The following is a 72,089-nucleotide window of genomic DNA, read 5'->3' as shown; positions in this document are numbered from 1 at the left end:
TCGAGTAATTAAACTTTCTTTACTTGCAAAATTTAAGAAGAATAACAAGTCTAAATAAATATAAACAAAAGTAAAATTTTAAACCATAATTCTACTAGCATGTGTGTGCGTGCCAAGACCTGGTGTCACAAGTGTACGAACATCTAGTAGATTATACAAACTTCTAACCATTGTCTGAATATGAAATAGACAGAATACAAAATACAAAGGAGAGAGAGACACTAGGTGCTATAGAACGGCTCAGGAAAATTAGCTCACCACTAGGCCTCGGGATAATGGGGATGCGCACCGGTAGGACCTCCTGATGCACCTGTCTCAGATCCTGTACAAAACAAGCATAGCATGAGTACGTAAACAATGTGTACCCAGTAAATATCAAGTCTAATCTCGAAGTAATGACGAGAGGTCGACTTCGACACTCACTGTGTGTCAATAATATTAAGATAAAGATAGTTAAATAAACATGGTTTATGTGAATAACAATAATTTCCTTAACATGTAAGAATAAATAATTTGTTCATAGTTTAGTAATTTCCAATAAGTCGTTTAGCATTACAAACTACAATAGATATCAAAACATTATGTAATTTTTATTATTAAGCACGATTTATGCCGAGGTCATACAGCCAGATCCAGAGTGACGTGTACACTGCCGAGGGACGTGTGGCATGATCCATAGATGCATCTATCTATTGCCGAGGTGTTCGGCCCGCTCCACAAGAAGAGACCTAAGTGAACCTAGTGCTTTGATACCATATTGTCACAACCCAAAATCCATAAATGGTCGTGATGACGCCTAACACCGCTGCCAAGCAAGTCAACAATAGTTGATTTACTTGATTATTCATTTTTGTATTTTGAAATCAAAATTTTCCTTCAATTAAATAATTAGAAATAAAATTTATAGAGTAAATGATAATATTTTTCCAATAACAATACTAAACAACTCATAAGTACCCCCCAAAAGTGTCATAAGTGCATGAGCATCAACTAAGAAGTAAAATAAATTATAGCATCTGTTCGGACTACAAATTAGACAGGAAAAATACAAATAACCCTGGAGGAGACTCTGCTGGATGCGGATCGTAACCTGAAATGTAGCTCGCGACAAGTCCCTGCATCATCCGTGCCTCCATGCCCAAAGGACCACCGGACATAAAAGTACCTTCACAAAAATGTGCAGCAAGTGTAGCATGAGTACATAAATCCACATGTACCCAGTAAGTATCTAGCCTAACCTCGGAGGAGTAGTGACGAGGGGTCGACATCGACACTCACTAGTGGTCCAAGAATATCAGGTACAGAAAGGAGGTGAACAAATATGAGGCAAAGTAAATAAATGAAATAAACGACTGTAAATCTGTGATACAATTATCCTCCTTACCATAAACTCAAGCTCTTAATTAGCAATTCCTCCTCAACCGGAGCACACATATATATGTATAATGGACCTCACCAGATAGGTTGTTATAATTCGAATCAGGGAAAGATTCACAGATACTCTGGCTTCTTGCCAAATATTACGCACGATTCCATGAGGCTATTTTTATAGAAATGCCGAGGCGTACGACCCGATCCAACATAAATAATAAATTGTGCACTGCCGAGGGTCGAATGGCACGAACCATAGATGCTTGTATTAAACTGCCGACGCAAATGACCCGCTCCCATGAGAGTGTGGTACATAAATCCTGCCGAGGCGAATGACCCGATCCCATTAGAATAAGAAGTACATAATCCTGCCGAGGTGATCGGCCGGATCCCATTAGAATAAGGAGCTTTGATGGGTCCGTCACCCCACTCACGAATAAATGTGTGAGTTGTAATTTCTTTAACAAACACCTTTCAAAGAAACATATATATCACTGAAATATGTCGTAAGAGGAGTAAAATTATTCGCTAACTAATCATGAACTCATGAAGTCTCTAGAATTGCAAGTCTAGTCTCAAGTAGTAATGTAAAATAGAGGAATTTAATAGGCGAGAGACTGCTCAAATAGTACAGCTATAGCATGATGTGAACCTAAGCCTATCTGGACAATAACATGAATGTAGCTACGTACGGGCTCTCGTCACCTCGCGCGTACGTAGCCCCCACAACAAGTAGCACACATCAATATATAACACCTAGGGGTAATTTCCCCTTCACAGAGTTAGACAGGAGATTACCTCGCTCCGAAATTCCATAACCGGCTCCAAATCCCTCTAACACCTCAAATCGATTCCCGTCGCTCCAAAACTAGTCAAACAATGTGCAAACAAATAAAAATATACTCTAATACTCATAACAAATCAATTTAGACAAATTCCCAACTCCGTTCGAAAAGCCGATATAGCAGCCCTCGAGCCTGCGTGCCCGGATTCCACATATTTTCGAAGATAAACATTAACCATAACATTACGAACTCAAATATATGATTTATTCTCAATTCCATGCCCAAATTCGTGGTCAACATCCAAAAATACCAATTTTTAGGTTTTATACCAAAATCCCAAATTTCTACAAATTTCCATGCTTAAATCCAAATATAAACCAAGTATTTAACTTGCAATAGGTGGGAATCACTTACCTTGACATAGATGATGAAAATCTCCCCTTGAAGCTCTCCGAAAATCGCCCAACCAAGTGAAAAATGGGAGAAAAAATGGGCCGAATCCCATTTTTATAAAAACCTTCTGCCTAGACGACCTTCCGCTTCGGCGGCCTTCTAGCCGCTCCTACGGCTCCGCATCTGCGGACGTTCCATCCCTCGCTTCTGCGCCCAAGGTAGCGCACCTGTGCTCCCGCTTCTGTGGGCAACAAACGCTTCTGTGCATGCGCTTCTGCGCACAACCATGCCGCTTCTGCGGCATCCCCCCCAGCCCAGCCCAGCCCAGCCCAGCCCAGCTACGGCTTCTGTGACTCCCTGACCGCTTTTGCGGCTCCGCACCTGCGGCCAAAACCTCGCAGGTGCGGTTACACCAGATGACAGCAACTCCAACATTCTTCCAAACCGAAACTCGATCCATTTACCATCCGGAATCCACCCGAGGCCCTCGGGACCTCAACCGATGATACCAACACATCCTAAAATATCATACGAACTTAGTAGAGCCTTTAAATCACATCATACAATGCTAAAAATACGAATCACCCTCCAATTCAAACTTAATGAACTTTGAAACTTAAATTTCTACAATCGATGACGAAGCATATCAAATCACGTCCAATTGACCTCAAATTTTGCACACAAATCATAATTGACATTACGGACCTACTCCCACTTTCGGAATCGGAATCCGGCCCCGATATCAAAAAGTCCACTCCCGGTCAAACTTCTCAAAAACCTTCAAATTTCTAACTTTCGCTAAATGACCCCGAAATGACCTATGGACCTCCAAATCCACATCCGGATGCGCTCCTAATACTAGAATCACCATACGGAGTTATTTCCAGACTCGGAATCCCAAACGGACATCAATAACATTGAAATGCACTTGAACCCAAATTTATGAAATTCTTCCAAAATGTCAACCTTCCACAATAGGCGCTGAAACGCACCCGGGTCATCCAAAACCCGATCCGGACATACGCTCAAGTCTAAAATCATCATACGAACCTGTTGGAACCTACCAATCCCGATTCCGAGGTTGTTTACTCAAAAATCAACCCTTAGCCAACTCCTCCAACTTAAAGCTTCGAAAATTAAAATTTTCTTTCTAAATCAACTCCGGACTTCCCGAAATTTAATTACGACCATATGTACAAGTCATAATACCTGAAATAAAGCTACTCATGGTCTCAAACTACCAAACGATGTGCTAGAGCTCAAAATGACCGGTCGGGTCATTACAACACTGGTCCCCCGCCCCTTCTACGTGAACGCGGGAGTGCCTTTGCGAATGCGTAGGCCTAAGTTCCCAAGCTTCCCGAACGCGTGGACCTTCACGCGAACGCGAAGAGAAATTGCCCAGCTCCCAATTTCCTTCATCGCGAACGCGACAGACCTTCCGCTTTCGCGAAGAAGGAAACTAGAACTGGAATTTCTGGTTTTTCCAACGTTGCTCTGGGCGGTCCGAAACTCACTAGAGCCACTCGGGACCCCGTCCAAATGCACCAACAAGTTTGTAAACATAATACGGACCTGTTGAACTCCCAAAATGCGTAAATAAGCAACGAAACCAAGAATCGTACCCCAAAGCCGAATTGAATCAAAATATGAACTTCAAGTTTCCAATTTGCTCCGAACGCGCCGAATAATACTTAGACTACTCGGAATAACACCTAATTTTGCGTGCAAGTCTTAAATCACCACACGGAACTATTCCTTAGCCCGGAATTCCGAACGGATCTCAATTACTCCAAAATCTGCCCAAAACCAAATTTAAATAACTTAAAAACCTTCAAGTAATTAACTTTCATTATTAAACGCTCAAACGCTCCCGGGTTGGCCAAAACCCGATTCGAACATACGCCCAAGTCCAAAATCATCATACAAACCTATTGGAACCATCAAATCCCGATTCCGGGGTCGTTTTCTCAAAATGTTGACCGAAGTCAAAATTAGCCTTTTTAAAGCCAACTAAGGAACCAAGTGTTCCAATTTCAACCCGAACTCTTCTAAATACCGAACTAACCATCCCCTCAAGTCATAAAACAGTAAAAGCACATACTAGGAGTCATATTTAGGGGAATGGGGTTCTAGAAGGCAAAATGACCGGTTGGGTCGTTACAGTTAGGATCTTGTTCAACACTTTCATGGTATCTAGGATGTTGAACGTCATTCCCCACCGACCTACTACTTTTACCACAACTATATTATGAAATAAACCATCAGTACCATCAACCTCTCCATGACCAGTCCACACAAAATAATTATCCATAAACCCTTTTTTATAAAGATGAGTCTTAACATCCTCCGAACCAAAAAAATGCAAACACTTGCACTTCACACAAGGACACCTAATCATCCCTCCGATTTGAAATGGTTCAAGTGACATTGCATGCCTAATAAATTCATTAACCCTTTCTATAAATTCCTCCCTAAAAAATCGACGATTAGGATAATTTCTATTATACATCCAACTACGATATTTCATCTACACAGATAACAAATAAATTGCATGTTATATTAATTTGAAAGTTCATATATATCCATAAATGAATTCAATTAGCTTAGATTGTATCGTTACACTTAGTATTAGATTGAGAACTAGCTTAATATATCCTTGTAATTTATTTTGAGTTTGATATAATTTATTTAAAAGTCCATATAATAAGATTGATTTATCCTTGCAATTTATTGTTCTAACTCTATCATTAATTATATAATTAGACTCGCTAGACAATGAATTAGTTAAGCCATTCAATTAGACTAATTTAATTAGGCTAACTCAATTATATTAATTGATATTGTAGTTCATAATTTATATATAAAATAATTTAAATGCATTAATTTGAGTTCTATTAAGAATCATAAGTTCATAACTTAAGGTAGTTCGTTATTTATACCTTAAGTTCAAAATTTATACCTTCAATTAATTTATACATTAAATAATTTAAATGAATTAATTTGAATTCTATTAAGAACCATAAGTTCATAATTTATACCTTAATTTTAAATGTAATGTAGTTCAAACCAAAAACCCTAAAAATTTGTAGTTTTAGGTAGTTCAATTCTAAATCTAAATCTAATGTAGTTCAAAAATCCTATTTAGTCACAGAAATCCTAAATAGATAAAACCCTAAATAATTACATAAAATTATATTCCAAAAATTTAAAATTAAAAAGCTAATAAGGTAGATTACTAACCTTGAACAACAATGGCAGTGGTGGTGTCGTCGAGGAGGCAAAATGGGGGTAGTTGTGGCGGCGGTGCAGCATGGTGCTGGTGGAGGCGCGGAACAGTGGTGGCGGCGGCTGGGGGCTTAGGCATGAGAGAGAAGAGGTGTGGCTTCGTTGTTTGGGGGTGGGTAGCTTGATTTTGGATGGGATTAGGCCAAAAATCCGTGGGGAAGGGAGATGGAAGGGAGATAGAAGAGACAGAGTGAAAAGATGAAAATGGAGAAGAAACCTATCTGGTGTGATCTAATTAACAGATTTCCGACCGAATTCTGACTGATTTCTGTCGGTATAGTTAAAATAATGTTTGACCGTTTGACCTCACAAATACCGACCGAATTCAGTCAGTATTTCAATTTTAATTTTTTTAAAATATTAATTTAATGAATATACCGACCGAAGTCGGTCGATTTTAGTCAAAAATATTCAATATTTAATTAATTTAGTATTTATATACATACACACATACATACATACATACATACATATATACATACATATATATATATATATATATATATATATATATATATATATATATATATATATGTCACGTCCCAAAATCCCACCACAGGCATCATGATGGCACCTAGTCTCTAAAACTAGGTAGGCCGATTTCAATTACATTTTGAAGCCATTTATTTTTTGAATTGAATAAGTAACTAAAACTAACAGCGGAATAAATATGAATATAAAACCTCCTAAGACTGGTAGTACTGAGTCACGAACTCTAACTGAATACATGGAATGATCACGAGGACCGAATATACAATACTGTTTGATTACAAATTAAGAGTAGAATGAAATGAAAAGACTCCAAGGGACTGCAACGACCAAGCAGCTCTACCTTGAATCCTTACGATCCCGCTTTAACTCTGCTCAAATCCGATATCTCCAATACCTGACTCTGCACAAAAATGTGCAGAAGTGTAGTATGAGTATACCACAGTCGGTACCCAGTAAGTATCAAGACTAACCTCAGTGGAGTAGAGACGAGGTACAGTCAAGGCACTCACTGGTCTAATAACCTGTGCAATATAATATGCAGAATAATAGGAAGCAATAACAATAAGGGCTGGATAAAACAACCAGTGATATGCACAACAGACAACAAGAATATCATTAATATCACTCAACAATTAATAAATACAATTACACCCAACTAAATCAAGCTCTTCAAATAAATGTCTTTCACATATAATTCCTCCAGATAACTCTCATTCAGATATAATTTTCTCAAATAATTACTTTACAAATATAATTCTTTCAATAAATTTTTCAAATATAATTTTCTCAAATAAATATCTTTCAAATACAATTCTTTCATATAATATTTTTTGAATAAAAATCCTTCCAAATAAATATTTTGAATATAATTATTTCAATTAAAAAGTCACCATGTGACACCTCATTTAATAATCATAAAAGAAATACGGGTCTCAGCCCATTTTTCATATTTTTCATAAACACGGGTCTCGGCCCATTTTTATATTTTCACGGCACTTCGTGCCCATAATTAAATCATCATATATTTTCGGCACCTCGTGCCTTCATTTCATACCATAACTGCACGGACAATTCACGTGCCAATTATCATTATCATTTTATCACAGCACCTCGTGCCCACATTTCATATCACAACTGCAAGGACAATTCAAGTGCCAAATATCCTCATTAATTACTCACGGCACGTCGTGCCCACATTTTATTTTATAATCCGCCTAGCGATGACCACATGCTCTCAAGTTCAACAAAAATCAGATTGTTATCAATTTACCAACAACAAGATGAATTGCACAAGGTATAAAAATAAACATAAGAAAATCACAACATCACATGAAAATTATCAACACCACAACCCCATATCATCACATATCGTTCCTGACAATAGCCACCTTTATCACTCTTATTGCCGCCCTTATCGCTCCTATAGCCACCCTTATCGCTCCGCCCAGACAATATCAATAGCCACCCTTATCGCTCCTATTGCCACCCTTATCGCTCCTATTGCCACCCTTATCACTCCTATAGCCACCCTTATCGCTCCGCCCAGACAATATTTCAATAAACACAACAACAGTAAAATGTCACCCTTATACTCACATAATATCAACGGTGAAATGCCACCCTTATCTCCCCAAAATAATAAATCACACAACACAACAATTTACATGGGAAATGATCACGGCAACATGACAAAAATCACTTCATATCACAATTTTCCCAATGGCCACTACTAAATTCTATAGATATAAAAAAATTAATTAATTTCACAACAAATAGCCCAAGGCTCCACACAATGTATATAACACCCAAAAATAATTAATAGAGATATAAATTACTCAACATAAAGCAAAGCCTTCATTAACTCCAAATTTTTTAATAATTATATAATCACCTCTTCTTAAGCTCATTTAATTAATTAATTGCAGAGAGAAGAATCCAAAATGAAATTAAATTCTAATAATTATCAAACCAGCAAATTCACAGAATTTCATAAATAATCAAATAACAATCACATCAAATTGTCATATAATAACAGATTCAACAACAAGGATTTAGGTACGACAAATAGATGATTAAATATATGCAAATAATTATCCAATTTACTACATAATATGTTCAAGACTTTAACTCAATAAAATTTGCACATATAAACTAAGTACGTACTCGTCACCTCGCATACATGGTTTTTAATTACACATAAGACTCAATGCCTAAGGGAAAATTCCCCCACTCGAAGTTAAGCAAGACACTTACCTTTTTGAAGTTATGCCGATATTCCAAAAAGTCAACAAAAGTCAATGTGGGTCCCTCCCCATGGAACATGACATAATTTTCATGAAATACGAACACCCATTCCGATACGAGTTCAACCATACCAATTTTATCAAATTCCGATAACAACTCGACCTCCAAATCTTTTTTTTTTTTTTGGAAGATTTTACAAAAATCTTGATTTCTTCCATTTAAATCCGAATTAAATGATGAATATAATCATGGATTCATGAAATATAAACACTTTAGGATATAGAATACTTAACCCAACCAAGCCTGTGAAATATCCTTCCAGAATCGCCCAAATCCGAGCTCCAAAAGTCCAAAAACGAAAATGGCAAAATGACCAATTTTTGGTCCTTAACATTCTGCCTAGATTCGCACTTGCGGTACTGTTCATGCACATGCGGTACTGTTCACGCATCTGCGAATCACTGTTCATGTTGCTGCCCAGAAAACTTCAGCAGCTTATCTCCATGTCTGAATTGATCTGTTAACCTTCCGAAATCAACCCGGGGCCCTCAGAACCTCAACCAAATATACCAACACGTCCCAAAATACAATACGAACTTAGTCGAGGCTTCAAACCATGTCAAACAACGCCGAAATTACGAATCGCGCATCGAATCGAATTATAAGTTTTCAAATCTTTCAACTTCTATATTTTGCGCCGTAACGTATCAAATCAATCCGGAAAGACTTCAAATTTTGCACACAAGTCATAATTGACTTAATGGAGCTATTCCCATTTTCGGAATCGAAATCCGACCTCGTTATCAAAAATTCACCTTTCGGTCGGACTTTTCCAAAATCTTATATTTTCCAACTTTCACCAAAATGTGTCGAATTGTCCTACGGACTTCCAAATCCAAATCCGAACATACGTCCAAGTCCAAAATTATCATATGAAGCTATTGCCATCCTCAAAATTCTATTCCGGGGTCGTTTGCTCAAAAGTCAACTCTCCGGTCAAACTTTCCAAAAATTCAACTTTCGGCATTTCAAGCTTAATTCCACTACGGACCTCCAAATAATTTTCCGTACATGCTCCTAAGTCCAAAATTACCATACTGAGCTATTGACATCATCAAAATTCTATTCTGGAGTGGTTTGCTCAAAAATCAACTCTCCGGTCAACTCTTTCTATTTAAGCTTCAAATTAAGGATTGTTCTTTTAATTTAATTCTAAATCTTCGGTAAATCAAACTTGACCACACCCGCGAGTCATAATACATATTGCGAATCTGCTCGAGACCTTATTTCACTGAACAGAGCCTAAATTCTTAAAACGACAAGTCGGTTCGTTACATTCTCCACCTCTTAAACAAATGTTCGTCCTCGAACGTTCTAAGAATTATTCTGAGGTTACCAAATGGATGATTTTACTTTTATACATATACTCACGGTTGATTCCACGCTACCGCATTTGAGATAAGCCTGACAACATCATCTCTTTTGAGTTTATTTCTTTTATCCATATTTGTAAACTTTAAGATCAATTCCTTACACTCCAAACATTTCAAAAGGTCTGATTTTTCACAACAATGCATTGTATTAGTCTCAGATGGCTATAGAAACTCGTGCCTACGCACACATCAATTTTCTTGATAGTGTTGAAGTACTTCAAAACTTTCTCTGGGGTGCTACATTCTTCCCCGCTTAGGATCATCCGCCCTCAAACACATAACATATTTATCTCTTCCTTTGAAAATCTCAATCCTCCAAATTTTACTAACTCCCAAAATTTTCAGGAATTTCGGCATAGTCTCCCCTGTAATTGGGCCTATCCACCTGCCAGAGTAATACCAAAACAACTCCTAACAACACATCAACAACCCAACAAAATACCACAATGTATATAACAATAATACTAATCTCAACATTACAAGCACTGCATTATCGTAATGATATCAAGACATGAAGTATGTCATATTTATGCTCATCACCACATCTCTAGTCTTAAAAGCCGTTCATAATTTATTCCAGCATCATCAATTAATCTCATATTAACCACCACCGCATTTCAAATTTTCACAACACTGACAACAGAATGTGAGGCATAAAGACCTCATGATTACTTACTCGGATTAATGAGTCACATCTAACGCCACCTATGCACTCACCTCATAGGCTAAAACTCAATGTTTACAGCACGAAAATGGCTGAATATGAACAGAAAAATATACAAGAATTATCAAATAAGCCTAACAGGCATGACTCCCTATTAATATTATTGTACAAATTAATTTCGCAAAGGGATAATTTTAAACTCATAAATACTTCACCACAAGGACCTCATCCTTATATAACTTCCACCACGACTTGTAACCCGATTTAAATATTTCACGTCATATATAAAATGCAAGGATCTCGTCCTCAACTCCGAATCACAAGTATTTTGCACATTGTACCAACTGGCAATTTTCTTTCTTTCTTCTTTTCAATATATTTCATAAACAGTTTTCAGAACACATAATGAACCCTCATACCGGTAGGACGTATAATTCATAAAAATTGGAATCAATTATTCCGTAACACATTAAACACACTGTAATGAATAATAAAAAATTACTTTGGACTTATAGCCCTCAATGGTGTACAAAAATAAATGACAGACACATGCTCACACCTTCAAATCTCCCAACAGGGATAAACATATATATTAGGTCACAAATTTATGAAGCTCACCCATAAGTGGAGCATAATAGGAAGACTCACCTCAATATTCAGAACCGAATCAAATTAAGGAAAATATCCTTTTATAATAAATCAGGAATGTACCGGTGACGACACCATCTGGTGTATTGGCCTCAGCCAAATCATAGTGATTAAATCAACGGGTCGGGCCTCCACCTCTTAGGCGCCCACTACCCGCCTGTCCTCCGCCTCTAGCTGACTATGTATGTGGAGTATCAACTAGAATAAAGCTTGTAGCTGGAGTGTTCTGATGAAATCCACCCCTCCCAAGTCTGGGACAATCTCTCATGATATGCCTAGTATCACCACACTCATAACAACCCCTCTGAGGTCGCGGTTGTTCGTACTGAGTCTGTGCCGAATAACTGGAATAACCACTGTAAGAATCTCGTGTCGGTGGTGCACTGTAAATTGGAGCACCCCAAGTAATCTGATGTGCAGACTGAGCTGACCGACTGCTCGAGCCTCCGCTATAATAGGTCCTAGCTGAAGAGTAAAATCTACTTAACCCTCCAGATCTTCAAGACCTTTTGGCCTCCTTAGACTCCTTTTCCTCGCCTAAAACACCCTCAATATTCCTTGCAATCTCCACTACTTGTTGAAATGGAGTATCAGTTTGCTGTTCTCGAGCCATACATATTTTAATATCATAATCGAGCCCCTCAATGAATTTGCGGACCCGCTCTCTGATTGTAGGAATCAAGATCGGTGCATGACGAGCTAACTCACTGAACCTGATAGCATATTCTGACACTGTCATAGTGCCCTGACGCAACCGTTCAAACTCTGTGCGCCACGCATCTCTGAGAGTCTGAGGAATAAACTCTTTCAAGAACATTTACGAAAATTGAGCCCAAGTTGGTGGTGTTGCATCGGATGGTCTACCTTCTTCATAGATTTGCCACCACAGATACGATGCACCTGACAGTTGAAATGTAGTAAAGGCAACTCTGCTCACCCCCACAACTCCCATGGTGCGGAGAATACGGTGACAATTTTTCTAGAAATTCTTGGGCATCCTCTGTAGTTGTGCCACTGAAAGTAGGTGGACTATACCTCTTAAACCTTTTAAGTCTCTTTTATTCTTCTTCTGATTCCTCGGGCCTGACTTCAGGCCGAACTGGAATAACAGGTTGTACTGGTACTACACCCGAAACCTGACCAACGTGAACCTGCAGCTCTGGAGTTGTGATAGGAGTCGGAGCTACTCCCCCAATCTGTGGAATATTTGGTGCTACAGAAATCAATCCCGCCTGAGTTAATGTACCAAACATACTCAGGAACTGTGCTAAAGTCTCCTGAAGTGCGGGGGTAACAACATGTGCTTCTGGTACCTGTCCCCCAACTGGAGCTACTAGTGGCGCCTCAACTATTGTTCTGACAGGTGCTCTAGTCGCAGCACGTGCCCTTCCTCGACCTCTACCACGGCCCCGGCCTCTTGCAGCCCTAGCAGTATGTGTGGATGCATGTTCAGCTGACCCGGTAGCACGTGTTCTCACCATCTGTGAGAGAATAGAGATACAAAGGCCCAAATTCCAAATTCAACAAATTCCGCACGACAAGAATGAAAGAAATGGAAATTTCCTAATAGTTTTGTAGCTTTTCGAAGATAAGTACAGACGTCTCCGTACCGATCCGCAAGACTCTACTAGACTCGTTCGTGACTCGTAGAACCTATGAACCTAGAGCTCTGTTACCAACTTGTCACGACCCAAAATCCCACCACAGGCGTCGTGATGGCACCTAGTCTCTAAAACAAGGTATGCCGATTTCAATTACATTTTGAAGCCATTTATTTTTTGAATTGAATAAGTAACTAAAACTAACAGCGGAGTAAATATGAATATACAACCTCCTAAGACTGGTAGTATTGAGTCATGAACTCTAACTGAATACATGAAATGATCACGAGGACCGAATATACAATACTGTTTGATTACAAAATAACAGTACAATGAAATGAAAAGACTCCAAGGGACTGCGACGACCAAGCAGCTCTACCTTGAATCCTTACAATCCCGCTTTAACTCTGCTCAAGGCCGATATCTCCAATACCTGACTCTGCACAAAAATGTACAGAAGTGTAGTATGAGTACACCGCGGTCGGTACCCAGTAAGTATAAAGACTAACCTCAGTGGAGTAGAGACGAGGTACAGTCAATGCACTCACTAGTCTAATAACCTGTGCAATATAATATACGGAATAATAGGAAGCAATAACAATAAGGGCTGGATAAAACAACCAGTGATATGCACAATAGACAACAAGAATATCATTAATATCACTCAACAATTAATAAATACAATTACACCCAACTAAATCAAGCTCTTCAAAAAAATGTCTTTCACATATAATTCCTCCAGATAACTCTCCTGCAGATATAATTTTCTTAAATAATTACTTTTCAAATATAATTCTTTCAATAAATTTTTTCAAATATAATTTTCTCAAATAAATATCTTTCAAATACAATTCTTTCATATAATATTTTTTGAATAAAAATCCTTCCAAATAAATATTTTGAATATAATTAATTCAATTAAAAAAATACCATGTGACACCTCAATTTATAATCATAAAAAAATACTGGTCTCTGCCCATTTTTCATATTTTTCATAAACACGGGTCTCGGCCCATTTTTATATTTTCACGGCACCTCGTGCCCATAATTAAATCATCATATTTTCCCTGCACCTCGTACCCTCATTTCATACCATAACTGCACGGACAATTCACGTGCCAATTATCATTATCATTTTATCACAGCACCCCGTGCCTACATTTCATATCACAACTGCACGGACAATTCACGTGCCAAATATCCTCATTATTTACTCACGGCACCTCTTGCCCACATTTTATTTTATTATCTGCCTGGCAATGGCCACATGCTCTCAAGTTCAACATAAATCATATTGTTATCAATTTACCAACAACACGATAAATTGCACAAGGTATAAAAATAAACACAAGAAAATCACAACATCACATGAAAATTATCAACACCACAACCCCACATCATCACATATCTTCCCTGACAATAGCCACCCTTATCACTCCTATTGCCGCCCTTATCGCTCCTATAGCCACCCTTATTGCTCCGCCCAGACAATATCAATAGCCACCCTTATCGCTCTTATTGCCACCCTTATCACTCCTATAGCCACCCTTATCGCTCCGCCCAGACAATATTCCAACAAACACAACAACAGTGAAATGCCACCCTTATACTCACCTAATATCAACGGTAAAATGTCACCCTTATCTTCGCAAAATAATAACTCACACAACACAACAATTTATATGGGAAATGATCACGGCAACATGACAAAAATCAATTCATATCACAATTTTTCCAATGACCACAACCAAATTCCAAAGATATAACAAAATCAATTAATTTCACAACAAATAGCCCAAGACTCCACACAATGTATATAACACCCAAAAATAATTAATAGAGATATAAATTACTCAACATAAAGCAAAGCCTTCATTAACTCCAAATTTTTCAATAATTATATAATTACCTCTTCTTGAGCTCATTTAATTAATTAATTACAGAGGGAAGAATCCAAAATGAAATTAAATTCCAATAATTATCAAACCAGCAAATTCACAGAATTTCATAAATAATCAAATAACAATCACATCAAATTGTCATAAAATAACAGATTCAACAACAAGGATTTAGGTACGACAAATAGATGATTAAATATATGCCAACAATTATCCAATTTACTACACAATATGTTTAAGACTTTAACTCAATAAAATTTGCACATATAAACCAAGTACGTATTCGCCACCTCGCGTACATGGTTTTCAATTACACTAATTACACATAAGACTCAATGCCTAAGGGGAAATTCCCCCACTCGAGGTTAAGCAAGATACTTACCTTTTTGAAGTTATACCGATATTCCAAAATCATCTTCTTTCTTGAATTGACCTCCGGACCGCTCAAATCTAACCAAATTAATTGTATAACTTCATTAAAATTCATCGAAAATAATTTCGGATAATAATGCGTCGACTTAAAAATTTATTCCAAAAAGTCAACAAAAGTCAACGTGGGGCCCGCCCCACGGAACCCAACATAATTTTCATGAAATACGAACACCCATTTCGATACGAGTTCAACCATACCAATTTTATCAAATTCCGATAACAACTTGACCTCCAAATCTTAAATTTTTGTTTTTGGAAGATTTTACAAAAATCTTGATTTCTTCCATTTAAATCCGAATTAAATGATGAATATAATCATGGATTCATGAAATATAAACATTTTATGATATAGAACACTTAACCCAACCAAGCTTGTGAAATATCCCTCCAGAATCGCCCAAATCCGAGCTCCAAAAATCCAAAAACGAAAATGGTAAAATGACCAATTTTTGGTCCTTAACATTCTGCCCAGATTCGCACCTGCGGTACTGTTCACGCACATGCGGTCCTGTTCACTCATCTGCGAATCACTGTTCATGTTGCTGCCCAGAAAATTTCAGCAGCTTATCTCCATGTCCGAATTGATCTGTTAACCTTCTGAAATCAACCCGGGCCCCTCAGAACCTCAACCAAATATACCAACACGTCCCAAAATACAATACGAACTTAGTCGAGGCTTCAAACCATGTCAAACAACGCCGAAATTACGAATCGCACATCATATCAAATTATAAGTTTTTAAATCTTCCAACTTTTATATTTTGCGCCATAACGTATCAAATCAATCCGGAAAGACTTCAAATTTTGCACACAAGTCATAATTGACTTAATGGAGCTATTCCCATTTCCGGAATCGAAATCCGACCTCGTTATCAAAAATTCACCTTTCGGTCGGACTTTTCCAAAATCTTATATTTTTCAACTTTCGCCAAAATGTGTCGAATTGTCCTACTGACTTCTAAATCCAAATCCGAACATACGCCTATGTCCAAAATCATCATACGAAGCTATTGCCATCCTCGAAATTCTAATCCGGGGTCGTTTGCTCAAAAGTTAACTCTCCGGTCAAACTTCCCAAAAATTCAACTTTCGGCATTTCAAGCTTAATTCCACTACGAACCTCCAAATAATTTCCGTACACGCTCCTAAATCCAAAATCACCATACGGAGCTATTGACATTATTAAAATTCTATTGCGGAGTCGTTTGCTCAAAAGTCAACTCTCCGGTCAACTCTTTCTATTTAAGCTTCAAATTAAGGATTGTTCTTTTAATTTAATTCTGAATCTTCAGTAAATCAAACTCGACCACACTCGCGGGTCATAATACATATTGCGAAGCTGCTCGAGACCTTATGTCACTGAACAGAGCCTAAATTCTTAAAATGACAAGTCGTGTCGTTACAATATATATGCATACACACACATAATCTTGAATAGTTTATTCTCGATCACCTTATTAGTACTTTGCTCGGATATTTCATTAGTGTATCAATTGGAAATTCAATTATATTTGATTACAAATTACTATAACACATTTAAAAACAAAGTATATAGTTCTATAAGATGTAGTGCTATATTAATACTTAAGTTTTAGCAACAACAACATATGAATATAGCATATATTAATATAGCATATGTTAATATAGCATTAATATGTATACATATGTTGTTGTTGCTAAACGTAAAGTATTAATATCGCTTATATATATATATATATATATATATATATATATATATATATATATATATATATATATAGTGCTATATTAATACTTAAGTTATAGCAACAACAACATATGAATATAGCATATATTAATATAACATATATTAATATATTATTAATATGTATACATATATTGTTGTTGCTATAACTTAAGTATTAATATAGCTTTTATACATACATACATACATATATATATATATATATATATATATATATATATATATATATATATATATATATATATATATATGTATGTATAAAAGCTATATTAATACTTAAGTTTTAGCAACAACAACATATTAATATAGCATATGTTAATATAGCATTAATATTTATACATATGTTGTTGTTGCTACAACTTAAGTATTAATATAGCACTACATCTCATAGAAACTATATATATGTCATGACCCAAAATCCACCTAGTCGTAATGGCACCTAACCAAACCCGTCAGGTAAGCCAATTAACAGCTATCCAATTTAATGAATTTTATAAAGATAAGAAATGATAATACACCGCTTTTATACAAAAATTTCTCAAGGACTGGTAGTACAAATCATGAGCTTCTACAATTAGAATTTACAAAGCTAGTACGAAATAAATACATCATCTGTTTGAAATGTACATAAACAGATTTTTATAAATCTAAGGCTACCATGAACAAGAGGAAGCTACGACCGGAACGCAGGTATGTCTTCAACTCCAGCTTCCATGATCACAGCAACATCAACATCCAATATCTGCATGCAAGGTGCAGAAGTGTAGTATGAGTACAACCGACCCCATGTACTCAATTAGTAACAAACCTAACCTTAGGTTGAAAGTAGTGACGAGCTGGAATACAGGTCGGGGTCCAACACCAATAGCCAACCACAATTCATAACAACATAATGGAAGTAATAAAAAAAGTAGCTCAGAGATAAAATGCTCAGCTCGTTCACAGTTCCAAAAACAAATAGGCATGCTTTTCAAGTATATCAGCGAAAACCCAAATCTTTTATCGAAATCACCAAAATATGAGTACGTTTTGTAAAACTGTTATTTCCTTTCCCAAAAACTTTTCAACAACAGATAGGATGTTTCATTTTCAAATGGTATGAGGAAAATACATCTCTATGCCTACATGTCAAGTGTGCATGTCAATGCGATGCAACCCAGTAATAAAACCATATGCATACTCTCAGAGTATCATTTCACTCAGTCATCCGAGTCACGCAGTCCTCCCAGTCACTCAGTCCTCACAGTCACTCAATCCTCCCAATCGCTCGGTACTTACACTCAATAGGTACCTACGCTCACTGGGGGTGTGTACAGACTCCGGAGGGGCTCCTTCAGCCCAAGCGCTATAATCTGCAGGGACAACTCACATGCTGCAGGGACAACTCACGTGCTATAGTATCAATATCTGTATTCGCCCGGACAACTCACGTGCTATAATATCAATATCTAGATCCGCACGGACAACTCATGTGTTGCATGGACAACTCACGTGCTATAGTATCAATATCTGGATCCGCATGGACAACTCACGTGCTGCATGGACAACTCACATGCTATAGTATCAATAACATCAAAATCAGGCCCTCGGCCTTACTCAGTCATCAATATCTCCAGTCTCTTAGGCTCACAATGCCATAAAACTAGCCCAAAATGATGATATGATATATCAATAAATAACAACAGAGACTGAGATATGATATGCAATGAATGAATATGACTGAGTATGAAATTACAGTTTAAACATATAATTCGACAATATAAATGACCTCAGTGGGCCCCAATATTACCAACATTTGCCTAAGCATGATTTTCTAACATGAGTCACAACTCAGTTTCTCTAACACATAAAAATACATGGAAAAATACAAGTTAATTGACTATACAACTCTACGGAATCAACCGAGTCCCAATTTCTATGGTGCACGCCCACACGCCCATCACCTAGCATGTGCGTCACCTACAAATAATTCATATAATACGTATAATCAGGGTTCATACCCTCAGCTCCAAGATTAGAGATGTTACTTACCTCGAACAAGCCAAATCCAATACCGAGCAAGCTGTACTATACTCCAGAAATTCCATTCTACACGTATCAACCTCTATACGCCTTCTTATCTCCTCAATTCAAGCCAAACAATTCGAAACTAGTCAAACAACATGTAAATTAATCAAAATATACTCCAATGCTTACAATTTAACAATTTAAAAAAATTCTCAACTCTGCTCGAAAAATTGACAGCGGGGCCCACGTCTCGGAAGGCGACAATACTTATAAAATACGATAACCCATTCAATTACGAATCCAACCATACTAATTTTACTCAAATCCGACTCTGAATCGATGTTCAAATCTCTAAAATTCATTTTATGGAATTGTAGAAAATTCCTCCGATTTCTCTTGAAAAATCAATAATCTAACGATGAAAACGAAGATTAATTCATGGAATATAATTACAAGAGATTTCAGAACACTTACCCCAAGTTGTGTGGTGAAATTGACCTCTGAAAATCGCCCAAACCGAGCTCCCCAACTCTGTTTTCGTCAAAAATAGTAAAAACCTCCCGTTTATAGGGATTTTTAGTGTTCGGACGCCACATGTGGCGTGGGGCGCTGCCTGTGGCGCCGTTTCCAGAACTCCAGAAGTTCCAGCACTAGGAATAGAGCCCCATGCTACCCTGGACGCTAACGATGACTGGAAATATTTTTCCGACACAGAAATGGGCATAACTCTCTCATACAATGTCCGAATTTGACGATTCTTTTTGTTATGACTCCGTAATTTCAATACGAATCTAATATTTTAATCAAAATTGAATTTGGAGCTCATTTTCTTAAGCTGATTGTCATGACCCAAAATCAATTAACGATCGTGATGGCGCCGGACACCGCTGTCAGGCAAACCAAAAATAAATACTTAATTTGGTTCTCATTTTAATATTTTTGAAATCATATTTCCTTCAATTAAATAGTAAAAAATGGAATTTACAAAGTAAATAATAATATTTATTTTTAACAATTTCAATACAGGACAACCCATAATCACCCCAAAACCCGGTGTCACAAGTGCATGAGCCTCAATTAGGAATGTAAAATAAAATACAACATTTGTCCCGAATACAATTTGGACAGGAGAAATATAAATACTCTGAAGGAGAATATACTGGCTGCGGATCGTAGTATTGAATGCAGCTCACCTAAGTACCTGCCATGACCGCGCCACTGCGCCCACAAGGCCACTAAACATATATGTACCTACACAAAAATGTGCAGTAAGTGTAGTATGAGTACGTAAATCAACGCGTACTTAGTAAGTATCCCGCCTAACCTTGAAGACGTAGTGACAAGGGGTCGACTTCGACACTTACTATGGGCTATAAATAAAATATCAATGATATAATTAAGCATGGATTACGTAGAACGGTTGTAAGCTCAATATCATGAAATAACAAAGCAGTTCATTTGTTAATAAGAAATTTCCAAATTTATTTTCGTAATTTAACATTCTTGGACCTCGGGCCAATGAAAGCAATATAAATTATTATCAATTTCAAAGATATATCATGCGTAAATCATGCTAAGGTCGTACGACCCGATCCAATATAAATATTTAAACTATGCATTGCCGAGGGTCGAACGACGCGAACCATAAATGCATCTATTTAACCTGTCGAGGCGTTCGACCCGCTCCACAAAAGAGAAAATACAATTTAAAACAACCAAATTCAAGATTTATTAAGGGCAACTATTCAAGAAAAATACAAATCCTCATTTACGATCAAGAAAAATGAAGTTTAACCTTTTAAAGTTCCTTTACCAAGTTTCAATATGATTTAAGCAATTTAAATTAACAAGTAGGATGCAAGCATCGCAATTATAACATGCTCTAGGTCCTAGACTACCCGGACATAAGCATATTAGTAGCTACACATGGACTCTCGTCACCTCGTGCGTACGTAGTCCCCCCACAAATAGAAGCACATATTGAATTATTTTACCTATGGGGTTAATTCCCTCTTACAAGGTTAGAAAGGAGACTTACCTCGCTCCGAAATTCCACAGTCGGCTCCCAAGCCTTTCAAACAACTCAAATCGATGCCCAACGCTCCAAAACTAGTCAATAAATGAGCAATTCCATAAATATATACTCATTATAATCATATTTACAATAATTTCTAACTCCGTTCGAAAAGTCGATAAAAATCACCCTCGGGCCCACATGCCCGGATTCCGAAAAGTTTCGAAGATAAACATTACCGATAACATTATGAACTCAAATATATTATTTATTCTCAATTCCATGTCCAAATTCGTGGTCAAAATCCAAAAATATAAATTTCTAGGTTTTCCTTCAAAATCCCAAATTTCTACAAATTGTCATGCCTAAATCCATGTATAAACCTTGTATGTAACTCACAACTAGTGAAAATAACTTAACTCATGCTTGATGGTAAAATCCCCTCTTCCAAAGCTCCGAAAATCGTCCAAGCCATATGAAAATGGGTAAAATGAACTCAAACCCCGCTTTAAAAACATACTGGCCAGCCCAGGTCTGCCCTTCTTTGTGTTCGCGATCGCAGCCTCGCGTTCGCAAAGGCTACAGACTCTACTGCTTCGTGTTCGCGGTTAGAGCTCCACGTTCGCGAAGGCCAAACTACTCCAGGCCCCCGCTCCCTCTTTCTTCTTCGCGTTCGCGACCCCTATGTCGCGTTCGCAAAGGCTTGCCCAGCTCCTACCTCGTGTTCGCGTCCGTGTCCACTGCCTCGCGTTTGCGAAGGCCAAAACCCAGCAGCCTCAAACTTCCTCTTCGTGAACGCGGGACTCCCATCGCGTTCGCGAAGAAGGAAACCAGATACCAGCAACAACAGTCCAAAACAGACCGAATTGATCCAAAACCACCCCGAAACACACCCGAAGCCCTCGGGACACCGTCCAACCACACCAACCAGTCCCATAACATAACCCAAACTTGCTCGAGTCCTCAAATCACATCAAATAATATCGAAATCATGAATGACACCCTAATTCAAGCTTAATGAACTTTTGAACTTCAAACTTTTACATTCTGTGCCGAAACCTATCAAATCACGTCCGATTGACTTCGAATTTTGCACATAAGTCACATTCGACATTACGGACCTATTCCAACTTCTGGAATCAGAATCCGACCCTGATATTAAAAGGTCCACTTTTGGTCAAACTTCTCAAAAACCTTCAAATTTCTAACTTTCGCCAAACGATTCCAAAATGACCTACAGACCTCCAAATCCATTTCTGGACGCGCTCCTAATACCAGGATCACCATACATAGCTATTCCTAGACTCAGAATCCCAAACGGACATCGATAACATTGAAATACACTTCAACCCAAATTTATGAATTTCCTCCAAAATGCCAACTTCCACAATAGGCTCTGAAATGCTCCCGGGTCATCCAAAACCCGATCCGGACATATGCCCAAGTCCAAAATCATCATACGAACCTGTTGGAACCGTCAAATCCCGATTCTGAGGTCGTTTACTCCAAAGTTAATTCCTCCAACTTAAGGCTTCCAAAATTAGAATTTTATTTTCAAATCAACTCCGAACTTCCCGAAATTCAATTCCGACCACACGTACAAGTCATAATACCCGAAGTGAATATACTCATGGTCTCAAACCACCGAACAACGCGCTAGATCTCAAAATAACCGGTCGAGTCGTTACATTCTCTCCCACTTAAACATACGTTCGTCCACGAACGTACTAAGAACTGCTCTGGACTTGTCCGAAATCATTGTTTAACACCTCGTGCACCTACCTGTGCTACCACAATTCAGTTGAGCATATTATCTCGAGCAAATCTGAAGATTCACCCTTTTTTAGTCAAATTAGCCTTAGAGCCAAATTCTAATATCTGAAATTCTCTGCCATGCCTGTTTCCAACATACGAATGCCGTATTAATCACTACATGATGCACCAATACATGTTTGTATACCTTCGCAGAATCCACACCATGCACCGCATAATTCACATGACCATAATAAAATCCCCTGATAACAATTGCCGAAATCCTACAAATCCGATGCTCACAACACACCTTATGATTCATATAAGTCATGTTCCAACTCTTGCAATACTGCCACGACGGATGAGATGTGTAGGAATTCATAACCAACTGCCGAGACAACAAATCATTGAGTCTGTCCTCCGGACAAGAACCATTAGCTCATTATGAACCAAATAACGATATTTTCTCTTTAATATGCTTCATATAAATCCGATCACACAGATCTCGGGTCCAATAATCTCGTCTCACCCAGTACAAGTTGTTCTGGCAATAAGCCACCACAAGCACTATCTAAGATCTCATATAACGCCAGCAATGGGCCAACAAGCCGTAGCTTGAATATGATACATAAGGAAGAACGAGTTCTGGAAAAGAACTATCCATCCCGGGTAACGACTAAAAACGGCCATCAAATACTATAAGCCTTCTTAGAGGCAAGAAACAGGACACGCAAACAAATATAAGAAACCGTGCTCAACATTTCACTATTGCGGAATGCAACCCGATCCATACACAATACTGTTGCGGTGTGCAACCCGATCCAAATAACATACCCATAGCGGCGTGCTACCCGATCCACGCATGGCAATAAATAGGGAAGTACCCATCAAGCCAAAATGCTTATACCTACGAAATACCCGTATAACAACCACAAGCACACGAAGTGCATAATACAAATCCTGGGGAGACGGATAGCGCCATACGCTACGGAACTCAAGCACAACTAAGATGCAATAAATGACCTGCATCTTGAGATCCATCCTGCTCTCACAACACCACAAGCTACATGGGATCTCAATACGAGCACGAATAATCAAACCGCCTCACAACGCACATGTCACAATAGAGATTATACGGAATAGCTGACAACAGAAGTAACATCCAAGGCCCGAATACTCCTCCATAAGCAACGCTATGCAGAAATGAACCCATCCGACCTGATATAGAGCCCATATTCATATTTAGATCCATCCATGGACCTCAAGCCGATCCCGATTACACTGTAGTAGGCTAATAACCTTTCAAGGATCCATAATAACCCTTTTTCCCATGACACACACGAACAACCGTCAAATCCGGAACAAACATCCACAGTTCACAACCAAATGAATAGAGCGCCTTCCAGACCTAAACTCTCACATTAGCGATAGTACCATAATCTACATACTTGGTTTCAATATTCAATCAATCAAGTGACTATATGTCACACTTATACAATCTTCCCGTGGGAAACGCCCCCATGACCTTCCGCACCAGGCAACAAGTCTGCACATCCATACCACCGGCCACACAAATACTGTCAAGCAAATCAAGAATCCGCAATCAGTACACAAAGCTTCTTATACAGGATACCAATCTCATATGACGCCTCAAGACAACACCAGCTTACTCTAACTATCTGAATCCTTTCTTGCTCATCCGAGCTCGTAATATTCTTGCCAAAACCAAATGGCAAGCTTGATCCTCAACTTCCAATTGCCATGCCGCTCACTATACCTAGCATGCCAATACGCGACAGTACAAGAATTTCACCATAACTCCTAAACCACTAATAAAATAAACATTTTATCATATATAAAACTTTTTACTTAGCTCATCTCAGAAGAACCATTGCAACACGTGATTGAATTCCCATAACCGCAGAAAATACAAATCCTCAAGTAGTGGTCTACACCACCATAACTCTTCCGAGATCCATATACACATAACAGGCCATAATACTCGAATGCCTCCAAATAAAATCAGTTTCAGCGGTCGTCAAGCCTCGCACGCACCGCCACAAACCACTTGTAGAACTTAACAAGCTGAAGGAACTGATCATTGCCACCATTATGCCAATTCAACCATTGCTAACCAATCCAACTTCTTCTAATTTATTCTGGACTTCCCTTAGGAATAATAATAGCTCCAATCAAACATCACGAACCTAATTCCGTACTCATCTTGAGTGGACCTCATTTCACGAGACCACGCTGTCTCACAACCCAAGAACCATCTCATACCCTTCTTGTGCGCATATTCACATCTTCAACTGGTACACCCATTCTGATAGTTTCCCTATGATTCCGAAGTTATTTTCTCCCATTCTTCCACTGCTACACCGCATACCGAAGATAAAATAGAAAACTCCAAGCCCCTTTTATAATCTGCTGCAACAGCTCGATACTTAACCATACTACGGACTCGAAATCCTTAGGCACCACACTTTAACTTTTGAATCCACTAGGGCCGTTGTTGAGAGTCACCCACTCTGACTTGGTCCCGAATATAATCAAACCCCCAAGGCTCTGCTAGCACATGAACACCCTCTCAAAGAAGCACCCGGCTGGATCACTTTCCTTGTAAATCACCTCTACACGAAGAATAAATCTTGAGTCTTCCCCAAGCTTGAACATGAATTGATAAGGAAAATTATAACAAACATTCCTCAAATCCTTTGCTCAAATTACCCCTGATGTTCTCTTTCCCTTTGTCATAATAACCCACCAATATGCCGATAACCTGAAACCTCACAAGTAGACAACCATGCAATCCAATCGTAGGCGATGGAGCTCTCCCACTTAGCTTGAAGCTCCATCGCATAACTCTGGAACCCACTAAGATTCCTTATCCCCCATTGATATGATCTTGCAAAATCAACCCGCCAAATTTCTTGAAATCTTTCTGTTTAATATTTTATGAACACTCTAATCACTAGCTACATTCACATATTTGATCGCTTACTGAATAGCCAGTAGAATTCTTCGTAAAAGCTTTGTCGATACCACGCAACTACTAGCTTGCTCACAGGAGATAACTCACATGTGGAAAGTCCATGCCGACACCTTCCAACGACGCTGCACTGAGTACTATTACTAAGAAATGCTTATACCATCCTGAGCACGTGCTCATTCACCAGCTGTACAAGCCCGTTCACTCCCCATTGACATCAACTAAATGTGCGACGATACATTCCGATCCAAAGTCATGTTATATCCTTCTTCATATCAAGCAACTCCTTTCTGTCGTATCCAACCTTCCTCCGTATACTATCCAATATTCGAAATTAAGCCCGTAGACATAGTCACTATCCACCATGAATCCCAAATCACTCTAAAATTTCCTCAAGGCGTGTAGCTATCCTACCACAGAACTCATATGCTACTCTACCACTCTCCCACTTTGGTCAAACCCTCTCCTTTAAGCAACTACCTGACTTTTGTTTCTCACACCTGGCCTTCTAGAAATTTAACCACAGCAAGACACCTCCCACATGTCCTTCCTCATCCTTCGCTGCCCAGTTGTTGCCTTAACTCAATATCTATCTCTGTAGCACTTGAACCAATAGATCGCTACCAACTTTAAACCTCCCCGAAGATCATCTTCCTTGAGCCCTCAACACCCGAACCACCGATTAAGTCCTGAACCACCACACACTGCAATTTCTGACAGCCGCTTCCCCGGCACTATTTCACACTACCCTACCCCGAAGGCAAATTGATGAAGACCATAACGCCGGCAAACTTAACACATTCAATCCAGGGTGATGACACCATATCACAGAAGAAAATTCCACCATGCTCGAAATACCAAGTCTCGTAACTCCATCAACCCAAACCTGAACATTCATAGTCCGATTTCCTTTCCTTCGCCGGACATAAAATACTGGATCTCTGAATCATGCACTGAGTAAACCTTCTTGCAAGTCATTCACTGCTTCGACGCATAGACAATCATCCTACCATTAGACAAACACGGTGCGATAGCAACGCACAAATATTCATAACAATCAATGCCAAATCTCAAAACCTTAGGTAATACTGATACCGAGAATAAACAACGGAACGACCTTCTGCAAGGCAACGACAATAGCCCAATCAAATACGCAGGGAGAAACATCCTGCACCGCATCTGTAGTATCATTAAAATTCCTCGATTCCCAATTTATAACAAGCGCTTCACTCCGTATAAGGTTGAATAGGAAGGAAACAAAGGCATAAGCCTCAAAGGAATCAAATCGCACGATGAGAAATCAAGAAGGGAAGTGATCCTAACAACACTGTAGCCTCTCGAAGATAAGTACAGACGTCTCCGTACTGATCCGCAAGACTCTACTAGACTTTCTCATGACTCGTGAGACCTAAGTGAACCTATTGCTCTGATACCATATTGTCACAACCCAAAATTCATTAAGGGTTGTGATGGCACCGGACACCGCTGTCAGGCCAAAAATAATTACTTAATTTGGTTCTCATTTTAATATTTTGAAATCATATCTCCTTCAATTAAATAGTAAAAGATAGAATTTACAGAGTAAATAATAATATTTTTTTAACAATTTCAATACAGGACAACCCATAATCAACCCATAATCACCCCAAAACCCGATGTCACAGGTGGATGAGCCTCAACTAGGAATGTAAAATAAAATACAATATCTGTCCGAAATACAATTTGGATAGGAGAAATATAAATACTCTGAAAGAGACTCTGCTTGCTGCAGATCGTAGTATAGAATGCAGCTCACCTAATTCCCCGCCATGACCGTGCCTCTGTGCCCACAAGGCCACTAAACATATATGTACCTGCACAAAAATGTGCATTAAGTGTAGTATGAGTACGTAAATCAATGTGTACCCAGTAAGTATCTAGCCTAACGTCGAAGAAGTAGTGACGAGGGGTCGACTTCGACACTTACTATGGGCTATAAATAAAATATCAATGATATAATTAAGCATGGATTATGTAGAATGGCTGTAAGCTCAATATCATGAAATAATTAAGCAATTCTTTTGTTAATAAGAAATTTCCAAATTTATTTTCGTCATTTAACATTCTTGGACCTCGGGCCAATGAAAGCAATATCAATTATTATCAATTCTAAAGATATATCATGCGCAAATTATGTCAAGGTCATACGACCCGATCCAACATAAATATTTAACTTGTGCACTGCCGAGGGTCGAACGGCGCGAACCATAAATGCATCAATTTAACCAGGCGAGGCATTCGGCCCGCTCCAAAAAAGAGAAAATACAATTTAAAACAACCAAATTCAAGATTTATTAAGGGCAACTATTCAAGAAAAATACAAATTCTTATTTACGGTCAAGAAGAATAAAGTTTAACCTTTTAAAGTTCCTTTACCAAGTTTCAATATGATTTAAGCAATTCAAATTAACAAGTAGGATGCAAGCATTGCAATTATAACATGATCCGGGTCCTAGACTACCCGGACATAAGCATATTAGTAGCTACTCACGGACTCTCGTCACCTCGTGCGTACATAGCCTCTTACAAGGTTAGAAAGGAGACCTACCTCGCTCTGAAGTTCCATAGCCGGCTCCCAAGCCTTTCAAACAACTTAAATCGATGCCCAACGCTCTAAATTTGGTCAATAAATGAGAAATTCCATAAATATATACTCTAATACTCATTATAATTCTATTTACAATAATTTCCAACTCCGTTCGAAAAGTCGATAAAAATCACCCTCGGGCCCACGTGCTTGGATTCCGAAAATATTTGAAGATAAACATTACCCATAACATCATGAACTCAAATATATGATTTATTCTCAATTCCATGCCCAAATTCGTGGTCAAAATCCAAAAATATAAATTTCTAGGTTTTCCTTCAAAATCCCAAATTTCTACAAATTTTCATGCCTAAATCCATGTATAAACCTTGTATGTAGTAGAAATCACTTACCTCATGCTTGATGGTGAAATCCCCTCTTCCAAAGCTCCAAACATCGTCCAAGCCGTATGAAAATGGGTGAAATGAACCCAAACCCCGTTTTAAATTCATTCTGCCCAACCCAGGTCTACCATTCTTCGCGTTTGCGATCGTAGCCTCGCGTTCACGAAGGCTAAAGACTGTACTGCTTCGCGTCGTGGTTGGAGCTCCACGTTTGCGAAGGCCAAACTACTCCAGCCCCCCGCTCTCTCTTTCTTCCTCGCTTTCATGACCCCTATGCCGCATTCGCGAAGGCTTGCCCAGCTCCTGCCTCGCGTTCGTGAATGCCAAACCTAGCAGCCTCAAATTTACTCTTCGCGAACGCGGGACTCCCTTCGTGTTCGCGAAGAAGGAAACCAGATACCAGCAATAGCAGTCCAAAACTGACCGAATTGATCCGAAACTATCTCGCAACACACCCCAGGCCCTCGGGACCCCGTCCAACCACACCAACCAGTCCCATAACATTACACAAACTTGCTCGAGGCCTCAAATCACATCCAGTAACATCAAAATCATGAATCGTACCCCAATTCAAGCTTAATGAACTTTAGAACTTCAAACTTCTACATTCGGTGCCGAAACCTATCAAATCACGTCCGATTGACTTCAAATTTTGCACACAAGTCACATTCGACATTACGAACCTACTCCAACTTCCGGAATCGGAATCCGACCCCGATATCAAAAGGTCCACTTCTGGTCAACCCATAATCACCCCAAAACCCGGTGTCACAAGTGCATGAGCCTCAATTAGGAATGTAAAATAAAATACAACATTTGTCCCGAATACAATTTGGACAGGAGAAATATAAATACTCTGAAGGAGAATATACTGGCTACGGATCGTAGTATTGAATGCAGCTCACCTAAGTACCTGCCATGACCGCGCCACTGCGCCCACAAGGCCACTAAACATATATGTACCTACACAAAAATGTGCAGTAAGTGTAGTATGAGTACGTAAATCAACGCGTACTTAGTAAGTATCCCGCCTAACCTTGAAGACGTAGTGACGAGGGGTCGACTTCGACACTTACTATGGGCTATAAATAAAATATCAATGATATAATTAAGCATGGATTACGTAGAACGGTTGTAAGCTCAATATCATGAAATAAGAAAGCAGTTCATTTGTTAATAAGAAATTTCCAAATTTATTTTCGTAATTTAACATTCTTGGACCTCGGGCCAATGAAAGCAATATAAATTATTATCAATTTCAAAGATATATCATGCGTAAATCATGCTAAGGTCGTACGACCCGATCCAATATAAATATTTAAACTATGCATTGCCGAGGGTCGAATGACGCGAACCATAAATGCATCTATTTAACCTGTCGAGGCGTTCGACCCGCTCCACAAAAGAGAAAATACAATTTAAAACAACCAAATTCAAGATTTATTAAGGGCAACTATTCAAGAAAAATACAAATCCTCATTTACGATCAAGAAAAATGAAGTTTAACCTTTTAAAGTTCCTTTACCAAGTTACAATATGATTTAAGCAATTTAAATTAACAAGTAGGATGCAAGCATCGCAATTATAACATGCTCTAGGTCCTAGACTACTCGGACATAAGCATATTAGTAGCTACGCATGGACTCTCGTCACCTCGTGCGTACGTAGTCCCCCCACAAATAGAAGCACATATTGAATTATTTTACCTATGGGGTTAATTCCCTCTTACAAGGTTAGAAAGGAGACTTACCTCGCTCCGAAATTCCACAGTCGGCTCCCAAGCCTTTCAAACAACTCAAATCGATGCCCAACGCTCCAAAACTAGTCAATAAATGAGCAATTCCATAAATATATACTCATTATAATCATATTTACAATAATGTCTAACTCCGTTCGAAAAGTCGATAAAAATCACCCTCGGGCCCACGTGCCCGGATTCCGAAAAGTTTCGAAGATAAACATTACCGATAACATTATGAACTCAAATATATTATTTATTCTCAATTCCATGTCCAAATTCGTGGTCAAAATCCAAAAATATAAATTTCTAGGTTTTCCTTCAAAATCCCAAATTTCTACAAATTGTCATGCCTAAATCCATGTATAAACCTTGTATGTAACTCACAACTAGTGAAAATAACTTAACTCATGCTTGATGGTAAAATCCCCTCTTCCAAAGCTCCAAAAATCGTCCAAGCCGTATGAAAATGGGTAAAATGAACTCAAACCCCGCTTTAAAAACATACTGGCCAGCCCAGGTCTGCCCTTCTTTGTGTTCGCGATCGCAGCCTCGCGTTCGCAAAGGCTACAGACTCTACTGCTTCGTGTTCGCGGTTAGAGCTCCACGTTCGCGAAGGCCAAACTACTCCAGGCCCCCGCTCCCTCTTTCTTCTTCGCGTTCGCGACCCCTATGTCGCGTTCGCAAAGGCTTGCCCAGCTCCTACCTCGCGTTCGCGTCTGCGTCCACTGCCTCGCATTTGCGAAGGCCAAAACCCAGCAGCCTCAAACTTCCTCTTCGTGAACGCGGGACTCCCATCGCGTTCGCGAAGAAGGAAACCAGATACCAGCAACAACAGTCCAAAACAGACCGAATTGATCCAAAACCACCCCGAAACACACCCGAAGCCCTCGGGACCCCATCCAACCACACCAACCAGTCCCATAACATAACCCAAACTTGCTCGAGTCCTCAAATCACATCAAATAATATCGAAATCATGAATGACACCCTAATTCAAGCTTAATGAACTTTTGAACTTCAAACTTTTACATTCGATGCCGAAACCTATCAAATCACGTCCGATTGACTTCGAATTTTGCACACAAGTCACATTCGACATTACGGACCTACTCCAACTTCTGGAATCAGAATCCGACCCTGATATCAAAAGGTCCACTTTTGGTCAAACTTCTCAAAACCCTTCAAATTTCTAACTTTCGCCAAACGACTCCCAAATGACCTACTGACCTCCAAATCCACATCCGGACGCACTCCCAATACCAGGATCACCATACGGAGCTATTCCCAGACTCGGAATCTCAAACGGACAACGATAACATTGAAATGGACTTCAACCCAAATTTATGAATTTCATCCAAAATGCCAACTTTCACAATAGGCTCCGCAACGCTCCCGGGTCATCCAAAACCCGATCCGGACATACGCCCAAGTCCAAAATCATCATACGAACCTATTGGAATCGTCAAATCCTGATTTTGAGGTCGTTTACTCCAAAGTCAGATCCTCCAACTTAAGGCTTCCGAAATTAGAATTTTCTTTCCAATCAACTCCGAATTTCCCAAAATTCAATTCCGACCGGACATACAAGTCATAATACCCGAAGTGAAGCTATTCATGGTCTCAAACTGCCGAACGACGTGCTAGAGATCAAAACGACTGGTCGGGTCGTTACAGTGATACCACGTATTCTTGAAGAATCGACATCGAAACATTTTAGAAATATCCAATTTCTACATTCCATGCCGAAACCTATCAATTCAAGTCCGATAGACGTCAAATTTTGCACACAAGTCATAAGTGATATAACAGACCTATTCCCATTTCCAAAATTGGATTCCGACCCTGATATCAAAAAGTCAATCCCCGGTCAAACTTCCAACTTTTAATTTTCCTATTTTCACTATTTCAAGCCTAACTTAACTACGGACTTATGAATAATTATCCGGACATACTCCTAAGTCCAAAATCACCATACGGAGCTATTGGAACCATCAAAACTCCACTCCAGAGTCTTTTGTAGAAAAGTCAAACTCTGGTCAACCCTTTTCATTTAAGCTTCCAACATGAAATTCATTATTTCGAACTAATCTCGAAACATCTGAAAATCAAAACCGATGATTTACACACGTCATAATACATCATATAAAGCTATTCAAGATTTCAAATAGTAGAAATGAGTGTAATTACTCAAAACGACAAGTCAGGTCATTACAATATATATATATATATATATATATATATATATATATATATATATATATATATATATATATATATATATATATATATATATATATATATATATATATACTTAAGTTGTAGCAACAACAACATATGTATACATATTAATGCTATATTAACATATGCTATATTCATATGTTGTTGCTATATATATATATTAATACTTAAGTTGTAGCAACAACAACATATGTATACATATTAATGCTATATTAACATATGCTATATTCATATGTTGTTGTTGCTAAACTTAAATATTAATATAGCACTACATCTTATAGAACTATACACTTTGTTTTTAAATGTGTTATAATAAGTTCTAATCGAATATAATTGTCACGACCCAAAATCGCACCTGTCGTGATGGCGCCTATCTCAATACTAGGCAAGCCAACAATTTCAATAAACCACCATATCTTTGAAGTTTGAAAACATAATATTTAAAGTCAGCGGAAAATCACTCACAAATACAGATATAAACATTCCCAAAATCCGGTGTCACTGAGTGCATGAGCATCTATGCATTACAAGTCTAGAAAATACGGTCTATAATAGTCTGATACCAAATACAGTAAACAAAGAGATAGGGAAGGAGAGACAAGGTCGGCGAAATATGGCAGCTACCTCTGAATCTCCGGAAAATCAACTATGCGAAAGAATCAACACCCGCTATGTCCGGGAATACATGGATCTGCACATGAAGTGCAGGGTATAGTATGAGTACAACCAACTCAGCAAGTAACAATACTAAATAAAGAACTGAAAGTAGTGACGAGCTGACTCAGCTGAGTCCAATTACAGAAATTTCCAACATAATAACATAGGCATGCTTTCAAGTTCAACATTTAAGACCAAAACAGTAATTTCATGTCAAGTTCAACTGAAACATAAGATAATATCTCCCAGAAATTTCCAAAACAGTGGTATATGACAGCTGAAGTGCAACAGTAATGAAATCAAATGCATCCTCTCAGGACCACAGTCACTTGGCCATTCCATTCACTAATCACTCAGCACTCAGCACTCAGCACTCGCACTCAATAGGTATCTGCGCTCACCGGGGGTGTGTACAGACTCCGGAGGGGCTCCTACAGCCCAAGCGCTATAATCTGTAAGGACAACTCACGTGCTATAGTATCAATATTTGGATCCGCATGGACAACTCACGTGATATAGTATAATATCTGGATCCGCACGGACAACTCACGTGCTATAGTATAATATCTGGATCCGCACGGATAACTCACATGCTGCACGGATAACTCACGTGCTATTGTATAATATATGGATCCGTATGAACAACTCACGTACTGCACGGATAACTCACATGCTATAATATAATATCTCACAATCAGGCCCTCGGTCTCACTCAGTCATAAATCTCTCCAGTCTCTCGGGCTCTCAATAATCATGAAATCAGCCCAAACAACAATGATATGATGCATCAATAATGAATAATAGAGACTGATATAAAATAAACAAGTAAACTGTGAATCAGTACAAAACAACAATTAAGCAAATAGTTCAAAATGTACACGACCTCTGTGGGTCCCTATAGTGCCAACATATAATCTAAACATGATTTGTGGTTCACTTTCTCTACTACCTGGAGAATGTACAAATAACAATAGATTATTCAACTACACAGTTCCATGGAATTTGACCAAGTCACAATTCCTACGGTGCACGCCCACACGCCCGTCATCTAGCATGTGCGTTACCTCAAAACCGATCACATAAAACATAATCCGGGGTTTCATACCCTCAAGAGCAAATTTAGAACGGTTACTTGCTCAAAACATGTAATTCTTTATTCCGCTATTGCCTCGTGAATTGGCCTCCAAACGCCTCGAATCTAGCCATAAATAATTTGATCCAGTCAATAAAATTTATTGGGATTAATTCCAATAGAAAATACTAGTTTTCCAACAAAAATCCGAAATTTAGCTAAACAAACGTCTTGGAACCTGACAAAAGTTACAAAATCCGAAAGCCCATTCAACCACGAGTCTAACCATACCAATTTTACCAAAATCCGACCTCAACTTGACCTTCAAATTTTCAATTCTTATTTTCAAATCCCTAAGTTCAAATCCCCGATTTGCACCTCAAATACATGTAATCTAGTCGGATTATTCGATGATAATTCAATATTATGGAGTAGAAATGATCACAAGTGACTTACCTTAAGTTTCCCGTGAATTGTATATGAAAATCACCCCAAAAACAGTGTCGGAAAGTCCAAAAATTGCAAAACTCAGAACCCCTTCGAAATGTATACTGTCCAGGGGTTCCGCACCAGCGACTCACTTAGCCGCTTCTGCGGTCTCGCAGGTGCGAGAAATCAACCGCTTCTGAGGTTTGCCTAGGCCTTCACTGCCTCCACTCCTGCGAGCTAGAAGCCGCTTCTGGGGGCTCGTATTTGCGAGGCTCGCTCCGCTTATGCGGAGAATTCTCTTCTGCGCCCATCCGTCCGCATCTGCGATCACGGATGGGGAAATTCCCTCGTACCTGTGACCACTGCCTCACAGCCCCCTGCCCGCATCTACGTTTGCCAAGCTCACTTCTGCGAGCTCGCACCTGTGAGCCCATTTCCGCAGGTGCGATTGCATCAGAAACTCACCCGAGACCCTCGGGACATCAACCAAATACACCAACAAGTCCTAAAACATCATACAAACTTAGTAGAGCCTTCAAATCACATCCAACAAAGCTAAAAACACGAATCACACCCCAATTCAAGCCTAATGAACATTAAAATTTCCAAATTTTACAAATGACGCTGGAACCTAGCAAATCATGTCCGATTGACCTCAAATTTTGAACACAAGTCATAAATGACATAACGGACCTATTCAAATTTCCAGAATCGGATTCCGACCCCGATATCAAAAAGTCAACCCCCAGTCAAACTTCCTAAAAATTCAACTTTAGCCATTTCAAGCTTAATTCCACTACGGACCTCTAAATAATTTTCCGGACATGCTCCTACATCCAAAATCACCATACGGAGCTATTGAAATCATCAAAATTCAAATCCGAGGTCATTTACACATATGTCAACATATTGTCTACATTTCCAACTTAAGTTTTTAATTATGAGACTAAGTGTCTCATTTCACTTCGAAATCCTTCAGGACCTGAACCAACTGACCCGGTAAGTCATAAAATAACTGTAAAGCATAACTTGAGCAGTAAATGGAGGAACGAGGTTATAATACTCAAAACGACCGACCGGGTTGTTATAATAATTGAATTTCCAATTGATCCACTGATGAAGTATCCGAGCAAAGTACTAACAAGGTGATCGAGAATAAAACATTCAAGATTATGTGTGTGTGTGTGCATATATATATATATATATATATATATATATATATATATATATATATATATATATATATGTGTGTGTGTGTGTGTGTGTGTGTGTGTGTGTGTGTGTGTGTGTAAATAAAATATTAATTAAATATTGAATATTACAATAGGATGTTAAATCAATTAAATATTATGTACATATATGTATATATATACATACACAGATAGCATATTGTTTCCATATATAAGTAATTTAAAAAAATACATACACACACGCGCACGCACACACACACACATAAATTGACTAAAACCGATCGACTTCGATCGGTTTATTCATTAAATTAATATTTTTAAAATTTTAAAATTAAAATACCGGCCGCATTTTGTGATGACCCAAAATGTCATCTTTAATTTAAACATTCATTTATGTGTTCTAATACCTTGAAAAGCACTATTTATTGTCGCGCCCTTTTTCTCGCGGAATCGGGTTTCGACATATGACAACTCTTTTAAGGAGGTATTAAAAGAGGAGAGTCGCCACCTAACGATTTTTAAGGTGCGTTAGGGCACCTATTTGCAAATGACTTCGGTTTAACTGGTCAACGCCACCAAAGATCGGGTAAGGGCTAAAGTTAGCTCAAAGAGAAGGTGTTAGGCACTCCTCGAGGTCCACAATTATGGATCCCGATCGAACTTAAATTATATGGATTAGTCTATGTGATCAAGTAAGCAAAGAGAGTATAAAATCTAAGAATTTAATACAAAGATATCTTGAATAGGGAGGTACAACAATTTTTTCATTCTAATAGAAAAGAAAGGAAAAGGGGGAGGGGCGGTCCTATGTTTTTTAGCCTAAAGGATCACCCCGTGCAACATAAATAATATTTCATAACTCCCTTGAGATAGGGTGTTACTCATATTATCCAGCGGGCACAGACTATCATCTCTTGCTACCCGATTATTATGTTAAAGTTGTTTACATAAGAGCATTCTAATTCAATTCTAAGTCGTGCCCTATGCGTGCACTACTCGTCCCATACCTATGGTCCAGGAGGTTTTGGACCTCTATTTGGATGGTTCTAGAACTTATCTAGGCTGCTCAAAAATGCAAAACTAGGCGACAAACAAAACATATAAAGACTTCACCTAAAAGCAATTGAGGGCTCACATTGACCTCCACACTTAAGCACCGATTCCACACAAACACAGATGTCAACTAGGAAGCTGCGGAATCCAGAATCTTAAACCTATAGACATGCTTTGTAGGCAATTTTTGAGTCAAAGTATGCGGGCAATTTCAGATGCAGGACATTGCTTATACACAGAATTATTCAGGTATTAAAAGCTGATTATTGAAGGTTTTAAGTTGCCAATCCTATATGTGTTACGCCTAGGTGATCTACGCAGTTGAGTATAACAAAATCTGCTGGGAAAAGTCCCAGAATTATCCAGGTTTTCCTAACAGTGACACTCAGGAAACAGTGTTTAAGTAGTCTAGTATTAACCAATTAACGACAAATTATTTCTTATAGGCAGGATCTCTAACACACAGCACTTTAAAGCTTATTTTATCATCATATATTAATCCTATAGGCATAATTTCTAGGTGAGCAGCGCCAAGTAGAATAATTGCAATCCTATATGCATGATTTCTAGTAGGCGATGAGGATTGACAGAAAAATCGATGAGAAACTAATTCCTATAGGCAGGTTCTCTAATAACACATAACAATAAATATAATTGCAGCATTTGGGGTTTGCGAGCAGACAGTGTGTGTGTGTGTGTGTGTGTGTGCGCTTTTTTCTAATGTAGTAATTTCTACAGTGTACATGTAATCGAACAACACATATAGCAAATAAATTACCAAGTCTTATAGGCATGTTATCTACCCATTTTGCATGTAAATATTAAATTCTACCCATTTTCCTTTTTTACTAACACCCCAACTGTTTATACAAAAGTTATTACACGCCCAATAATGAGTAAAAATACAAATGTTACACAACAGTGACAATAGGCCCATAGTAGGCTCAACATGAAATTCCCAGCATTGTCTGGGCCTTCAACAACTCTCACACACCGTACCCAGACCTCTAATATGGTCCATATCCAACACACAATCCCATAATCTATAAAGGAGCCCAAAGTCAATTTATTCAACCAAAACACCAAGTGTTGCACCATTTAAATCAGCCAATTCAGGTACACAACAAATAATAAGATGGAATAGGATGAATAGGAGTAGTTTGAGATTTAGAGAATGACTAAATGCCAAGCCCTAGTGTGTCAGAGTTCACAAGGGTCTCAATTGGACCCCGACCAGTGCTCATACTAGGGTGATCAATAATAGAACCTAGGTAGCCTTGGCTTTCAGCCGGCTAAGAATGAGAACTCAAGAGAGAGCATAGATGACAAGTGAAGGATAGTAAACCAAGGTTCAGAGACAAAGCTGAGGGGATACAAACATAGCCAAGTTGAGCACATAGAGCAAATTATCAAACATGCCTTATGGGGCTTTAGAACAGACTTAGCAAAGATTCAAAAGAACAAGTTTAACACCTAGTGCATAAATGGTCATACATTAGCAGAACAAGTTTGCAGGATTGGTAACAGTAGCATACACAAATTCATAATAAAGGAAGAGGTCCAAATTATGCTAAGTATAGATCCTAATATTATGAAACAGTCATGTTGATTTGGCAATAGGACAACATTTAAACATGAAAAAAGCAAATTACAATTACTGGTGAATCAGGGGGGTTTAAACATGCTAAAGAGCATACTAACAGGACCAAACATGCTATATAGGCAGGATATCATCACAGCAATTCAGAATAGGATAAGAAATAGATTTCTTCCATATAGTGAGTGTACATACTCATGTTTTGAACACAATCGACTAGCTAACGAAAGAGAGCACAAATTATGTAGGCAAAGCATATTCAAATAACAAGATTGATGGCCTAAGGCAAAATTAAACACCAAGAGATGCTAACAAGTGTAAAGGTCCCAAACAGTAGTAATTCTAGTTAGATTTGGAAAATATCTACTTAATAGAACCAGGTTTAGGCATGCTTGAAGATAAAAGTTAAAGACCTAAAAAATTGAAGAAAGCAAATAGAATTGCACACAAAACAGCCCAGAAAAACATATTAAACTGACGAACTTCAGGAGTGAAACATATACAAATCATAGATACATAGGAATGAAATTACAAAGTCTAGTAACTCACCAGTTAAGCGAATAATAGTAAAGAATGAACTTCCACAGAAAACCCAGAATCCCAATGCGTCAAAGTTCCCAAGAGCTTCGATGAACTCATGGCAATAATCGCACCAAGAACAGGTTAAATAACAAGGTGTTAATGGCTTTGGCTTTCAGCTGGCCAAAACAAAATACAAAGCAAAAGAGTAGCAAAACCCCATTTTTTTGTGAAGAAAATCGATTTCCAAAAGTATCTCTTAAAGGGGACTTGGGAAAGGTTTATATAGTGATAGAAATTGGAAAAACAAATATGGAAAACAATCAATTAAACACAAATAGGGAAAGAAAATCAGTCAAATTTAATCAGGAACAAGGAAAGTCACATGCATAGCCTATTCCGAGTAGAAATAGGTAAAAAAATAAATTCGGACAAACCCTAGTTGGCAAATGGTCAAAATATTAGCCAAGAATCTCGGTGAATCGAACCCACATGATCCTGTTGAGAATGTATACAGAAGAATTTTTGTCTGAATCTTGTAGGTTGAGGATGATTACACTTGATTCAGAGAGGTAGTACTTGCCAAAATCGGGCAAGTACTAAGTAACACCACGAACGGGTGAATGGTAACGAGATAATACAAATAAGGTAAGCAGATCGTGGAAAGAATCCATGTTTGAGATGGATTCGGAGAGTTTTAGGAAGGTGGCGATTAGGGTTCTTCAGAGAAGGGGGAGGGTTTCAGGGCGGTGGGTTAGAGGGAAATGGGATTAGGGTTTGGGGTTAGGTAATTTAAAAGGGTAGGTTGATTGTGGGTCGTTGATCTTAGAGATCAACGACCAGGATTTTAAAGAGGGATTGGGGCGGGTTAATTAAATGAGTATGGGTGGTGGGTTTCTGGTGTTGGGCTAGGGGTTATTGGGTTAGGGTATTGGGCCTTTTGGTCCGAAATTTAGTTAAAAAATTGCGCCAGCTCTTTTAAATAGAAATTAAAAGGGAAATAATTTAATAAAATAGCTTAAAATATATATAAAAATACTTCTTATGCAAATTAATACTTTAAACAATAATAGAATACTATAAAAATATAAAATATTACTTTGACCCTAAATGAAATGTCAATTGCAATAAGAATGCAAAATATAGGCTATTATTGCAAATTTATGCGAATAGCCTAAAAATACAATTGTAATTATATAAAGATGAAGTGAAAATATTTTTAAAATTTATTAGGGATGAAAATAATAATTTAAAGTGATTAAGTCATCACAAATAATTTAAAAGGGTAATTACTAAATTTTTATGTAAATTAATGCGGGAAAATTAATTTAACAGCTCTAAAATTATGGAAAATTATAAGAAGTGCTTGTGTAAATCTTTTAAATTAAATAATAATGCAAAATGATATTTGAAAAGTACATATATTGTTTGAAAAATATATGAGGGCAAAATTGGGTATCAACAGTTGCCCCTCTTTACCGGGGAATGATGAAAGAGTTGTCGGGTAAAGAAAATGATGACCGATTTTGACCGAATGAGGTGATTTGAAAACATGGAGGCCAAACCCTAGTTCCTGAGTTGCCTACATATCCCTGGTGTTACGGGAATCAGGGCGTGTGTAGTTCTAGATCCAACGGTGAACTGAACCGATGGAGTTATTATAGGAATGGTCGTATGCTTCGGAAAAGGTCCTTTTGGGTAGGACAGTATCAGATGAATTTATGCGGAGTCATCGATGTGAATCTGAAACGTTACGGATGGATCACTGAGTAAATATCTGAACGTTCATAGAGTAAAAGGCAGGTAATTGATGGTGGTTGGTTATGTTTGAAATAATTGCAGGATGTGAACATTGAAAGGAAACCGGAGCGAAGATCGCTCCCGTTAGGAGAACAGTTACTTCTTGGATTACCTGCAAAACTTAAAATACGATGCATGCAAGTATATATGTATTATTGCGAGAATTTAAACAAGATGCACATTTCCTTCAGACCATGAGGGTTGTCTTTGGACGGTGAGGATGGTGTCCTTAGAACATGACGTCCTGGGCCATGAATCATGTGATAAGGGATTCGCAGGACATGAAATGGTATCCTCGGGCCATGAGCATGGTGCCTCCGAACCATGACACCTTTGAATAATGATGTGCACTTTTGAGAGATCCTCGGGCCATGGAATGGTGTATTCCGGCTATAAGGATGATGCCTTCAGACCATAACGCCTTTGGAAAAAATGGCGATATTTCAGCTCATGAAATGCAAAATATGATGTTTGGCCGTATGCGAAGATGAGACAAGACAAGGTTTAGTTTTGGGTAAGATAAGGGCAATGCTTAGCCCTGGGTGAGTAGAGGATAATGCTACGTCTTAGATGGCGTAATGGAGATAGCATTTAATCACGAGGAAAATACAGTACTTAGCCTTGTGGAATTAGAGAGGCAATGCTTAGCCTCATGCAGGAAGAGGAGACAATGCTTAGTCTCATGCAAGAAAGGGAAGCGGTGCTTAGCCTTATGCAATTAAGGAGGCAGGGCTTAGCCTCATGCAAATAAGGCTTAGCCTCATGCAAATAGGGCTTAGCCTCATGTAAATAGGAGACAATGCTTAGTCTCATGCAAAGAAAGGAAGTGCTTAGCCTTATACAGTTAAGGAGGCAATGCTTAGCCTCATGCAAAATAGAAGACAATGCTTAGTCTTATGTGGAAAAGGCGATGCTTAGCCTTATGCAATTAGGGAGGCAATGCTTAGCCTCATGAAAATAGGAGACACTGCTTAGTCTCATGGGGAAAAGGCAATGCTTAGCCTCATGCAAATAGGAGACACTGCTTAGTCTCATGGGGAAAAGGCAATGCTTAGCCTTATGCAGTTAAGGAGGCAATGCTTAGCCTCATGCAAATAGGAGACACTACTTAGGCTCATGCGTAAAAGGTAATGCTTAGCCTTATGCAGTTAAGGAGGCATTGCTTAGCCTCATGCAAATAGAAGACACTGCTTAGTCTCATGCGGAAAAGGCAATGCTTAGCCTTATGTAACTAGGGAGGCAATGCTTAGCCTCATGCAAATAGAAGACACTGCTTAGTCTCATGCAAAAAAGGGTGGTGCTTAGCCTTATGCAGTTAAGGAGGCAGTGCTTAGCCTCATGCAAGAAAATGATGAGTGATAGTAAGAAAGTACAGTATTTCTTAGCTGGAGATGCTTCTGATAGATAATTTGTTGTCTTGAAGGTAGTGACCTTATGTGTCTGCAGATATTGTTGTCTTACTGTACCTGCATCCAAAGAAAGATTGTGAGTTTTGTGGGGGAAGGTTGGTCTGTGCTTTCACCTTCTTGCTTTGCTTTTGCTCCTGTCCTGAGATCCTATTTGAGTTACCATGGGCAGCATCTAGCTGTTATAGAAATAAAGTTTTTTCGAAAAATAAGTGTGCATTTGATGAGTTTAGTTATTGGAAATATGGTAGTATGCAATATTAAGTAATCTAGATGAGCCAATGATTATGACATTTTTTAGATACATTGCGACCTCCTTGCTTTAGAATTTTGAGGTCCTCCTCAAAATTCTGCCCCAGTTTAAAAATAATCTTTTGACTGTTCTGCGTATGACGAAGTTGGCTGGACTAGCTTTAGAATTTTGAGGGTCTTCCTCAAAATTCTGTCCCAGTTTCTGTCCATGGCAAAAATGAAGGTTTTATTAAGATGTGACCGAACCCACAGGGCTGCCTACGTATCCCCTCTTAAACGGGAATCAGGTCAAGCATAGTTCAGTTACATCAGATGAAGAAATGTAAACAGTCTAAACAAAGTATCTCTTGACTGTGTCTGAGTTGATAGGTTTTGGCGAAATTTCTCCGTCCATTTTTGCAAGTATGAGTGCTCCTCCTGTTAGTACTCTGTGAAACATGTAGGGCCCTTGCCAATTTGGTGAAAATTTCCCTTTGGCTTCATCTTGATGCGGGAAGATCCGCTCTAGCACCAACTGCCCCGATGTGAATTGTCTAGGCCTGACCCTTTTGTTGAAAGCTCCGGACATTCTGTTCTGGTAGAGTTGACTGTGACATACATCATTCATTATTTTTCTAATTGGGGGGAGCTAGTTGTTCATAGCGACTTCGTATCTGTCATGACCCAAAATCCATAAAGGGTTGTGATGGCGCCGGACTCCACTGTCAGGCAAGCCAACACTAAATAGTTAATTAAATCCTCATTTTAATATTTTTGAAATCTTAAATTTACTTCAATTTAACTAGTAAAAGATGAATTTACAGAATAAATAACAATGTATTCCAAATTTCAATACTGAACATCCCATACTCATCCCAAAATCCGGTGTCACAAGTGCATGAGACTTTTCTAGAAATTTAAAATAAAATACAACAACTGTCTGAAATACAATTGGACAGCAAAATGTAAGTACTCTGAAGAAGACTCTGTTGGCTACGGATCGTATATAAGATGCAGCTCACCTATATCCCCGCCATAATCGTGCCTCTGCGCCCACAAGGCCGCTAAACATATGTGTACCTTCACAAAAATGTGCAGCAAGTGTAGCATGAGTACGTAAATCAACGCGAACCCAGTAAGTATCCTCGAAGAAGTAGTGACGAGGGGTCGACTCGGACACTTACTATGGGCTATAATTAATATACCAATGGTATGATAAATTATGGATTTTTATGAGGCAACGGTAAACACAATAATATGAGACAGGTAAATAATTCTCTTGTCAATAGGGGATTTCCAAATTTATTTTCATCTTTTAATAATTTATATCTCCGGCCAATGAGGCCATATCAAATTATCAATTTATCTCAGACCAGGGAGGCAATATCGATTATTTATAAATTTCAAGGCAAGCAATACAAGCATGCGCAAATCATGTCGAGGTCGTACGGCCCAATCCAACAAATATTTAAACTGTGCACTGCCAGAGGGTCGAATGACGCGAACCATAGATGCATCTATTTACTACCGAGGCGCTCGACCCGATCCACAAATAACAATTATTTTCAAGAAAACACAAGTTTCTCATTTACAGTTAAGTATCTTATACAAACCTTCAAGTAAGTGAATTTAACTTTATACAATTCTTTTATCTATTTCTATCATGACTAAGTGATTATATTAGCAAGTAAGTGCACGAACATTCCAAGTATAGCATGATAAAGATCCTAAACTACCCAAACAATAGCATAATAGTAGCTACGTACGGACTCCCGTCACCTCGTACGTACGTAGCCCCCACAATTAGGTTCAAACATTTGTTTAATTCACCTATGGGGTTAATTCCCTCTTACAAGGTTAGAAAGGAGACTTATATCACTCCGAAACTCCATAACCGGCTCCCAAGCCCTTTCAACAACTCAAACCGATGCAGAACGCTCCACAACTATCCAAACAATGTGAAAACCAATGAAAATATACTCTAATACTCATAACAATTCAATTTACAACCATTCCCAACCCTGTTCGAAAAGTCGATAAAATCACCCTCGGGCCCACGTGCCGAGATTCCGAAATTTTTTGAAGATAATCATTACCCATAAACTTATAAACTCAAATATATGATTTATTCCCAATTCCATGCCCAAATTCGTGGTCAAAATCCAAAATATCAAATTCTAGGTTTTTCTTCAAAATCCCAAATTTCTACAAATTTTCATGTCTAAATCCATATATAATCCAAGTATTTAACTTGCAATGGGTGGGAATCACTTACCTTGACATACATGATGAAGATGGAGCTCCAAAATTGCTCCAAGACCGGCTCCCATGGAGGAAATGAAGTGAAAATTGCCAAAAATCCCGTTTTAAAACAACTCACTACCCTGTCCGGCCCTCCTTCGCGAATGCGGAAATCCCCTCGCGTTCGCGAAGGCCAAACCTGAACGGCCTTCAATTTTCCTCTTCGCGTTCGCGATCTAGGCCTCGCGTTCACGGAGATGCAGGCTCCACTTCTTCTTGTTCGCGGTTGGAGCTCCGCGTTCGCGAAGGCTAAATGGCTCCAGGCCCAGCCCTCCTCTTTCCTTCTACGCGTTCGCGATTCCCCACTCGCGTTAGCGTAGGTTCCTCAAGTTCTTCACCGCGTTCGTGTCTCAACCTTCGCATTCGCGAAGGCCAATCTCAATAGCCCCAAAATTTTCCTCTTCACGAACGCGGGACTTCCTTCGCGCTCGCGAAGAAGGATACCAGACACCAACAACAACAGTTCCCAAGCAGCTCCAAATGATTCGAAATCACCCCGAAACACACCCAAGGCCCCCGGGACCCCGTCCAATCATACCAACCAGTCCCATAACATAATACAAACTTGCTCAAGACCTCAAATCACATCAAACAACATCGAAATCATGAATCACACCCCAATTCAAACTTAATAAACTTTCAAACTTCAACTTCTACAATCGATGCTGAAACCTATCAAATCACGTCCGATTGTCCTCAAATTTTGCACACAAGTCACATTTGACATTTTGGACGTACTCCAACTTCCGGAATCGGATTCCCACCCCGATATCAAAAAGTCCACTTCCGGTCAAACTTCTCAAAAACCTTCAAATTTCTAGCTTTAGCCCACATGACTCCAAAATGACCTACGGGCCTCCGAATCCACTTCCGGATGCGCTCCCAATAACAGAATCACCATACGGAGCTATTCCCAGACTCGGAATCACAAATGGACATTGATAACATTCAAATGAACTTCAACCCAAATTTATGGAATTCTTCCAAAATGCTAACTTCCACAATAGGTGTCGAAACGCTCCCGGGGCATCCAAAACCCGATCCGAATATGCGCCCAAGTCCGAAATCATCATACGAACCTTCTGGAGCTTTCAAATCCCGATTCCGAGGCTGTTTACTCTAAATTTCATTCTTAGTCAATTCTTCCAACTTAAAGCTTTCGAAATGAGAATTTTCTTTCCAATTCAACTCCGAACTTCCCAAAATTCAATCCCGACCACGCGTACAAGTCATAATACCTGAAGTGAAGCTGCTCATGGCCTCAAATCGCCAAATGACGCGCTAGAGCTCAAAACGACCGATCGGGTCATTACATTCTCTCCCACTTAAACATACGTTCGTCCTCGAACGTGCTAAGAACTGCTCTAGAGTTGTCTGAAATCACTGCTTAACACCTCGTGCACCTACCCATGCTACCACAACTCAGTTGAGCACATTAGCTCGATCAAACCTGAAGATATTCTCTTTTATTTAGGCAAATAAGCCTTAGAGGCCAGTTCCAACATCCAGAATTCTCTGCAGGCCTGCTTCCAACATATGAACACCGTATCAATCACCATGCGATCTACCAGAACATGACTGCTTACCTTTGCTGAATTCACATCATGCACCGCAACATTCACATGACCATAATAACATTCTCTGACCATAATCGCCGACATTCCCCGAATTTGATGTTCACCATGCACCTCATGACATATAAAAGTCTGGTTCCAACTCTTGCAATACTGCCACGATAGAAGAGACGTGTAGAAATTCATAACCGACTGTCGAGTCATCAAACCATTGAATCTCCCCTCTTGAATAGAATCATCAGCTCATTATGAACCATATAATGGTATTTGCTCTTTAATAGACTGCATATAATCCGATCTTACTGATCCCAGATCCAATAATCTTGTCTCTACCAGTATAAGCTGCTCAAGCAATATCCACCCCAGAAACGATCAAAGGTCTCATGTGATGACACAATGTGCCAATAAGCTACCAACTCGAATATGATACATAATGAAAACGTGCTCTGGAAAGGACTACTCAACCTACGTAACTAACTAGACAATCGAAAAGGTGTTATGAACCTTCCTCAGAAAATGGAAAACAAAACACACGAAAATAGATATAGGGGACTGTACTCAACATCACACTGTTGCGGCGTACAACCCGATCCAAACAGCATACCCGTAGCGGCATGCCACCCGATCCGCACAAAAAGAATCTATAAGGAAATACTTACCGAGCTAGAATCCTCATTACTACAAAATATCCGAATATAGGACACAAGCACGCTAAGTGCATAATACCATCCCGGTGGAGACAGATAGTGCCATACGCTACAAAAGTCAAGCACACTAAGGTGCGATATATGATCTAAATCTCGAGAGCCATCCTGCTCACATAACATCATCGCTATGCGGAACCTCAACACATATGAAATTAACAAGCCGTTTCACAACTCACACAACACAATATAGTATTACATGAAGTAGCCGACGACGAAATAACATCTAACATCCGAATATCATCCACAAGGAGCGCTAAGCTGAAATGAACACATCCGGCCCGATATAGAGTCCACATTCATATCTAGATCCATCCATAGACCTCAAGTCGATTCGGATCACACCGTACTAGTCTAATAATCTTTCAAGGGCTCATAATAACCCTTTTTCCCCAAAACACACAAGAACAACCATCATATCTGGAACAAATCTCCACAGTCCACAATCAAATGAATCGAGCGCCCTCCAAGCATAAATTCTCACATAAACAATAGTACCGCAATCTCCGTACTTGGTTCCAATCTTCGATCAATCAAGTGACTACATGTCACACTTATACAATCTCCCTGTGGGACGTGCTCTCATGACCTTCCGCACCAGATAACAAGTCTGCACATCCATACCACCGGCCGCATAATTGCTGTAAAGCAAATCAAAAATTCGAAATCACTACTCAAAGCCTCTAACACAAGACACCGATCTCAGGTGATACTAGAGACAATACTAGCTTACTCTAACCATCTGAATCCATTCCCGCTCATCCGAGCTCTTGGCATTCTTGTCAACACCAAACTGCAACCTTGATCCTCAACTTCTGAATCCCACGCCGATCACTGCACTTAATCATGCCAATGCGCAAGAGTACAAGAATTGCATCATAGGAGAAACCTTTCGCTTTACTCATTTTAGGAGAATCATTGCAACACATGACTGAATTCTCATAACCGTAGAACATACAAATCCTCAAGTAGTGGTCTAAACCACCATAACCCTTCCGGGATCCGCCTACACATAACATGCCATAATACTCGAATGAATCCAAATACAATCAATTATGGCGGCCATCAAGCCTCTCACGTCCCGCCACAAATCACATGCATAATCTAATCACGTTGGAGGAACTGATCACTGCCACTATAATGCTAATTCAACCATGGCTAACCGATCTGACTTCTTCTAACTTATCCTTAACCTGTCTTAGAAATAATAATAACTCCAGTCAACATATAACGAACTCAATCTGCATGCATCCTAAGTGGCCTTGAATCACGAGACCATGTTGTCTCAAATCCCACGAACCATATCATACCCTCCTTGTGCGCATGTCGCATCTTCAACTGGCGTACCTATTCTGGAAAATCCCTCTATGAATCCGAAGTTATTTTCTTCCATTCCTCAAATGCTACACCGCAACCCGAAGATAACGTAGAACACTCCAAGCCCCTTTCATAATTTGCTGAAAAAGCTCGATACTTAACCATACTACAAGCTCGAAATCCTTAGGCACTGCACTTTAACTTTTGAATCTACTAGGAGCTTTATTGAGAGTCACCCACTCTGACTTGGTCCCAAACATAATCAACTCCGAGGCTCCGCTAGCACATGAGCAATCTCTCAATAAGCACCCAGCTGAATCACTTTCCTTGTACATCACATCTACATGAAACATAAACTCTGAGTCTTCCCAAAGCCTGAACATGAATCGATAAGGCAAATATAGCACACATTGATCAATTTCTATGCTCGAATTACCCCTGATGTTCCCTTTCCTTAGTCGTAATAACCCATCAATATGCCGATAACCAAAAAATCTTACAAATAGATGACCATGCAATCCAACTGTAGGCGGTGGGACTCTCCCACTTAGCTTGAAGCTACCATTGCATAACTCTAGAACTCACCAAGAGTCTTTCTTCATCGTTGACATGATCTTTCATAATCAACCCACCAAATTCCTCTAAACCTTTCTATTAAACTCTTCATAGTCACTCTGAATCACTAATCACATGCACATATTTGACCTCTTCCTGAATAGTCAGTAAATATTCTTCGTAGAAGCTTCATCAACCACGTGACCGCTGACCTGCTCACAGGAGATAACCCACCTGTGGAAATTCCATGCCGACATCACCCAACAACGCTGCACTGAGTACAATTACTACGAAATCGGTAACCCATCTTGAGCCCGTGCTCATTCACCAGCTGTACAAACCCGTTCACTCCTCATGGAAATCAACTAAAGGTGCGACAATATCTCCCAATCAAAAGTCAGGTTGTATCCTTCTTCATATCGAGCAACTCCTTCCTATCGCATCCAATCTCCCACCGTAAAACAGCTGATGCTCCAAATTAGGTCCATAGACCCAGTCACTGTCCACCCTAAATCCCAAATCACTCAAAACCTTTCTCAAGGCGTGTAGTCATCCTACCACAGAACTCATATGCTACTAAGCCACTCTCCCACTTTGGTCAAACCCTCTCCTTTAAGCAACTACTCGACTTCTGTTTCTCACACTTGGCCTTCTGGAAATTTAACCACCGCAAGACACCTCCCACATGTCTTTCCTCATCCTTCGCTGCCCAGTTGTTGCCTTAAATCAAAATCTATCTCTGTAGCATTTGAACCAATAGATTGCTACTAACTTTAAACCCTTTCGAGGATCATCTTTCTCGAGCCATCAATATCAGGAATGCCGATTCGATCCTGAACCTCTGCATACTACGACCTCTGACAGCCTCTTTCTCGGCACCATTTATAATACTCTGGCCCAAGGCGAATTAAAGGAAACCATAGCACCAGCGAACTTAACACATTATAACCAATCAAGGATGATGACGCCGCATCACATGCGAAGATTCCACCATGCTCGAAAATATCGGGTCCAGCTACTCCATCAACCCAAGTTTGAACATTCTTAGTTCGATTGCCTTTCCTCCGTCGGAAGTAAAATACTGAATCTTTGAATCATGCACTGAGTAAACCTCTTTTCAAGTCATTCACCGCCCCGAGACATAGGCAAGCATCCTACCATCACATCAATACTGTGCGATAATAACTCATGAGCATCCTCGCAACCTATGCATAGCCTCAAAGCTCTCAGAAGTACAACTACCGAGCTGAAATGACAGAGTATTCTTCCGCAAGGCGATGACAATAGCCCAATCAACTACGCAGGGAGAAACAGCCAGCACCACATCTGTAGTACCATTACAATTACTCAATTTCCGATTTATAACCAGTGCTTCACGTCGCGTAAGATTGAATGGGAAGGAAATGAAGGCATAAGCCTCAAAGGAATCAAATCGGACGATGAGGAATCAAGAAGGGAAGTACTCATAACAGCCTTGTAACCTCTCGAAGATAAATACAGACGTCTTCATACCGATCCGCAAGACTCTACTAAACTCGCTTATGACTCGTGAGACCTAAGCGAACCTAGTGCTCTAATACCATGTTGTCACGACCCAAAATCCATAAAGGGTCGTGATGGCGCCGGAAACCACTGTCAGGCAAGCCAACACTAAATAGTTAATTAAATCCTCATTTTAATATTTTTGAAATCGTAAATTTACTTAAAATTTACTAGTAAAAGATGAATTTACAAAATAAATAATAATGTTTTCCAAATTTTAATACTGAACATCCCATACTCATTCCAAAACCCAGTGTCACAAGTGCATGAGACTTTTCTAGAAATTTAAAATAAAATACAACAACTGTCCGAAATACAATTGAACAGGAAAATATAAGTACTCTGAAGGAGACTCTGTTGGCTGCAGATCGTATATAAGACGCAGCTCACCTAAGTCCCCGCCATAAACGCGCTTCTGCACCCACAAGGCCGCTAAACATATGTGTACCTGCACAAAAATGTACAGCAAGTGTAGCATGAGTACGTAAATCAATGCGAACCCAGTAAGTATCCTCGAAGAAGTAGTGACGAGGGGTCGACTCAGACACTTACTATGGGCTATAATCAATATACCAATGATATGATAAATTATGGATTTTTATGAGGCAACGGTAAACACAATAATATGAGACAGGTAAATAATTCTCTTGTCAATAGGGGATTTCCAAATTTATTTTCATCTTTCAATAATTTATATCTCCGGCCAATGAGGCCATATCAAATTATCAATTTATCTCAGACCAGGGAGGCAATATCGTTATTTATAAATTTCAAGGCAAGCAATACAAGCATGCGCAAATCATGCCGAGGTCGTACGGCCCGATCCAAAAAATATTTAAATTGTGCATTGCCAGAGGGTCGAATGGCGTGAACCATAGATGCATCTATTTACTACCGAGGCGCTCGGCCCGATCCATAAATAATAATTATTTTCAAAAAAACACAAGTTTCTCATTTACAGTCAAGTATCTTATACAAACCTTCAAGTAAGTGAATTTAACTTTATACGATTCCTTTATCTATTTCTATCATGACTAAGTGATTATATTAGCAAGTAAGGGCACAAACATTCCAAGTATAGCATGATACGGGTCCTAAAATACCCGGACAATAGCATAATAGTAGCTACGTACGGACTCCCGTCACCTCGTACGTACGTAGCCCCCACAATTAGGTTCAAACATTTGTTTAATTCACCTATGGGGTTAATTCCCTCTTAGAAGGTTAGAAAGGAGACTTAACTCACTCTGAAACTCCATAACTGGCTCCCAAGCCCTTCCAACAACTCAAACCGATGCCCAACGCTCCAAAACTATCCAAACAATGTGAAAACCAATGAAAATATACTCTAATACTCATAATAATTCAATTTACAACCATTCCTAACTCCGTTCGAAAAGTCGATAAAATCACCCTCGGGTCCACGTGTCGGGATTCTAAAAATTTTTGAAGATAATCATTATCCATAAACTTATAAACACAAATATATGATTTATCCCCAATTCCATGCCCAAATTCTTGGTCAAAATCCAAAATACCAAATTCTAGGGTTTTATTCAAAATCCCAAATTTCTACAAATTTTCATGTGTAAATCCATATATAATCCAAGTATTTAACTTGCAATGGGTGTGAATCACTTACCTTGACATACATGATGAAGATGGAGCTCCAAAATCGCTCCAGGACCGGCTCCCATGGAGGAAATAAAGTGAAAATGGCCAAAAATCTCGTTTTAAAACAACTCACTTCCCAGTCCGACCCTCCTTCGCGAACGCGGAAATCCCCTCGCGTTCGCGAAGGCCTAACCTGAACAGCCTTCAATTTTCCTCTTTGCATTCGCGATCCAGGCCTCGCGTTCGCGAAGATCCAGGCTCCACTTCTTCGCGTTCGCGGTTGGAGCTCCGCTTTCGCGAAGGCTAAATGGCTCCAGGCCTAGGCCCCCTCTTTCCTTCTACGTGTTCGCGTAGGTTCCTCAAGTTCTTCACCGCGTTCGCGTATCAACCTTCGCGTTCGCAAAGGCCAATCTCAACAGCCCCAAAATGTTCCTCTTCGCGAACGTGGGACTTCCTTTGCGTTCGCGAAGAAGGATACCAGACACCAGCAACAGCAGTTCCCAAGCAGTTCCAAATTATCTGAAACCACCCTGAAACACACCTGAGGCCCCCGGAACCCCGTCCAATCATACCAACTAGTCCCATAACATAATACAAACTTGCTCGAGACCTCAAATAACATCAAACAACATTGAAATTATGAATCGTTCCCCAATTCAAACTTAATGAACTTCAACTTCTACAATCGATGCCGAAACCTATCAAATCACGTCCAAGTTTCCTCAAATTTTGCACACAAGTCACATTTGACATTGCAGACATACTCCAACTTCCGAAATCGGATTTTGACCCTGATATCAAAAAGTCCACTTCCTGTCAAACTTCTCACAAACCTTCAAATTTCTAGCTTTAGACCAAATGACTCCAAAATGACATGCGGACCTCCGAATTCACTTCCGGGCGCGCTCACAATACTAGAATCACCATACGGAGCTATTCCTAGACTCGGAATCACAAACGGGCATTGATAACATTGAAATGCACTTCAACCCAAATTTATGAAATTCTTCCAAAATGCTAACTTCCACAATATGTGCCTAAACGCTCCCGGGGCATCCAAAACTCGATCCGAACATACGCCCAAGTCCAAAATCATCATACGAACCTGCTGGATCATTCAAATCCCTATTCCGAGGCCGTTTACTCTAAATTCTAATCTTAGTCAATTCTTCCAACTTAAAGCTTTCGAAATGAGAATGTTCTTTCTAATTCAACTCTGAACTTCCCGAAATTCAATTCCGACCACGCGTACAAGTCATAATAGCTGAAGTGAAGCTGTTCATGGCCTCAAATCGTCGAACGACGCGCTAGAACTCAAAACGATCGATCGGGTCGTTACAGTATCCATTCTGCATCACTGAGTTCAGCCTCTTATATGATTCTCAAAGAAGGAATTTCTACTTCGGTGGGAATAACGACTTCAGTACCATAGACCAGCAAATAAGGAGTTGCCCCCAGTTGATGTGCGAACCGTGGTACGATATCCAAGTAGGGCAAATGGTAGTTTCTCGTGCCATTGTTTGTGATTATCTACCATCTTCCTTAATATTTTCTTGATGTTCTTATTGGCGGCTTCTACAGCTTCATTCATTTGCGGCATGTATGCTGTGGAATTCTTATGCTTGATCTTGAAGGTTTCACGCATGGATCTCATCAAATCGTTGTTTAAATTGGCGACGTTGTCAGTAATGATTGACTGAATCACTATCCTCATGTTGCGTTGTCTCATTACATGTTACAGTCGAAGGTTCATCGGGATAGGTAATAATAATGCTGAAAAGAAAAATGTAAAAATAATAATAAATACAAAAAGTAGTAATGCATTACAAAAAATCTTAAAAACGTCAACAAGTGCGGCTTGATGGCTTGAGCAATTATTTCAAAATAGAATACTGAAAAATGTCTCAAATGCTCAAAACTATTTTTTAAAGTAATTCATGCTAATTTGTTAGGCTACCCATGAACTCGACGGGCCCGAGATGGTGCAGCGGTCCAGTTCTTGAGAAGATGCCAGTATGCACGAACCAACATTTGGGAATGGGAATAATCAAAAGAAAGAAAAAAAAAGGTAACCAAGTTAGTAAGGAATATTAAAAGAGTGTTTGCGATATTAAAACATATTTCACAAAGTCATGCAATAATTCGCGTCCTAATTTGGGTACCTCATTGTGCCCGAGGTAGGCTTAAGCGACACCTAGACTTGGAGAAAATTGATGCCAACATTTGCGTCATTTCATTAATGCCAAAAATGTTTACGCAGTAATGATCAACACGTTGGCATATTTTTCTCCAAGTAATGCACATAGTATGATAGCGTCCATTGGGATTGTGGAAATCCCGTCGTACTTTGGATGAGGTTTATCTTAGCGGGTTGTTACGTTAATAACGCTTCAACCCGTACTAGGTTTAGCACGATGCATGTACATTTCAAGTTGGAGTAGGGTTTCTAGAATGGTCTAGACTGGTACTCCCAAGTGGACAACTTGAGAGGGAAAGGCACAGGACCATCGATTGCACCGCTGATCGACTAGTCTACTGCAAATAAGCCTTTACGATTTAAAAAGGTAATTTTCGGAAGAGCACGGACACTCATCAAGTGACGCTATGATGATAGTTGGCATGAGTGGAGTATGATGTGGAGCATGCTTTATGCAGCAATAATAGCACGTTGTCAATTATTTGCATGATATGTAAAAGCAGTAAATAATATAGCAAAGGTAAACATGGAACTAATATAGAAGAAAGACAAAAGGAAGGAGTTAGTTTAGTTCATAAAAATATATGCGGGAATGTAATAAAGTAGGCAAGGAAGTAGGCATGATATAGCAATTTTGACAAGATAAAAGAGCAGTCATAGCAAGTAAAGGTGAATAGGGGAAAGGGATGTGCATGTCATAACAGATTTAAATAAATAAAGGTGAGTAGGGGAAGAGATGTGCATGTTGTAGCGGATTTAAACAAATAAATGTGAGTAGGGGAAAGGATGTGCATGTAACAAAGAAAGTAATCCATATAAGCCAAGTTCATTATGGTAAGAGCCTAAGTGTAAATCCCCAGCAGAGTCGCCATGCTGTCGCGCCCCTTTTTCTCGCAGAATCGGGTTTCGACATATGACAACTCTTTTAAGGAGGTATTAAAAGAGGATAGTCGCCACCTAAAGATTTTTAAGGTGCGTTAGGGAACCTATTTGCAAATGACTCCGGTTTAACTGGTCAACGCCACCAAAGTTCAGGTAAGGGATCAAGTTACCTCAAATAGAAGGTGTTAGGCACTCCTCGAGTTCCACAACTGTGGTTCCTGACCGAATTTAAATTATATGGATTAGTCTATGTGATCAAGTAAGCAAAGAGAGTACAAAATCTAAGAATTTATTAAAAAGAGATCTTGAATAGGGAGGTACAGCTATTTTTTCATTCTAATAGAAAAGAAAGGAAAGGGGGGAGGGTCCTAAGTTTTTTAGCCTAAAGGATCACTCCGTGCAACATAAATAATATTTCGTAACTCCCTTGAGATAGGGTGTTACTCATATTATCCAGCGAGCACAGGCTATGATCTCCTGCTACCCGATTACTATGTTAAAGTTGTTTACCTAAGAGCGCTCTAATTCAATTCTAAGTTGTGCCCTACGCATGCATTACCCGTCCCATACCTATGGTCCAAGAGGTTTTGAACCTCTATTTGGATGGTTCTGGACCTTATCTAGGCTACTCAAATATGCAAAACTAGGCGACAAACAAAACATATAAAGACTTCACATAAAAGCAATTGAGGGCTCACATTGACCTCCACACTTAAGCAACGAATGCACGCAAACATAGATATCAATTAGGAAGCTGCAGAATCCAGAATCTTAAACCTATGGACATGCTTTGTAGGCAATTTTTGAGTCAAAGTATGCTGGCAATTTCATATGCAGGACATTGCTTATACACAGAATTATTCAGGTATTACAAGCTGATTATTGAAGGTTTTAAGTTACCAATCCTATATGTGTTACGCCTAGGTGATCTACGCAGTTGAGTATAACAAAATCTGCTGGGAAAAGTCCCAGAATTATCTAGGTTTTCCTAACAGTGACACTCAGGAAACAGTGTTTAAGTAGTCTAGTATTAACCAATTAACGACTAATTATTTCCTATAGGCAGGATCTCTAACGCACAGCACTTTAAAGCTTATTTTATCGTCATATATTAATCCTATAGGCATAATTTCTAGGTGAGCAGCGCCAAGTAGAATAATTGCAATCCTATATGCATGATTTCTAGTAGGCGATGAAGATTGACAAAAACATCGATGAGAAACTAATTCCTATAGGGAGGTTCTCTAATAACACATAACAATAAATATAATTGCAGCATTTGGGGTTTGCGAGCAGACAGTGTATGCTTCTTCTAATGTTGTGCTTTCTACAGTGCACATGTAATTGAACAACACATATAGCAAATAAATTACCAAGTCCTATAGGCATGTTATCTACCCATTTTGCATGTAAATATTAAATTCTACCCATTTCCCTTTTTTACTAACAACCCAATTGTTTATACAAAAGTTTTTACACGCCCAATAATGAGTAAAAATACAAATGTTACACCACAGTGACAATAGGTACATAGTAGGCTCAACATGAAATACCCAGCATTGTTTGGCCTTAAACAACTCTCACACACCGTACTCTGACCTCTAATATGGGCCATATCCAACGCACAACCCCAGAATCCATAAAGGAGCCCAAAGTCAATTTATTCAACCATAGCACCAAGTGTTGCACCATTCAAATCAGCCAATTCAGGTACACAGCAAATAATAGGATGGAATAGGATGAATAGAAGTAATTTGAGATTCAGAGAATGACTAAGGACCAAGCCCTAGTGTGTCAGAGTTCACAATGGTCTCAATTGGACCCCGAGCAGTGCTCACACTAGGGTGATCAATAATAGAACCTAGGTAGCCTTGGCTTTCAGTCGGCTAAGAATGAGAACTCAAGAGAGAGCATAGATGACAAGTGAAGGATAGTAAACCAAGGTTGAGAGACAAAGCTGAGGGGATACAAACACAGTCAAGTTGAGCACATAGAGCAAATTATCAAAAAGTCCTTAGGGGGACTTTAGAACAGACTTAGCAAAGATTCAGAAGAACAAGTTCAACACCTAGTGCATAAGTGGTCATACATTAGCAGAACAGGTTTGCAGGATTAGTGATAGTATCATACACAAATTCATAATAAAGGAAGAGGTCCAAATTATGCTAAGTATAGGTCCTGATGTTATGAAACAGTCATGTTAATTTGGCAATAGGACAACATTTAGACATGAGAAAAGCATATTACAACTACTGGTGAATCAAGGGGGGTTAAACATGCTAAAGGGCATACTAACAGGATCAAACATGCTATATAGGCAGGATATCATCACAACAATTCAGAATAGGATAGGAAACAGATTTGTGCCATATAGTGAGTCTACATACTCAGGTTTTGAACACAATCGACTAGCTAACGAAAGAGAGCATAAATTATGTAGGCAAAGCATATTCGAATAACAAGATTGATGGCCTAAGGCAAAATTAAACACCAAGAGATGCTAACAAGTGTAAAGATCCCAAACAGTAGTAATTCTAGTCAGATTTGGAAAATATCTACTTAATAGAACCAGGTTTAGGCATGTTTGAAGCTAAAAGTTAAAGACCTAAAATATTGAAGAAAGCAAACAGAATTGCCCACAAACGGCCCAAAAAAACATATTAAACTGACAAACTTCATGAGTGAAAACATATGTAAATCATAGATACATAGGAATGAAATTACAAAGTCTAGTAACTCACCAGTTAAGCGAAGAACAGTAAAGAATGAACTTCCATAGAAAACCCAGAATCCCAATGCGTCAAAGTTCCCAAGAGCTTCGATAAACTCTGAGCAATGCTCGCACCAAGAACATGTAAAGTAACAAGGTGTTAATGGACTTGGCGTTCAGCCGGCCAATACAGAATACAAAGCAAGAGAGTAGGAAAACCCCAATTTTTAGTGAAGAAAATCGATTTCCAAAAGTCACTCTTAAAGGGGACTTGGGAGGGGTTTATATAGTGACAGAAATTGAAAGAACAAATACGGAAAACAATCAATTAAACACAAATAGGGAAAGAAAATCAGTCAAATTTAAGAAGGAACAAGGAAAGTCAAATGCATAGCCTATTTCGAGTAGAAATAGGTAAATAAAAATCGGACAAACCCTAGTTGGCAAATGGTCAAAACATTAGCCAAGAATCTCGATGAATCGAACCCACATAAACATGTTGAGAATGTATACAGACGGATTTTCGTCTGAATCTTGTAGGTTGAGGATGATTACACTTGATTCGGAGAGGTAGTACTTGCCAAAATCGGGCAAGTACTAAGTAACACCACGAACGGGTGAATGGTAACGAGATAATACAAATAAGGTAAGCAGATCGTGGAAAGAATCCATGTTTGAGATGGATTCGGAGAGTTTTAGGAAGGTGGTGATTAGGGTTCTTTAGAGAAGGGGGAGGGTTTCAGGGCGGCGGGTTAGAGGGAAATGGGATTAGGGTTTGGGGTTAGTTAATTTAAAAGGGTAGGTTGATTGTGGATCGTTGATCTTAGAGATCAACGACCAGGATTTTAAAAAGGGATTGGGGCGGGTTAATTAAATGGGTATGGGTGGTGGGTTTCTGGTGTTGGGATAGGTGTTATTGGGTTAGGATATTGGGCCTTTTGGTCTGAAAATTAGTTTAAAAAATTGGGCCAGCTATTTTAAATAGAAATTAAAAGGGAAATAATTTAATAAAATAGCTAAATAAATATATAAAATTACTACTTATGCAAATAAATACTTTAAACAATAACAGAAGACTATAAAAATGTAAAATACTATTTTGACCCTAAATGAAATGTCAAATGCAATAAGAATGCAAAATATATGCTATTATTGCATATTTATGCGAATAGCCTAAAAATACAATTGTAATTATATAAAGATGAAGTGAAAATATTTCAAAAATGTATTAGGGATGCAAATAATAATTTGAAGTGATTAAGTCATCACAAATAATTTAAAAGGGTAATTACTGAATTCTTTATGTAAATTAATGCGAGAAAATTAATTTAACAGCTCTAAAATTATGAAAAATTATAAGAAGTGCTTGTGTAAATCTTGTAAATTAAATAATAATGTAAAATGATATTTTGAAAGTATATATATATTGTTTGAAAAATATATGAGGGCAAAATTGGATATCAACATTTATCATTCCTCGACTTGCATACGCAGTCCGTATAATTTTCCGAAAAGTTTTTATATGAAAAATTGATTAAAATGTGAATTAGAGCTTTAAAACACAATTGAGTTGACTTTGGCCAACATTTTGAGCAAACTGACTCGGATCAGTATTTTGACAGTTCCGGTAGGTCCATATCGTGATTTGGGACTTGGGGGTATGTCCGGAATAGACTTTGGAGGTCCTTAGCTTAAATTATTTCCATTTAACGGAAACTAGAAATCTAAAGCCTAAAGATTTCCAAAGTTTGACCACGGAGTTGACTTTATTGATATCGTACTCGGATTGAGATTTCAAAAATTTGGAATAGCTCCGTTATGTCATTTATAACTTGTGTGCCAAATTTGAAGTCATTCCGGATTCATTTAACATGTTTCAGCACGAGTTTTGTAAATTGAATAGTTTGAAATTCATAAGTCCGAATCGAGGAGTGAATTATAATTTTAATGTTATTTGACGTGATTTGAGACCCCGAGTAAGTCCGCGTTATGTTACGGGACTGGTTGGTATAATTTGACGAGGTCCCGAGTGGCTCGGGTGAGTTTCGGACATGTTTCGGACCATTTTGGTAAAAACTTGAAGGTCTAGTTCTGGTGTTTCGCACCTGCATAATTTTGGCCGCAGGTGCGTGATCGCTTCTGCGACTTTGAGGCCAGGGGAGAAGCTTCGTTTCTGCGAAGCTTGGGACGCAGGTGTGATGACCCAAAAGGTCATCTTATGTTTTAGAACTTGAATCTGCACTCTTAAGCCGTAAAAATCTCATTTTTACCCTCCTCAATTTGCGTGCGCAGTCCGGGCAGGTTTCCGAAAAGCTTTTATGTTGAAAACTAATAAAAATAAGAATTTTTACCTTAAAAGCTAATTTTAGTTGACTTCGGTCAATATTTTTGGTAAACGGGCCTGGATCCGTGCTTTGACGGTCTCGGTAGATCCGTATCAAATTATGGGACCTAGGCGTATGCCCGAAATTGAATTCGGAGGTCCCTAGCTTGAGTTATGAATTTTTGATGAAAATTAAAAGTCTGGAAATTATTATTTTTTTAAGAATTGATTGATATTTGGCATTGTTAGTATCGGGTCAGTATTTTGGTTCCAGAGCCCGGTACAGATTCATTATAGTATTTAAGACTTGTCTGTGAAATTTGGTGAGAAACGGAGTTGATTTGACGTGATTCGGACGTCCAATTGAGAAAATAGAAATTTTAAAGTATTCTTGAGAATTTTATTTGATTTGGTACTAAATTCGTAGTTCTAGGTATTATTTTGGCGACTTGATTGTGCGAGCAGGTTCGTATGATATTTTTAGACTTGCGTGCATATTTGGTTTGGAGCCCCGAGGGCTCGGGTGAGTTTTGGATAGGCTACGGAGTGATTTGGACTTAGAAAAATAGCTGGTGTGCTTCAGCTGTGTTGCAGGCCTCAGACCTCGCAAATGCGAGGTCAGGGTTGGCATTTGCGATCACTGTTGAGGTCGCATTTGCGAACTTCTCACCGTAAATGCGAAGAGAAGCTGGGCCAGCCTGTCTTCGCAATTGTGAACTTTGCTTCGCATTTGCGAAGGGAGTCTGGGAGGGGTATGGATCGCAAATGCAATCTTTTGTCCGCATTTGCGAGGTCAGTGATCGCAATTGCGACACTTTCCTCGCATTTGCGAAGGGCAGCAGAATTGTGAAGGCTTCGCAATTGCGATAGCCCCTTCACATTTGCAAAGCTCAGGTCGCAAATGCGACGTCTGCAGCTAAAAAAATGACTTTTGGACGGGAATTTTCATTCATTTCCCAAATTTTCAAGACCTAAAACACAAGAGGCGATTTTCCAAAGACCATCTCTTCCCCAAATCATAAGTAAGTGATTCTAAACTGGTTTCTTTCAATCTTTCACTACATTTTACAAGATTTCAACCTAAAATCTAAGGTTTTCATGGTAGAATTAAGGGTTTTGGGTAGAAACTAGGGATTTCGGAAATTTGGGGATTTAGACCTCAATTTGAGGTCGGATTCCAAAACCAATTACATATTCGGGCTCGGGGGTGAATGGGTAAATGGATTTTGATCCGGACCTCGGGTTTTGACCAAGCGGGCCCGGGGTCGATTTTTGACTTTTTGGAGAAAAATTTAGGAAATCTAAATTTATGCCATGTAATTGATTCCTTTAGCAATATTTGATATTATTGAATCATTTTTGAATAGATACGAGTGGTTTGGAGGTGAATTCCAAAGGAAAAGTTGTGATTGAGAATTAAGTGGCCTTCGGAGCAAGGTAAGTGTTGTGTCTAACCCTGACTTGAGGGAATTAGGAACCTTAGATTACTTGCTAAGTGAAATTCATGTGAGCGGCGTATATGTGAGGTGACGAGTACTTATGCACCGCCAATTTACCTGTTTTTCCATGTTTCTCAATTTTTCTTATATTGTATCATTCCTATGCCTAATTGCTATGTGTTATACTAGTGTTGTTCAATTTATCGTTCTTATCATATTTACGGATTTTCTGGTGATAATTGAGTTTTTATTTCAAAGTTGAGATTGATGTTATGGAACCAAATGTTGAAGTAAGGTTTGTACTTGTTATTCTATCTCCCTGTTGTTATTTATGCATTGCATTATAGTAAGGGAGAGTGTTAATGCACGAAGGGTGATGCCGTGTCATATTATGAATGTTAATGCACGAAGGGTGATGCCGTGCCATATTGTGAGTGTGAATGCATGAGGGTGATGTCGTTCCATGATATGAGAGTTAATGCACGAAGGGTGATGCCGTGTCGTTTCTATTAATTTTATGGTGATATTGAGAGTAAAAGCACGAAGGGTGATGTCGTGCATTTTTTCTTACTGTATTCACTATTCCTGTTGATTCATGGTATATTGACTGCTCCGGTGATCATTCTGTTGTAGTCCTTTATCTTGTATTCCCCTCAGTATTTTCCCCTCCCGACACTTCCTGTTTAGTTCTTCCTTTCTGTTATGAGTATATACACTGTTAAATTGTACAGGTTGATTTGTAGGTACCTTGCCTTGGCCTCGTCACTACTTCGTCGAGGTTAGGCTCGACACTTACCAGTACATGGGGTCGGTTGTACTGATACTACACTCAGCACTTTCTGTGCAAATTTTGATACCGGCTCGGGTTGATCGAGATTTTGCTATTGGTCCGCTGTTCGGAGACTCAAGGTAGATCTGTCGGCGTACACAGACCTTGAAGTCCCCGTTTATCTTTTTTTGTTCTACTGTTTTCTTTCATTCAGATAATTTTATTTCTTTCACACTATTACTTGTAGTAAATTCTAGAATGCTCGTGAATTGTGATTCCAGATCCGGGTGGTAGTAATTAATACAGTTTTATGATATTCCGCACTTAATATATTTCATCTTAGTTAATTATTGTTATTTACTGAATGGAAATAAGGAATTGGTTTAACAATTTCCTAACGTTGGCTTGCCTAGCAAGTGAAATATTAGGCACCATCACGGACCCGTCGGTGGGAAATTTTGGGTCGTGATAGTGCGATGCCCGCTTCTGCGGTGCCGTGATCGCAAATGCGATCTTTCGCGCTTCTGCGGTTCCCTTCGCGCATCTGCGCAGTCGCTTCTGCGACGTGAAGGTCCGCAGATGCGGTCCTCTACCCTGTTCTGCAAATGCGAGCTTTGTCTCGCAAATGCGAGTCCGCAGATGCAAAAATGTTGGATAGAACACATAAAAATCGGGTGTTAGCCATTTTTACTCATTTTTGAGTTTTGAGTTTTGAGTCTCGTATTTGGGTGATTTCAAAGGGGGGTTTCACGACTTCAACTTGGGTAAGTGTTCTATACCCGAAAGTGATTATATTTCGTAAATCCATGCTTATATTCATCATTTATTTCGGATTTTGAAGGTCCATTTGACATTGGAATTTGATAATTTTTATATGGTTGGACTCGCCTCGGAATGGGTGTTCGGATTTCGTGAGATTTTTCAAGATTTGAGGCGTGGGTCCCACTGTGAGTTGTTTAGATGAATTTTGGATTTTAATTCGAAAAATTAATAATTTCATATGAAATTAATTTTTACGATTCGTGTTAAATATATTGAATTGTTGTGACTAGATTTGAAGCTTTCGGACCCGAATTTGCGAGGCAAAGGTTTATTGGAATCTTGAAATTGCTTGCGAAATGAGGTAAGTGTCGTGGTTAACCTTGACTTGAGGGAATAGAACCCTTGAATTATTTGTTATGTGAAATGCATGTGAACGACGTATAGGCGAGATGACGAGTCTATACGTCGTCAAATTAATTGTTTGCATCATTATTTGAAAATCATAAATTGTTCTAAATCATGAATTAATTATTATATTAATTATTTCTTTCATATTCCTTACTCAATATTATGCCTTGAATCCATGCTGTGATTGCTACATGCTTATTTGATTTATGTGACTTAATTGCTACTTGACATTTAGCATACTAATTATTAAATTGCCTATTTCCTTCTTAATATTCATAATTAATTGCTACTTGTCATCACTTATTTCTAAATAAATCATAATTATTGTTATCTTATAATTTCATATTAATTGATGCATTTATTAGAGTAATTTCTTTTATATGAATTGGTAAATTATATTATTTGAGGAGCGGGTTGCACGCCGCAACAGAATTGATTGAAATGAATATATTGGAGGAGTGGGTTGCACGCCGCAACATAATTTATTGAAAAGATATATTGAGGATCGGGTTGCACGCCTCAACGGGATTAAATGAAATGAATACATTGTGGGATCGGGTTGCACGCCGCAATGGAAACTGATTGAAATAATAATTGGTTATGACTTCCGAGTTGGTTTCAACTGTTGAATTGAGTTACCTGTTTTATTTCTATTATTGTTGTTATTATAATTATTGCGTACAGGTTAATATAAGTGACATGCCTTAGCCTCGTCACTACTTCATCGAGGTTAAGCTCGGCATTTACTAGGTACATGGGGTCAGTTGTACTCATACTACACTTTGCACTTCTTGTGCAAATACTGGAGTTGTTCCCAGCGACGTACACTAGATTTGCTCGAATTCAACTATTCGCAGGAGACTTGAGATATAACTACATGGCGTTCGCAGTTCTGAAGTCTCCTTCCACTTTATCATAGTTGTGTATTTCTTTCAGACAACTTTATTTTCATTCAGACCTTTATTTGTATTATTTTAGTAGCTCGTACACTTGTGACACTAGTTCTGGGATGGTATTTAAGCATCGCTATTATTATGAATTATTCACTTTATTTCAAACTTTATTTCTGCATTTGTTTCTTTGTTATTAATTAATTTAAAATTTGTTTTTAAATAGCTAATATTATTCTAACGTTAACTTGCCTAGCAAGTGAAATGTTAGGTGCCATCACGGTCCCGATAGTGGGAATTTTGGGTCGTGATAGATGCGGTTAGGGGTGGCTAGTGGGCCGGTTAGGACCGGGACCGGCCCAGGACCGCAAGCCCACATGGGCGGTGGGCCTAAACGGTACTAACCGGATAGGACCGGGACGGTGGGGTGGTGGGCCGGGTAGTGGGCCGATCTCATAGGGGAGGCCCGCGAGACCGGGACCGTTTAGGACCGGGATCGGCTCAGAAGTGGGCCGGTTCAAGCGGTCCTAAACAGGCCCAACGGATAATTTAAAAAAAAAAAAATTGACCGTTTGGCCATTTAAAAACTAGCCATTTGGTCTGCCAAAATAGCCGTTGGCTATTTGCAAAATAGCCATTTAACCCCCCCAAATTTTGTTTTAACCCCAAACTTTTTATAATTACACTTTTTTCCTATTTTCAACTATAAATACCCCCTCATTCTTTTATTTTTCTCACAAAATCATCAATCTCTCTCAATCTCTCTCTAATATTCTTCTATAATTGCTTACTTAATTATTACAATTTGTGCAAAATTGTGAAGTTGGTGAATTGAAGTCTTCAAGTCTTCAACGATAATTATTTTTCAACAAGTTGTTCAATAATTCGGTAAACTCGTTCCAACTCTTAAGTTTTAATATTATAGTTTTGTTTGTTTTATTTACTTTGCTTGATTAATTAAGATGGCTTATTCCCTAAAACAAATGTTTAGTAAAAATAAGAGAAAATCCAAGAGTGGTGAATCTAGTGGCCAATCTGTTCCTCCTCCACTTCCCCCGGCTCCCCGGCCGAAACCTGTTACCCGTCCTACACCTGCTATTCTTGATAGCGATAATAGTTTATTATAATTTACCGAGAGTCAATTTTGCCATAATATTGTACCCGGTGAACAATTAAACCATGAATATATGAATGCTCTTTATGGTAATCCAACTATTGATGAAAATGATGATGAAGAAATAGATTTTGATGAAACGCAACCGGATGACGATACACCCACTAGTCCTGCTCCTGAAGTTAACCCAACTAATAATAATCCAAATGATCCCTCGTCTGACCCTCCTCTTACTGCCCCTACTTTTTCTAGACAACTTTCTAAACGGGCAGAAACATCTCTTGTTTGGCCATTTTTTACTCAACTATGAGAAAAAAATAGGGCTAAGTGTAAAACTTGTGGCAAAGAGTTAGTTTTTAAATATGTTGGAAGTCGGGGGGGGGGGGGGGGGGTGGAGTTTGACTAGACACATATTGCTACACCCTCAAGATAAAGCTAGATATTTTCGTATGAAAGCTTTGGCCGAGGGGACAAGTGCACCTAGTCAGGCTGACCTTAGTACCGGGTCAAATCAATTTCAACCGGGAATTAACACTGTTACCGGTGGTATTTTATATTATGATCCAAAAAAAGATCGGGAAGAATTGGCAAAAATGGTTACTGTTATGTGCTTACCCTATAGTTTTCCTTCTAACCCTCACTTTGTGCATTATATTAGAAAAGTTTATAATCCTACTTATAAAGGTTTTCCTCGCACAACCGTAAAGAGTGATATTTATAAATATAAACATGAATATGAACAATATTTGCGCTATTTATTTACTCATATAAATTGTCGTGTTGCTATTACAACTGATATTGGTAGAAGTGGTAATGATTGTGATTACCTTACTGTTACCAGTCATTGGATTGATGAGGATTGGATAATGCAAAAGTGCATTATTGCTTATAGAATAATTAATTCACATCACACAGGGCAGTTTATTTCTAGCACGATTACGGATATTTGTAGATATTTTTGTATTAGTGATAAAATAATGTCAGTTTCAATGGATAATGCTACTAGTAATACAAATGTTATAGCCTTGCTTACCACTACACTAAGTCCTGCATTTAGTAACATTTTTCATGTTAGATGTATTTGTCATATTTACCATTTAATTGTGGGTGATGGTATGCGAATTTTAAATGTTGAAATTAAAAAGGTTAAAATGGCTCTTAATTGGCTTTTTTATTCAAACCGTAGAAGTAGACTTAGAGAATATTTTAAAAGATGCGATGAATTTGGCCTAAGAGAAAGAAAGGTTCCTAAACCTTATCCAACTAGATGGAATTACATGTATGAAAGTTTAGCTGTTGCATATGAATATAGAAACACCATAAACTCAACGTTTAATGCTCATGTAAGTGATGATGATGAGCACCTTGTAGATTTTTTAGAAAAATTTCATATTGCTACAAATGAATTTTCTGGGCAATATTATCCTACTATTTCTAACTGTTTAGTTTATATTGCAGAACTTGCTAATTTGTTTGATCATTTTTTAGAGGGTGGAGAAATTTATCAACTTGCTATTGATTCCATGAGAAAAAAATTTAAAAAATATTTTTTCCCTATTCCCCCTATTTATGGTGTTATTGCATTGTTAAATCCTACATAGAAATTAGGAGGTCCTCAATTTCGGTATGAAACTATTTATAATGGTTTATCACTTGAAGATGAGGAGTTGTCTATACTTGCGGACGCAATAGCCTCAATTAAAATAAATGTTCAAACTATTTATAATGCTTATCAAGTTGCATTAGATCATGCTAGACTAAATATTCCAACTCCTTCTTCTTCTAGTTCTCAATCATCTAAAAGAACTGCGGGTGTAAGAGCTTGAAGTTTGTTTGTCACAGGGAATTGAGGAAGTGAATCCCGACGTCTCCTTTAATATTTTGGAATGGTGGAAGGACAAAGAAAAATACTTTCCGATTCTTTCAAGGATGGCCCGAGACATTTTAACTATTCAAGCTTCAACAGTGGCATCAGAGAGCACTTTCAGTCAAGCAAGACTTCAACTCGGTGATTATAGAGCGTCTATAAGGGAGAGCTTGGAAAAATCAGTACTTTTCAGAGATTGGATCCATTCAGAAAGAAGAAATTTTGGACTTGCTGAATCACAACAAGAGGTAGACGAAGCTTATGAAGAAATGCTAGCTGAACTTGCGGAGGATGATGCTTCGCCTGGAAGCGGTGATGACCAAGCTTCATTTCCGCCACCACCAACGGAAATTCCTCCGGACCTTGAAGGATTTATGAAATTTGTAAGAGATACCATGTAAATTAATATGTAACTTGTATTTTGGCACATCTTGATTAGTTTCTTTTTCTTCTCAATGGTGGTATTAGCACCTTGTTGTGCTCATTCCATAGGGGGAGGAAGACTAAGAAAGATATTGTCATGATTTTTTAATGCTATAATAAAAATATAACGCATTGCTTTGAATATCTCTTTACAATATTTTTGTCTTTTTATATACCTTAAGCTATACATATAGTATAATATAGTATATACTATACTCTCTCTCTCTCTCTCTCTCTCTCTCTCTCTCTCTCTCTCTATATATATATATATATATATATATATATATATATATATATATATATATATATATATATACTAAATATACATCTTACTATATTAAGATGTATATATAGTATATCGTAAGATGTATACTATCGAATATGGCTTATATACTATGTATATAGTAAGATGTATATTTAGTGTATATATATATATATATATATATATATATATAGAGTGAGAGAGAGAGAGAGAGTATAGTATATATATAGTATATATATACTATATTAAGATGTATATATAGTATATCGTAAGATGTATACTATCGAATATGGCTTATATACTATGTATATATAGTATAGTGTATACATATACATATCTTAAGCCATATTCGATAGTATATACTATACTAAATATACATAGTATATAAGCTATATTCGATAGTATACATCTTATATATATAGAGAGAGATATATATCTTAAGCCATATATATATAGAAAGAGAGATATCTTAAGCCATATTCGATAGTATATAAATATATATGGTATATATATATATCTTAAGATGTATATATAGTATATAAATCGAATATTAATGTATAAATCTTAAGATGTATATAAAGTAAATCGAATATAGCTTATATATATCTTAAGATGTATATATAGTATAGTATAGTATATATATTATAATGCATTGCTTTGAATATCTCTTTACAATATTTTTGTCTTTAAATTTGAATTAAAATAATTAGGTGACAATTCTATAATATAATTTACTAGGAATTGCCTTAAATATTTTTATTACCATTTTTTTTCTCTAACTTGTATAAAAATAATTTAAAAATAGAAAGTTTTCGTTGGGCCCACTTAGGCCCGCTTAGGACTGTTTGGGCCCGCTTAGGCCCGGGACCGGCCCACATAATACGGGACCGCTAGTTCGTGGTCCCGGTCCCGGACCGGTTCCAACGAGAAGCCCGCGAAGCCCGGGACCGCTTAGGACCGGACCACTTAGGACCGGGCCCACGAAGCCCATTTAGGACCGGACTCGCGAAGCCCACATGCCACCCCTAGATGCGGTCATGTGCTTGCTTGCCCTGTACCACAAATCCGAGCTTTGTCTCGCAAATGTGAGTCCGCAGATGCAGCAATTTGTCCGCAGATGAGAAAATGCTGGGCATAACACATAAAAATCGGGTGTTAGCCATTTTTACTCATTTTTAAGTTTTGACTCTCGGATTTGGGCGATTTCAAAGGGGGTTTTCACGACTTTGATTTGGGTAAGTGTTCTATACCCGAAAGTGATTATATTTCATAAATTCATGCTTATATTCATCGTTTATTTCGGATTAAGATGGAAGAAAATTGGAATATTTGTAAAACTTCCCAAAAACGAAATTTAAGATTTGAAGGTCCATTTGACATCTGAATTTGATAATTTTTGTATGGTTGGACTCGTCTCGGAACGGGTGTTTAGATTTCGTGAGTTTTTCCCAGATTCAAGATGTGGGTCCCGCTGTGAATATTTGAGATGCATTTATGATTTTAATCTGGAAAATTAGTAATTTCATATGGAATTAATTCCTACGATTCGTGTTGAGTATATTGAATTGTTGTGACTAAATTTGAAGCTTTCGGATACGAATTCGCGAGGCATAGGTTTATTGAAATCTTGAAATTGGTTGTGAAGCAGGGTAAGTGTCGTGGTTAACCTTGACTTGAGGGAATAAAACCCTTGAATTATTTATTATGTGAACGATATATAGGCGAGCTGACGAGTGTCTATACGTCGTCAAATTAATTATTTGCATAATTATTTGAAAATCATAAATTAGTTATTATATTAATTATTTATCTCATATTCCTTGCTCAATATTATGCCTTGAATCCATGTTATAATTGCTACATGCTTATTTGATTTATGTGACTTAATTGCTACTAGACATTTAGCATACTAATTATTAAATTGCCTATTTCCTCCTCAATTGTTAGAATTAATTGCTACTTGTCATCACTTATTTCTAAATAAATCATAATTATTGTATGCTTGTTATCTTATAATTTTATATTAATTAATGCATTTATTGGAGTAATTTCTTTTATAAGAATTGATAAATTATATTATTTGAAGAGCGGGTTGCACGCCACAACAGAAATGAAAGTGAATATATTAGAGGAGCGGGTTGCACGCCGCAACAGAATTGATTGAAATGAATATATTGGAGGAGTGAGTTGCACGTCGCAACATAATTGATTGAAAAGATATATTGAGGATCGGGTTGCACGCCTCAACAGGATTAAATGAAATGAATACATTGTGGGATCGGATTGCACGCCGCAACGGAATTGAATATGAATATATTGTGGGATCAGGTTGCACGCCGCAACGGAAGCTGATTGAAATAATAATTGATTATGACTGCCGAGTTGGCTTCAACTGTTGAATTGAGTTACCTGTTTTATTTTTATTATTGTTGTTATTATAATTATTGCGTACATGCTAATGTAAGCGACCTGCCTTAGCCTTGTCACTATTTCGTCGAGGTTAGGCTGGGCACTTACAGAGTACATGGGGTCGGTTGTACTCATACTACACTCTGCACTTCTTGTGCAGATTTTGGAGTTGGTCCCAGCGACGTACTGTAGATTTGCTCGGATCCATCTACCAGTGGAGACTTGAGGTATAGCTGCACGGCGTTCGCAGTACTGAAGTCCCCTTCCACTTTAGTTTAGATGTGTGCTTTCTTTCAGACAACTTTATTTTATTCAGGCCCTTGTTTGTAATATTCTAGTAGCTCGTACATTTGTGACACCAGTTCTAGGATGGTATTTAGACATCGCTATTATTAAGGATTATTCACTTTATTTCATACTTTATTTCTGCATTTGTTTCTTTGGTATTAATTAATTTAAAATTTGTTTAAAAATGACTAATATTATTCTAACGTTGGCTTGCCTATCAAGTGAAATGTTAGGCGCCATCACGGTCCCAAAGGTGGAAATTTCGGGTCGTGACAGATGCGGTCCTCTGCTTGGCTGCCCTGTTCCGCAAATGCGAGCTTTGTCTCACAAATGCGAGTCCGCAGATGTGGCAATTTTTCCGCAGATGAGAAAATGCTGGACAGAACACATAAAAATCGGGTGTTAGCCATTTTTACTCATTTTTGAGTTTTGAGTCTCGGATTTGGGCGATTTTAAAAGGGCTTTTCACAACTTTGACTTGGGTAAGGGTTCTATACCCGAAAATAATTATATTTCATAAATCCATGCTAATATTCATCATTTATTTCGGATTTAGATGGAAGAAAATCGGAATATTTGTAAAACTTCCCAAAAACGAAATTTAAGATTTGAAGGTCCAATTTGACATCAGAATTTGATACTTTTTTTATGGTTAGACTCGTCTCGGAACGGGTGTTCATATTTCGTGAGTTTTTCCAACATTCAAGATGCGGGCCCCGCTGTGAATATTTGAGATGAATTTCTGATTATAATCGAAAAATTAGTAATTTTATATGAAATTAATTCCTACGATTCGTGTTGAGTATGTTGAATTGTTGTGACTAGATTTGAGGCTTTCGGACACGAATTTGTGAGGCATAGGTTTGTTGGAATCTTGAAATTGGTTGTGAAGCAAGGTAAGTTTCGTGGTTAACCTTGACATGAGGGAATAGAACCCTTGAGTTCTTTGTTATGTGAAATTCATGTGAACGATGTATAGGCGAGCTGACGAGTGTCTATACGTCGTCAAATTAATTGTTTGCATAATTATTTGAAAATCATAAATTATTTTAAATAATGAATTAATTATTATATTAATTATTTATCTCATATTCCTTGC

Source organism: Nicotiana tomentosiformis, chromosome 12 (genome assembly GCF_000390325.3).
Source record: "Nicotiana tomentosiformis chromosome 12, ASM39032v3, whole genome shotgun sequence".
In the NCBI taxonomy this organism is placed as follows: domain Eukaryota; kingdom Viridiplantae; phylum Streptophyta; class Magnoliopsida; order Solanales; family Solanaceae; genus Nicotiana; species Nicotiana tomentosiformis.
The sequence above is the reverse complement of the archived record's forward strand: the minus strand, read 5'-3'. Positions refer to the sequence as shown.